Below are 72,089 nucleotides of genomic sequence, written 5' to 3'. Positions count from 1 at the left end.
GAATACAAATAGCCATTGATTGACAATATACCGAAGCAATTCTAGTTTAATTTGAAGTCATCGATCCTTTGATATTTTTGGAAGAATAGTAAAAGTACAGAGAAAACAAGAAAAAATGGCGTTAACTAAAAGATAGCTCCAATGTATGTCATAAATATTATCTATATATCATTTGTAAGATGTAAGTGACCAAGATATCGAATTATACAAAAATTGTATGTAATGATTAATACTTGAACGTTACGTACATTTATGTACATGAAAATTTGATCTTTTATTAACTAAGATATTGATCGACAAAATGACTTCCTACATAATTCTCCGCCTGAACTGAAATGCATATTTTTTTTTACGCAAGCCTTATGTGTAGCTAGTAACGAGCAAACAGATTAATTACTTTACACACGGTCGTATCTTGTTTGCTGTAGGCGAGTTCTCTCGTGTAATCAACGAAGTACTCAACTTTAAAGCGATAACAGAAGAACATTATTGTATCGATAAAAATCATGCTTTTTTCAAAGAAATATGTAACTCGTATTTTTTTTAAAGCAACCCTCATAACGTATTGAATATGTAAGGAAATTCGAGGATTTGGGAATACAAATTATTGACTATATTTCCCATACAACAGTTATACACCTATATTCCTCTCTAAGAACGTCTTGCACGCACGCTGGTTGCCAACCGACTAGCCTAGATTCTTCTAACATCTGGCAACAGTCTTTTGTCTCCACTGAGTCCTTGACGCCCTCTAACCCTTACACACACACTCTCATGTACAGTGTAAATGTATCACTTCCCTAACAGAATAAAATAATCATACATTTTTTTTTGTTCAACATTTGTAAAATACGATATTATCAAGATCACCAAGCAGGTAATCTTCAATTCTTAATTAATATAATAAAAAACATAATTAATGATTGTTTGATGGTTTTATTATTATCTCTATAATACAAAAGCACAACATCTCAGCTTTTTCAATTTTTAAGTTGGTCTCCATAGGTGTACAGTACAATTTGCTGTTATGTAATTTATATTTGTTTGCTAATGATTCTATGTATTTCTTTTGGCTTAATCTCATTTCATTTTTTTAAATAATCATACTCTATATTTATTCCAAGATATTCTTTTACTTCACCTAAATCTTTCATTTCAAATTTATCAGTTAATAATTTTTTTTACACTTTGTATCTTCCCTTTGTTTTTACTACAAATCAACAAATCGTCTACGTATATTAACAAATAAACAACATTTTCTCCCTCTCCATAAGTATATAGGCACAGCTCTATATTGTTCTTTTTAAAACCTAATCTCGTCACATACTTATCAAAACACTCATACCAGTCCCTCGGACTTTCTTTTAACCCATAAAGCGCTTTCGATAATTTACAAACTCTATTCGTGCCGTCCGCATATCCCTTTGGTTGATTTACATATACCTCCGAGGTTACTTCACCATTTAAAAAGGCAGTTTCTACATCCATTTGCTCAATTATTAATCCATTTTGACAACAATATGATAGCAATATCTTAAAGGTCTGATTACTCGCCACTGGAGAATATATGTCATCGGCTACGTTTCTTTGTTGAAATCCCCTTACCACTAATCTAGCCTTATACCTGTCCTCTGATTTTTTCGTGTAAACCCATTTTACATCTAATACTTCTTTGCCTTTTACCCTTTCTACCAATTTCCAAGTTTTATTCTTATAGAGACATTCTATTTCCTTATCCATAGCCTGTTTCCAAACTTCATTATTTTCGCAACCAATCGCCTCCTCAAATGTACGAGGGATATCTACTTTACAATAATTTGCATGAATCTCGCAAATATTTTCCTTTTCTGGATACCTTACTGGAGTTTTCTTAATACCTGTAGATCTCCTAGGAGTGTTTGAGCTTTCAATACTACTATTATTTTCATCTTTCCTACCTTCTAACTCTTCCTTATCCATACCATCCAATGAATAGTTATCTTCGCTATCATTTCTATCTGCCTCTAATGAATTTTCCTCAAAACCGATACATTTAGTGTCTGTCTCAATGACCTCTACATGTCTAGCTATTGTTATTTTCCCACCTAATAAGACTCTGTATCCTACTTCACTATATCCTAATAGAATTCCCATATCTGCCTTCTTGTCCCATTTGGAAACTCTTTTTTGTTCTGGCCTTCTTACAAAAACTTTACTTCCATATAGATGTAGATTTTTAACACTTGGTTTTCTCCCGAAGAATATTTCGAAAGGTGTCTTTCTTTCTATAGTATTCGCTAATATTCGATTTTTCAAGTATGCCGCTGTACAAACTATTTCCGGCCAGTACCTTTTATGTACTTTCGCTTCCGCTAACAAGCAACGCGCCATGTCCATCACTGTTCTATTATACCTTTCCGCTGTCCCGTTTAATTCATGTACGTATGTTGGGCAATTATTTATTCTTATACGTTTATCCCTAGCAAACTTATAAATTCGATTATTTAAATATTCTTTACCATTATCGCATCTTAATATTTTTAACCTCTTGCCCGTTAAATTTTCGGCTTCATTTACGAACTGTACGAAAGAATCAAAGACCTCATCTTTTGATTTTATACAATAGATCCTAGCTATTTTACTATAATCATCGATAAATGAAATGAAATATTTTTCTCCATTGAATCCGGTGGTCTTAAAAGGACCACATACGTCCGTATGAATAATTTCCATTATTTCCCTAGCGTTAGTTCGATTATTTTTGAAAGGTAAGTTATGCATTTTGCTTTCTATACACACCCTACATTTCAAAAGTTCCTTTTCAAATTCATTCGGTATGCCAGTCACTAGCTGCTCTTTACCCAAAATCTCTAAATATTTAAAATTTACGTGTCCTAGCATCCTATGCCATCTTTCCTTTTTACTCATACCACTACGTTCGGCGCTGTTTACTAAGTGCTTCTTCCCTTTCAATATACTTTTTATTCTATATGTCCCATTTTCTTTGAACGCTACAGCTGTAAGTTTATTATCCTCATCTATTACTTTCGCAATATTTCCTTTGGAAATAACCGTATTCTTATTGTCTGTTAGTTTACCTAAACTAATCATATTTGCGGACATTTCTTTCGCGTAAAATACTTTCCTCATATTTATTTCATTTTGTTTTCCGAATGCTTCAAAATAACTTATAACATTCCCAACTTTTGTCGCTTTTATCGGTCTATTATCGCCTAAATATATATTTACCGGTTCTTTTAGGTCGATGGATTTATCGAAATAATTTATATTATTAATTATGTGATCAGTACAACCGCTATCTAATAGCCACACTATTTCGTTCTTACTTATCTCATTCGTCTCACTGCTGTTTGCAGCGTGCGCCGTTGCTATCCATATGCCTGCTCTTGAGTTTCCATGCTCGCCCGTGCCGGTTGTTGATCGACGATGAAAGTTTCCACGTCCTCTGCTCGTATTGCCTTTGTTCCCTCTTCCTCTGTTTCGACCACGTGTTGGCCCATGCCAATAGCCGTTACTGCTTTCCGCTTGGACGCCATTTTGACACTCTCTCGCAAAGTGTCCTAATCTTCCACATCTGAAGCATCCTTCCTTTTTTGCAGAAAAGGCGTTGGTTTGCCTTTCTCCTCGATTGGATTTATTTTTCTTCTCTGCTACCTCTATTTTATTTTTTACATACGCTACCGTTTGATCCTCTTCTTTCAATGCGTCTATTATGTTCGCTATGTAGCTGTATTCTTCGGGTAACGTATTCAGCATGTAATTCAGCTTTTCCCTCTCACTTACTTGTGCGCCCGCACTTTTTAATTCATTGATTAATTTTTCGAAATCGTTAAAGAATGATGCTGAATCACTGTAGTTCTCCAGTCTTATGTTTTCCAATCTCCTTCTGCATACGATCTGCAGTGCCGTCGACTCTTTCAAGTACATTTCATCGAACATTTTTATTATATCATACGCCGTTTTTCCTTCCCTAACATACTCCAATTGTCTGTTCGATATTGCACTATAAATTATATTAATCGCCTTCAAATCCTTTTTGTCCCAGTCTTCATCGTCTCTTTCGTTCTTCATTCTAGTTGTAACAACCTCGCATTCCTTATATTTGAGAAACATCGTGATTCTTTGCTTCCACATTCCATAATCCTCACCATCGAATATAGGTATCATGATTTCCGATCTCTCCATTTTAATTGATTCCTTTTTTTTTCTTTTCTTACTCAAGCGTTCCTACGTGCTCGAAGTATATTTTTTTTCTGAAAGTTTTTTTTCTTTACTGAAAACTCACTCGCAAGATCGTAACCACGCACTAAATATCTTGCAAAACTAGTAACCACGCTCTGCTACCATGTTAAGGAAATTCGAGGATTTGGGAATACAAATTATTGACTATATTTCCCATACAACAGTTATACACCTATATTCCTCTCTAAGAACGTCTTGCACGCACGCTGGTTGCCAACCGACTAGCCTAGATTCTTCTAACATCTGGCAACAGTCTTTTGTCTCCACTGAGTCCTTGACGCCCTCTAACCCTTACACACACACTCTCATGTACAGTGTAAATGTATCACTTCCCTAACAGAATAAAATAATCATACATTTTTTTTTGTTCAACATTTGTAAAATACGATATTATCAAGATCACCAAGCAGGTAATCTTCAATTCTTAATTAATATAATAAAAAGCATAATTAATGATTGTTTGATGGTTTTATTATTATCTCTATAATACAAAAGCACAACATCGTGTCAACAGTTTATATAGTTCGTATGTTTCTGTAGGAATACACAAATAATAGTTCTCTATCACAACGTAATCTAAAGGGAAAACCCTAACTAAATGACAAAAATATCGGTAATAACTGGAACTAATGAATGTTAAAAGCAATCAGTATATTCCATACAAACTTCCATCAACACGATTCGTTCTTCATTCTCTCAACACACTAAGGCCGTGTCACGTCGATTCGGGGTAATTTCACGTTCCGCACGCAAGGTGAGAAATTCGTACTTAAATTTTGATTGTTATTAGAAAATTTATTGAACACTGACAGAGTAACAATACAGAATGGTCAAACAGCACAGAAAAGAATGTTCTTACAACGACTCGAGAGGTACTTTTTTATATCAAGGACCCGGCTCCTGTGGAGGGGCTATCGCTGGATGCCGGTCACATAGGGTTTCTATTACTGCTTAGCCATCATATTGCTGACCAAGGTATGTGAGGCATAACCATCCTTTCGTTGCGTTCTCACGACCACCGGGACATTCCCCCCTCCTTAGCTTCGCTTTGCTCCGCTAAAGCGTAAGGCTCTGGTGGGGCTTCTAAGTTGAATGATCCCCTCATCTTCGTCTTCGGTGATATTTTGGAAGGTGACCGTCCTTGGTACTGTTGATGTTTGATCGATCCTGTTTACGCGAGCGGTAGGGCAGAGTATTTTGATACGTACATTTTTAGGAAATGATCGGCGTAGACATTCGAAAAGTTTACATTTGTACATTACATATATTGTTCCTAGTCCTAGGGCTATGATTCCTAATATTTGTAGTGTGGATATGCCATATTCCTTCAATGAATTTATGCGTCGCTCAAATTGCAGGGTACTGATTTGTGTTTGTAATGTGTCGAGGTTGGCTTTATATTGGTTAAAATTGTGAGTTACTTTTGGAGCTGTTTCTAATATTTTCTCTAATATTGGAACATCTGTTTCTTCGAAGCTGTATATGCTATTCTTAAATTTGGTTTCGTAAGAGATATTTTTATGTGATCCTCCTATTTTCATAATATTATGATCGTATGTGATTATGCACCCGGTTTTACTGCTAATTAAGCTTGGTTGTCTAATTTCTAGGATTTTATGTGTCTTACATAACACGTCGATTTGTACATTTTTCGCAGGAATAATAATATAATGGTTTTCCGTCTGCAAAGGTACGAACGTCAATTCTTCCAGCTTGAAGACAGCAGTCGGGCAAGTTTTGACCGTCTGTCGATTAGTAATTAATTCTGATCTGCATTCAGGTGAATTGATTCTATTGTGACTCGGTTGAGTTCTTTTACAAATGTGGATGATTGCCGTTCGTTTACAATATTTGTTTAAGTAGTGACTATCGACAAAGGTGTATTGTTCTGAGTCGGTTAGAGGCAAAAATCCGTTTCTATTACAGGCGCAATGAATACAGAGTTTTGTTTGGAAGGTATCGGGTAAATTTTAGTTATTTTCCATTCATCGTTTTCCAAAAGCGGCACAGTTATTGTATATATAAGTTTGTTATCTCTTATCCATACCTTTAGTTTGCTTAGATCTATAATTAGTTGAAAGTTTTGGACTGAAGGTTCGATATGGTTAGTCATAAAGTTTTGTCTCGTTATTTGGTCAAGTGTTTTTAAGAATTATTCGGGTTCTATAACTTGTGGGTTTATGATTCCTTGTTTCCCTAACATAACAGTGTTAAAAATTTCGTCGATGTTTATATGGAGTTCTGATATGGTAGATTCGGTTTGAATTAATAGGGAGACTAATATTTCGTTTTTTTCATTGTGGTTTTCAATCTTGTGTATATCGTTGGCTAAGTTTTCAAGTTGATTTGTTTTGGTATTGTCTAGCACGCGTTTGATGAGTGCGGTTTGGTTACTAAGAATTGTTTTTATTTTATTGTTGGAATCAAATAATGTATCGATGTTCTTGTTAATGAGTTCTAAATCGTTTTCGTCGAGAGTTCCGAATAAAGTTTTGGATACTGAGCCTATGACATTGAGCAATCCGCGTTTGCTTTTATAACGCAATAATAATTTGAGTTGCCGAGTCAGGTTTTGAAGATTTCTGTACTTAAATTTTAGGCTGCTTATTTCTGGTATGTAAGCGCAAGGTGGTTTACATTGACGGTCTATTAAATCTATTACGCGTTGTAATCTATTAACTTGGTCAATTGGATCGTTAAGGCCTACTATAAGGGTGATATCTATTTGTTCGTTGCACAGATAGCAATTGTCAATGTGTTCCAGGAATATGTTGGCGTAATTCAATGGTTTTACTTCTAGATCGCTTCTAATGTACTCGAGTGTTATGATGATCCATGTTATGGTCTTCTTCCTGAAAGGTAGGGTTTTAGCCTGTTACCGTGGATTCTTTGCGTGTGACCGTTGGAATATTCGATAAGATAGGTGGGTGGATTGGATGAGAGGATTTCTGCAGGTCCTAGCCATTCGTGGTCTAGCTTGTTAGTTTTGTGATCGTTATGTACCCATACTTTATCTTTTACTCGGAATATCGTCTGTGTTTTAATAATTTTTCGCATTTGATCCCTCTGGTATCGCTTTTTGTTAGATTCGGTAACTCGTCTTGCTTTAGCTATATAGGCGTTGTGTCGATTTTTCCAGAGGTTAAACAATTGTTCTCTGGTTAGGCTAGGAGTGGTTGATATTGAGGATGGCATGTTAGCTTGTCGTCCAAATGTTAGTTCGAATGGGGTATGTCCGGTCGTCTCGTGTACTGAAGTATTATATCCCATGCATATTAATTTTAAGTTTTCATCCCAGTCGTTCTGTCGGTCGGTCGTACAAGTTCGAATAAGGTCCTTTACTACGGCATGCGTTCGTTCAAGGGATCCGTTAGATTGTGGATGGAAAGAAGTGGTTTTTATGTGTCGGATTTTGAAAGCCCTTTCAAATGTGTCCATCAATTTACATACGAAATTTCGTCCCATGTCCGTCAGAATACTTTTTCGTGCGGAAAATATGTACACATAGTGATCCAAAAGTTCGTTAATGATTGAGTTGGCTGTTTGGTCTTTTAAGGGTATGAGGATGAGATATTTGGTTAATTGATCTTGGATAGACAGGATAAACTGATTGCCCCGTTTGGTTTTGGTGAGAGGTCCGAATATGTCCATTGCGATTTTGTCATTAGGATTAAGCGGTGTGTCAGTTATCATAGGTTGTTCCTTGGCCCTGATACGATTTAGCTTTTCTCGTTGGCAGGTTTCGCAGTTTTGTATGAATTCTGTAACGTCTTGTTCTAGGTTTGTCCAGTGATGGTGCTCTTGTATTCGTTTCACGGTGCGGTGTATACCTAAGTGTCCTACTAATTCGTTATGATTTTCGCGTAGTATCGTTTGTTTTTGTTCGTTATCGTAGTCTACTGGCGGATCTTGTCCAAATATTAATTTAATTTGAGGGAATCTAGTTGTTAGAAACCTTAGCATGAGTTGAATATTTACCTTTTCTAACGTGCTGAAGCTATTGTCGTTTATTCCTATTTGTAAGCGTCCGGTTCGGTGTTTAATAAAGTGTTTGGTTAATTGACGCAACCAATGCTGTTCGTTAAAGTCTCCCAGTTCGGTCTTTGTAATTTGTTTAAAGTGTGGTCTGTTAGGTTTTTGGGTTATCGGAGCTGGGGTGATATTGATTTTCCAGTCTATATACTCGTCATAATAGTCCGGGTTTTCTACATTGGGTTGGATTTCTTCATTAGTGATAGGATACAATCGGGATAGAGCATCTGCAGCTGTATTTTCTTTTCCTTTTTTGTATTCGATTTCATAATCGTACTCCTCGAGTCTCAAACGCCATCGCATGAGTCTCGATGAGGGGTCTTTAACATTCTTTAACCATTTCAAGGCTTGATGATCGCTTTGAATTTTAAATTTTCTACCAAGTAGGTATTGTCTTAGTCTTTTGATTGACCATACTATTGCTAATAACTCTTTCTCGGTTGTGGAATAATTCTTTTCAGGAGGGTTCAAAGTTCGGGATATATAACAGCATGGATGTCCGTCTTGGGAGAGTATTGCTCCTAACCCTTCGTTACTTGCGTCTGTTGTTAATGTGAATGTTTTGTCAAAGTCTGGATATTGTAGTACAGGGGCTTCGCAGAGTTTTTGTTTTAGTGTGTCAAATGCAAGTTGTTGTCTATCGGTCCAGTAGAATGGAGTGTCCTTTTTTGTGAGATCTGTCAATGGTTTTGCGATTTTAGAAAAATTACGTATAAATTTTCTATAGTATCCAACGAGTCCTAAGAATGACTTTATGTGGGTCGCGGTCTTTGGTGTTTTAAAGTCTTTCACGGCTTGAATCTTTTTGGGATTAGGCTTTACTCCTTTCTTTGTTACTACGTGTCCTAAGTATTCTAATTCCGGTTTCAAAAATTCGCATTTGTCCGGTTGTATTTTTAATCCTAAATTTTGTAGTCTGTCTAGTATAATGGCTAGATTTCGGTTATGTTCTTGGATGGTGCTCCCGAATATTATAATGTCATCCAGGTATACGAAACAGTTATTTCCTATTAACCCCCGTAGCGCGGTATCCATCATACGTTGAAACGTCGCCGGTGCGTTTTTAAGGCCGAAGGGCATGCGATTATAGTGGAAGTGACCTTGTGGGGTTGAGAATGCAGTATATTTTTTGGAATTTTGCTCCATAGGTATCTGGTGAAATCCTGACGAGAGGTCTAGGGCTGAGAAAAATTTAGCTTTGCCTAAGTGCTCGAGTATTTCGTCCGAATTTGGTAAAGGATACGCGTCTTGGTCTGTTTGCTCGTTTAATTTTCTAAAATCTATAACGATTCTCCATTTTTGTTTGCCTGATGCATCTAATTTTTTTGGAACTACCCAAATTGGTGCGTTATATGGACTGTCCGATGGTTCTATGATTTGTTTGTCTAACATGTCGTTGATTTGAGTCTCGATTTCCTTTTTATGACATTCGGGCGGTCTATAAGATTTGATGTTTATAGGTTTGCCTGTCTTGAGTGTGATTGTATGTTCTGTCAAGTTGGTACATGGTAATGAGTCTGTTTCCATATTAAAAACGTCTAAGTAATTGATGAGGATTTTTTCAAGGGGTTCTCGAAGTTCTGGATCAATATGTTTGGTACGTATTATTTGTGCGAATTTATTAATTTGGCTTAGTTTATCGGGTTTCTCTATTTCGTTTGTAATGTGACAGATTTGCTTACCAGTGTTGATGAAACATACTGTTGTGGGCTTTCCTTCGATGTATTGGGCTGAGATTAGAGTTTCGCCTGGTCTTATCTTGCTATCGGTTTCCTGGAATGGTAATATAATTTCGTCCAAGGTTAGTTTATTGTTAGTGACGCTGTATTGATACTTTGTAAGGAATGGGAGTCCGATTATTCCATCTTCGATTAGGGGAAAGTTGTTAGGGACTACGTAGAATTGATGACTTTTCTTGAGCATGGTTAAGTTGCAAATTTTGTTAGTGGTATGTTTGTCACTTCCCATTAGGAAGGTTTTTGGGTTAGAAGTTTGGACGTTTAGTGAGGCTTTTTCTTTTATAAGGTTGATTCCTGCTCCGGTATCGATGAGGAATCTGGCTCTTCCTCCGTCTCTTCGTTGCAGTACGATTGATAGTAATCTTCCGGTGGTGGTGCAGTTAACTCGAGGTAAGCTTCCTCTGGGTTCTCCGTTGTTTGGTTTACTCGAGGTGGAATCTTTCCTTGGCTGGCAAATGGAAAATTTCGAGAGTAGCATTTTTCGGCTGTGTGTCCAATTCGTAAACACTTTGGACACTTCGGTTTCATGCGGTCGTCTAATGGTCGGCTAGGTAGCTGAGCAGAAGTTTGTGGCTGTGAATCGGTAGTAGTTCGCTTGGATACTAATGTAATGTTGTGAGATTGATTCTTTGGGCGGTTGGCAACACGATTTGCTTCTCGTAACCATTGTTCTCTATCAGCTGCTAGTCGTTGGGCAAGGTTCAGGTTCTTTGGATCGCTAGATACCACCATCTGTCCTATCTCGTATCGTAAGTTGAGCAAATATGTTTTAAGTGCTTCGCGTTCTTCAATATCTATAGCTACGCGTCGTTCTGCTGGTGTGCGGTTTTCGTTTTGGACTGCATAATTTAATTCGTTTAGCTGTTGTCGGAATCTGGAGTCAAAAGATTGTACACTTTCTGTTGCCCCTTGTTTTAAATTCTTTAATTTGTCCCTACAGTTGCTAATAGTTGTTGGTGTTAATACGTGTTGTCTTAAGCATGAATATAAGTCTTCGAACGAGTTGATTTTTAGATATCGTATGTTTCGTTTCGCGTTGCCGGTAATCTTTTCGATCAGTATGAGATCTAATAATAGCTCTCTGTCACTTGCCTTGCACCTAGCTCTTGCTTTGCGGACCGATAAGATGAAATCTTCAACGCCTACGTCATCTTGACCACGTAGTGTCTCGACAGTTCGTATGGCCTTATCTGCCTCGAGCCCTCGATCTTCGTTGTAGTTGTTTATTGGTTTAATCGCGGCGCGGCTAGATGCGGCTCGTGGTCTTTGTGACGTGTTCGGTCCGTCAGTTTCGTCATCCGTTACGTTATCAGCAGCGGTTTCTAAATGGGCGTTTATTTGCGACTGGTTAGTCTCGGTGTCGTATTTTATTTCCATGGTTTTTGCAAGATCGCGTATTTCTTTAGAGCGATTTCTATCGCTAGTTTCCGCAAATTCTTTTATGTTTTTAATGTTTTGATCGGTGCTGTTTCTAAAGCTTCTAAACTCGTGAGTTAGGCTTTCAAATTGTTCAATCAGGGTAGCGATTAGTTCGTTTTGTTTAGCGGTACTCTTGTCAGTTGGTTTCATGCTGAGAAATATGACACTTTCGGCGGAAGAAGAGTCACTATCTTCAGAACGTATTTCAGGCTTACGGTTTCGATAATGTACGAAAGCCAGCTTACCGAGATTCTTTGCAGATCCTTCTTTTGATCATGGAGGTGACCGTGGTCCTTCGCTGTAGAATCCGTAGAGTTCCCGTTGAAGTTTCCTCTTGATGCGATGAATGGATCCTGGCAGGATCGCCAATTTTTTCACGTCGATTCGGGGTAATTTCACGTTCCGCACGCAAGGTGAGAAATTCGTACTTAAATTTTGATTGTTATTAGAATATTTATTGAACACTGACAGAGTAACAATACAGAATGGTCAAACAGCACAGAAAAGAATGTTCTTACAACGACTCGAGAGGTACTTTTTTATATCAAGGACCCGGCTCCTGTGGAGGGGCTATCGCTGGATGCCGGTCACATAGGGTTTCTATTACTGCTTAGCCATCATTTTGCTGACCAAGGTATGTGAGGCATAACCATCCTTTCGTTGCGTTCTCACGACCACCGTGACAACAGCAATCTTTAAACGCTTATAAAACCATAAGCAATCGTGAAGTTTAGAATTCGCTAATTGGGCGTCTCTCAATCCAGTTTTTGATCTTGGGTAGAAGGAGGACCTTTTTCTCCAGCAGCTTCAGATTCTCGTAATTCTCGATCAGATCAGACTTGTACATAAAGTTCAAATAATCGAGCAGAGCAACGAATGTTAAATCAGCCCAAGAGAGGGTACCATCGTAGAAGTAGCCGTCATTTTCCTTCACTTGCTGGTCCAAACGTTCTAAAATGAACGGCAGCGTCTGTTCAGCAGCCTTGCGTTTTGCAGCTTTGACCTTCTCGTCCTCCTCATAGTGGAAGGCGGCAATTTCTGAAAATTTGTTTTCAGTTAAATACTGAAGATAGAATTACAATCCTTTTTAATCCTTTGTCTTGTATTGTTGACATACGTGTATCGTTCGATTAAATCAAATATTAAATCGGATTTCAACTAATAAATACCTGAACAGATATGTACTATCTGTTATCAAGATTCTCATAAGATTTATGCAAAACAGCACTGGATACTCACTATGACGAATATCATGAATAGTATCAACAGTGGCATCAATATGAAGATTTGCCCAGTCAGTCTTTCCAGTTAAGTCATATTGTTTGGCTAAGTAACGGCAAATAGCTGTAGACTGAGCAACCTTCCTTCTATCAGCTACGAGCATAGGAAGCAGGCCATAAGGAGTCACTAAAAACATACAACTAATAGAATCAAAGATTCTATCGAACAAACAGATTATGATGCTTCTTAAATATCTAGCTTCCTGTTATCTGTTTTGGAAAGATATAATTTAATTTATTGATAATTTATCAGCAAACAAAGGGCATTGTCTCCTTAACAATACCTATTGTTCTCCCACATATCTTATAGAGCAATGGAGAGTAAACAATAATCTCTGTTATACTCTGCATAATTGTGTTCTACTTTATTTAGCTACTTTAGTTAAATTAGGAAAGATGAGATTTAAGAAACAGAACTTCTTTAAATCTTAAGCTTACAGGGCTTTATTTCTGGCCAGACGTCCTTTTTGATACGTTCATCTTCAAATGGAATACTAGCATAGCTGAAGAAGAACGGATTGGTTCTGCCAATGCCGTAACTGGGAAGTAAGTCAATTTATAGAGCGGCATCTTCCTGGAAGTATAGTATATACAAAGTAAAAACGAAGAATCATTGATGACAAGAATTATATTATTACAAATTATGAAGTATAAGACAATTTAAGTAAAAAGCATCAACTACTAACTACTCGCATAGCTATTTGTATCTTTATATTTTAATATAGCTTAGATATAAAAAGAATATTATTTTTGGATGTAATAATGTATAAACTTGCGCCAAATATTATAACAAAATATTGCACTTTCTATTTAAGTAGGATAGACATATTACCGGCAGCATATCTTTTTTCTATAGCAATGAAATTGTTTATAAAAAAGTTTATAAGAAAACTATCAATTAATGCAAACAACGCATTTCAAAATATTAATTACATTCGCGCGATTCGTTATCTCTAGTATTAATTTAACCATATGGTTCTATACACCCAAGACCCTCTAACAGTAATTTAGTACCATTACTAGTCGTATGTACAATGTATGTTTGTATGCAACTTTCGTAACTACAAAACATTCAGCAGTGATTATATATTCTTCCAAACATAAGAAACATTTTCTAATTGCATACTTAAATTTATCGATCAATTATGAACATATGATAACATTTATTTCTTTCAACTACTAATTTTCAAATCCTCTGCTGTTCCGTTAATTGAACGACGCGCCGACTTTTCGTACAAGTATCTTGTATCTTATCTGTATTATTTAGTTATCAATAAAGAAGAAACATTTTCTAATTGTATATTTAAATTTATCGATCAATTATGAACATGTAATAACATTTATTTCTTTCAACTACTAATTTTTAAATCATCTGCTGTTCGGTTAATTGAAGGATGTCGGCTTTCTGTAGAAGTATTTCATATTTATTATTTAATTATGAATAAGGAAAAAACATACAAAATATAGTTTTTAAACGGTTTATTATTTATAAAGAGAAACTTTGACTCAGGATATATATACTATATATATACTATTTACTTACAATTTTTTTTTTAAGACTTCAAAGTCGAAACAAGCACAGGAAATTTCCAAGCCGGTTAACAGAAACTTGAATGAGACAAAAATAACCTTTAGATCTCTATATGTTCTTCTTCCCCCCTGTTGCTTCCACGTAACTCTTATCCTATTGGTGGAGCTGTGCTGATATGTGAAATTATGACTACATAAAAACATCCGGAAAGACTCATTGAATGATTTTATAGTTTAAGGTTAATAAATTTCCATAAATTAAAGTTGAAAATTTATGAGAACATGTTTTCTGTAACAAAACTTAGTAAAAACAAACTAGTAAGGTTTATAGATTCTTTAATGATTATGTATGTATTCATAAACTAATTCGATAAACATCGTTCGATAAAACGTCGAACAACACACAACATTGAAGCGCGAAATTTCAAATTCAATGAAAGATAAATAACAAATATTGCGAACAAATGATATTAAATTTACAATAATCTCATGTAAGAAAAAATAAAAGGGATAAAAGTAGTACAGAAGATAGAAAAATCTATAAAACTGGTGGCTGGGAAATAGAAAATATATAAATTTATGTTATTAGAGTTTAGTACTTCTGTCGATCAATGTGTTACGACCGTTCGCGGAGAGACGCAGTCGCAGTAGCGAGAGGCGTAAATTCTCGCTACGATTCGGTGAATCGACGCCGCGAAGTAGTCGTTCCCCTGTTTCGGTTAAGATAAGAGGTGGTTAAATGAATATGACACAGTATAGTAAGTTATATTTCACCGTTTATTCCAACAACTTATAACGAAGGCAGTTACGCTGGTGCGTATGTACGAGATTTTCTTTTTTTTTTATTTGTTGAAATTACAATCAATTCTCGCGTTGAGAATATGTACGAGATGAATGAGTGACTGCTTTGTGGGTGTGTCCTACCCGGTGGAAGGATATTGACCGTTCGAAGGATGTGAAATCAGAACTGTCTTGGGAGACGATGCTGTCTCGGAGGAAAGCTAAGGATGGGTGTGTCTAGCGCACGGGACCATCGGATTTGTTGGTGTCGATTTTAGTTAGGAGAGTGAAGGAAGTGGCTTCGTCGTTAATTGGTTAACGAAGGGACTTAACCGCCCTCGAGAGAAAGTGGTTAGTGGGAGGAAAGTTGCAGCATACGTGAGAAAAACTAACTTTCCCTTGTCCAGTCGGGGTAGACAATAGTCTTTAGAAATTCTTCGGAAACAGACGTTTGTTTGGTTTGAAGGACCTTTTCTAGGAAATCTATGAGATTTATGGAAGGTACTTGAAACTATGGAGGATACGCTGCGAGTATCCGGTGACATCTGGTTGCCATATTGCTCGCGGTGCGACGTAACAAAATGAAATAGAAAGATTATACCGCAGACGAAATTATACTTTATACTTTATTATTACATTACATCAATTGACATCTTTGGAATTACAACGATTCGATACACATTTTAACTAAATATTTTGCAATGAAACACGTATTATTAAACAACATAATCATACTAAATTAATTTAATGTGACTATTTATTATTATTATATAATAACACAGTGATGAAAGAAATAAACTGGTCAAGTAATCTAAGGAACGATAATACGTATCTATGTCAGTGACAGTGAGAAAAATTCAGATATCTGTACTTAAGTGATTACACTTATAAGTATCATTATATATTATATAAATATGATATTTCGAATGGTATCATTTATCACTCATTAAACAAGAGTGTCATATCCAGAGAAATGATTTTACATATCTTAATCTTTGCTTTGATTACGATAGTAATAATTTCTATCAAACTTGATGAGGAAGATACATGAATAATTATCTAAAAGCTGAAAATCTTGGCAAATTCATTTGTACATAAACTAACAGGAATGAATTTTAAAGATACACTCTGCTCTCAACAATTAAAGCTGTCTTGTCGCAACAAAGTTTCAATAATTTTTTATGGACAACATGGCCCAGTTTGCACAAAGACTAAAAATTTTAACATTAAATTTGGATAAAAAATCTTACGGTAGAAGGAATGATATATCCTTCATTTTCGCCAATAATCTGGTCGAATTTAGTCAAGTAAAATGGTATTGTTTCGTTCAAAAGTTGATTCTTCCTCGCTTCCTTCTTTTCAGGATTCTCCTCCATGCGATAGTAGCAGATAGCTGAAACCAACCGTTACGTTCATTTGTGTTTTTCCCCCCAAACGAAGAGAAAATAAGTTGTGAAAGAAGGAGTAGCCTCTCATAGTTCCTACAATTTCTTCATTCTCTTTGCTTTCTTCAATATTGCCTCAACAAGTTCCTGTGGTTCACGATACTTGAAATATATACAATGTTACCAGCGTGGAAATTGTCTTGGAAACTTGGAAAATCTTTCAAGAGGAACAACATTGCTAACTGAGATTCGAGAAAGGAAAGGTAAGTAAATCCTTGCTTCTACTTAGAGCTTTTTTATTTACTTCTGACGAGTAAAGTACTGTTATTAAAATTTGATTAAAAGTACCAAGAATGTCGAGATATAAACAACCATTTGTGGAAAGGTCAGGAGAAGCAGAATTATCGAATAAACGTTATATAACTCTTAGTGATTAAGTAAGAGAAGAGAAACGAGAAAAAAGTCTTTTATCTAGGTCTTAATAAAGTATACTATATTTATCTCCATATCAAGAATAACAACAAGATATAAACAGTCTTCTAGAAATTGAGTAAATATTACATAATTACATCTTGAGCAATATTTTGCGTCTTAGCTTTTGCTTAAACATTATGATAATCTTAAATATCTGTAAATTCTTCACAGACTCTTTGCATCTTCTATACAGGTATCTCATGATCATGTGATAACACACAGGAAGAAAAAATAGAGGAAAAAACAGCGTAAAAAAAAGTTGCGTAGGAGTATCGTCGCACTACATCATTCGACAATTGATGCACGTCATGGCGATCGTCACGGTTTAAAGCAGGCCATCAAAAACACGTTTGTTATCGTACGGAAAAATCTGCGACGTTCCAGCTGTTCAGGTGCATCGAATTGTGAATCATCGGCGGTACGAAGCAAGGCGAGGGGCGTAAATAGAGAAAGAAGAGAAGAGAAGGATTCGCATAAATGATAAAATATAATCGTTCGTTCCTCGTCGATGGCGGATGGATGGCTTTAATCGTGGACGATATCGATACGATTATATTTTATACATTTGAAACAAATATAAAAGACAAGCAAAAACCAGAGATACGATCGTTATGATATTATTCAATCGGTAGCCTATTTACCTCGTTTATTGTTCACCTTCTCTGTCTAGTAATAATTTTTCGATTCGACTGGCGTGACGTTACGTTGGCGGTGTAAGAACACGATTTTTGGAAGCCATCGAATTCGTGATGTCGATAGAAATCTTCAGTTGGAATCGTTGTATCATAACGTAGTCTGCTTATTGTCGATAAGAATTTACTAAACTAAAAGTGACTACTAAAAGTTTCTATCCTCTAAATTCTATCTACGATTCTATAATCTAAAAACTGACTTTTGCAAACAAACTGTAACATTCGCTTAACGGAAAGACATACGTATCTTGTTTGTACTCGTCTTTTCACAATGAATTCTTGAACGTCTGTCTCTGTGGTGAGACAAATGCAAAGTCATCTCATCAGTTACTCACCTTGCTTCAAATCTCCAAGAGTATCGACGAGCACGTCGCATATCATCGCATCCCATTCGTTCTTTCCCATTAGATCGTACTTCCTCGCCAAGTATCGCGCCACAGCGTTACTCTGCGCTACCGGTTTCCCGTCTATCTCCAGCACAGGCAGCTTTTTATAAGGCATTGCTAAGAACAAACATGGCTCATATGAACACTGTGTAGAGGGAAACGATCGATAGGAAATCACAACACAGCTTCCGAGGCCGTTGCGTTCTTGTGAATAGATGAATCGAAATCATTTCGGTTTTAATCAACATGGCCTAGTAAAGAAATACAGAAATGTCTTCTTTCTCCTTTTTTTCTTTTCTTACGATTACGATGGACAGGGTATCGCGTGTTTTTGACTGTTGGGAAGAACATAAAGTTTTTAAAATCAAGGATAAAAGATAATACCAGACACGGAAAAAATATTAGAAAATGTACACGGTTCTTGTAATGAAAATTGAAATGCAAGGAATATAAATCGAATGTCTATTGCGAACGTAATTTTGTGTTTTACACCGACAGGATTGATTTACAGACTTACGTTGATTTTTTGTTTCTCTATTTGCAAGCGACATATAAGATTATATCGAAGACTATGCTGCGTAAAACTTTTATTATACCATTTACGATAGAAATGTCGCAACAGAAGATCGAATTTTATGTCTGCTTTGTTCTTTCGACTTTTTAGCTATGTTCTTGTTCATTTCCGAACTGATTTCAATTTTTTATCCTTTTTTTCCGACAAGTCCTAAAAAGTTTTTAAATTAACGAGAAGCGTAGAAGTATTTTTGTATTCCTATTTTAAGTCACCTATTTACGGTTTTCTCAAAATATTCGAAATGCTTCGATTCATTGAAAACAATAAAGATTGCAACACAAAAATTCGAGAATCGTAAGTGAATTAAGTTGGTATTCGATAAACACGATATTACGGAAGCAAAACTTAATGAAAAGTTCGACTTTATTCCGTATGAAATTTTACTTTAAGTAAGTTTAGCCTGCACGTGAAACGAAAGTTTTATATACAGAAAAGTTTGAGTAAATGGTAGATACCTGAGAGTTGAACGATGAAAGTAAAAATCGATTCTTCACGCTTACAATCCTTGTATTCAGGCCAGAGTTCTTCGGGGATCCTCTCGTCGGTATACTCGATGCCAGTATATGCAAATATGTACCGTATATGTTCGGCACGACCACGGGCATTGAAGTAGATTAGTTTGTAGGTATGTTCGTCGCTCATTTTCCTTGCTCTGTCAACTTATCGAGAAAAATGTTACAATTAACTCGTGTAATTAACAGACTGTGTGCGTGTTTGTGCGTAGAGAGAACAATTTATTTATAGATGGAATAATTCGTATAATACGCAAAATAAATCATTCAGAAGGCTGGAATATGTGTTTTTGAAACAATTAATTATGTCGAAAAATATTTCAAACGAGATATAATTATGAAAAAAATAATAATTAAATGTATGTAAATGTATGTAATAATAGTTAAATGTATGTAAATGTAATAATTAAATGTAATTAGTTGTGAAAAAAATAATAATAAAAAGTAAATAAATGTAAAAAAGGAATTAAATGTAATTAGTTTCTTTATACGCACGCGATATTATTGGCGATATATGACGGTCAACTTTATTTTTTTAAATAGATATATTTGTACGTATATTTTTAGATATAAATACATATATTATATAGATATAATAGTATATATAATATATATAATAATATATATGTCGAGTCTGAATCTCCGAGTCCGAGCTCGAGGCGCCCTCCCGGGGAGGGCTCGCGGGAGGTAGCGGTTCTGCGTTGAAGTTCTCCATCGTCCGGTCGCGCGTGGGGTACCTTTATTGTCGATAGTTACACTAGTGACGAGGGCCTCAGGCTTGATAACGAATCCGCGGCCAACGGGAGGACTATCATATAAAAAGCAACAGGATACACGAAATAATATAATTCTGACTAGGACAGCATAAACGCAAGAAGTGTTGATATTGAAAAAAATATTTAATTTTGTATATAAATATTTTCATATTTAAAAAAGTTTCCGGAAGCAGGAAGATTTACAAACAAATAATATGATAAACCGAATGTTTCATGATCCTTTTCTAATTAGAGTGTGTGACAGCATGTGAGAACGTTTCTTAAAAATATGACTTATTGCAATTACTTAATCGCAATTATAAACGATTAAGACCTTCTCACAACGAGGCAATCTATCCAAAGTATAAAACTCGTTATACTTGATGAGAAAACAAATCTCTACTTAGGTTTCATTTCGTTTCATCGCGTTCATAAAAAGTGAATTTGTATGAACACATCGTGCAATTTAGTAATTAGGACCGTTGATCTCGCTGCAACATAGATGGATAGAAAAAAGCCATTTAAAATGATACAACGTCGGGAAGACAATTATGAAAATTATAAATGAAACACAAGATAAAATTGTTTAAGATTAATTCTTCTTTTTTTTTTTTTTTAATCGCGAGTGTTTGCAAACGAAGTTTCAATCTGTTTACAATGATAGCAATGAGAGGAGGATGTCTATGAAAGTTATAAATGCGATATTGAATAACATTTCTGCGAGTGGGTTTGTTTTTCGTTACAAATGTTTTTTAAACGAATCTGCAATCTGTTGGAAACAACGGAACAGTAACGGGACGACTGATAGGGAAATAAAAAAGATCGCGTTTTATTTGAACAGACAAATCTTTGAAATCTATTCGAAAGTCTATTTGAAATGGTACGTGCTCGAAAAGAACGGTGAATACTATAGAAGAAGGATTAATTAAAATTCTTATTAATCTGTACGCTTTGTATATTAAATACCTTGATCGATGCCAAGATAACAAATTATTATACAAAACAGTGAAGTATCCACGTCTGACATTAATATTGAGTATTACCATTACTGTAATTTAATTTTTAACCGATCCTGAAAATTCCTTAGAACGTAAAAAGTATAAAATGTTACTGTGCATTTCAAGATTAAATGCACTGTAATTTAGAAACAGTTATGAAGCGGAAACAAATAATTTATTCAGAATAAGAATTCTACGTAATCATATTAAAAAAAAAGAACGTACTTATAACGCGTTTAAACTCCAAATATGTAAAGACAATAAGGGAAAAAAATTAAACGAAGAATCGTATTTTTTGTAAATTCACACAAGATTTTATCTAAAAAAAAATTAAGATTTTTTGAAGAACGTACAAGACGGAACACGAACAATAAAAAAAGGGATGTTAAATACAAAAAATAGATTGAAATTTAGATTATGAAATATAACAAAAATGATATTGCATAATTTACAATTATTTTCGATAGCTTACGTCAGTATGTTGGAGTGTAAACTATGAAATATTCAAAAACTGATACCATTCAGACATAATTTAGAAAAACAATAAATTGCGGAAACCGATAGTTAAAACTCGATACGATCGATACTCCAAAGCTCTAATCCTAATAATTACTCAGCAATAATAACCGATAATTCATGTTGATTAATGTTTGAACTCCGTTTTTTTTTCTGTATGTGTATACAAATTTTGTACAGTTTGATAAAGCGAAATTAAATTATCATCCTTTTGTACTACTTCAAACATTGAGATTTGTCATCTTCAAGGTCGATCACACATAGTTTCAGATTGCGGAATTGCAAGGGTAATTAATTTTGCAATCGGTTTTCCTTTGATATAGATGTGAATACAAATAGCCATTGATTGACAATATACCGAAGCAATTCTAGTTTAATTTGAAGTCATCGATCCTTTGATATTTTTGGAAGAATAGTAAAAGTACAGAGAAAACAAGAAAAAATGGCGTTAACTAAAAGATAGCTCCAATGTATGTCATAAATATTATCTATATATCATTTGTAAGATGTAAGTGACCAAGATAACGAATTATACAAAAATTGTATGTAATGATTAATACTTGAACGCTACTTACATTTATGTACATGAAAATTTGATCTTTTATTAACTAAGTTATTGATCGACAAAATGGCTTCCTACATAATTCTCCGCCTGAACTGAAATGCATATTTTTTTTTACGCAAGCCTTATGTGTAGCTAGTAACGAGCAAACAGATTAATTACTTTACACACGGTCGTATCTTGTTTGCTGTAGGCGAGTTCTCTCGTGTAATCAACGAAGTACTCAACTTTAAAGCGATAACAGAAGAACATTATTGTATCGATAAAAATCATGCTTTTTTCAAAGAAATATGTAACTCGTATTTTTTTTAAAGCAACCCTCATAACGTATTGAATATGTAAGGAAATTCGAGGATTTGGGAATACAAATTATTGGCTATATTCTCTAAGAACGTCTTGCACGCACGCTGGTTGCCAACCGACTAGCCTAGATTCTTCTAACATCTGGCAACAGTCTTTTGTCTCCACTGAGTCCTTGACGCCCTCTAACCCTTACACACACACTCTCATGTACAGTGTAAATGTATCACTTCCCTAACACGCCTCCTTACATTTATACTGTACACTTAATTTTATTTACATACTTGTCGAATTAACAAAATATTTGACATTTATCGCTTTCTTTACATTTCTCTTATTTTACATTCATCCATGACCTAAACCTTTCAAATTTCTCTCTACACAGTGCCTTCGTAAAAATATCCGCAGTGTTTTCTTCTGTACTTACTTTTATTATGTTTATCTTATTTTCCTTTACGTACTCGTGAACGTAGTGGTAATGAACTTCGATGTGTTTAGAATTTTTTGTAAAAGAGTATAGTATTTTGCTATACTCATTACTCCAGAGTTATCCTCATAGATTTTTACAGGGTTATCGTCTACATTTACATCGAAGATTTTCATTAGTTCTCTGATAGTCATTACTTCGCTCACCGCTTCCGATAGAGCTACATACTCTGCATACGTCAAGGCTTTTGTCACACACCTTTGTTTTTTAGACTTCCATCCAATTACATTTCCATACAATCTAATTACATACCCAGAAGTCGATTTCCTATCTATATGATCTCCTGCCCAATCAGCGTCCACGTAACAATCTGTCGTTTTGCATTTTTCATTTCTTTTATAATGTAGCCCTAAATCTCTAGTCCGGTACAAATATTTCAATATTCGCAAGGCATATTTAAAATGTTTCTCGTTACAACAATCTTGAAATCTACTCAGATAATTCACACTATAACTTATATCGGGTCTGGTATTTACACTAATATACAGCAATGCGCCAATTAAATTCTTGTAACCAATGTCCTCTCTATTTATCTCAGCTTTTTCAATTTTTAAGTTGGTCTCCATAGGTGTACAGTACAATTTGCTGTTATGTAATTTATATTTGTTTGCTAATGATTCTATGTATTTCTTTTGGCTTAATCTCATTTCATTTTTTTAAATAATCATACTCTATATTTATTCCAAGATATTCTTTTACTTCACCTAAATCTTTCATTTCAAATTTATCAGTTAATAATTTTTTTTACACTTTGTATCTTCCCTTTGTTTTTACTACAAATCAACAAATCGTCTACGTATATTAACAAATAAACAACATTTTCTCCCTCTCCATAAGTATATAGGCACAGCTCTATATTGTTCTTTTTAAAACCTAATCTCGTCACATACTTATCAAAACACTCATACCAGTCCCTCGGACTTTCTTTTAACCCATAAAGCGCTTTCGATAATTTACAAACTCTATTCGTGCCGTCCGCATATCCCTTTGGTTGATTTACATATACCTCCGAGGTTACTTCACCATTTAAAAAGGCAGTTTCTACATCCATTTGCTCAACTATTAATCCATTTTGGCAACAATATGATAGCAATATCTTACAGGTCTGATTACTCGCCACTGGAGAATATATGTCATCGGCTACGTTTCTTTGTTGAAATCCCCTTACCACTAATCTAGCCTTATACCTGTCCTCTGATTTTTTCGTGTAAACCCATTTTACATCTAATACTTCTTTGCCTTTTACCCTTTCTACCAATTTCCAAGTTTTATTCTTATAGAGACATTCTATTTCCTTATCCATAGCCTGTTTCCAAACTTCATTATTTTCGCAACCAATCGCCTCCTCAAATGTACGAGGGATATCTACTTTACAATAATTTGCATGAATCTCGCAAATATTTTCCTTTTCTGGATACCTTACTGGAGTTTTCTTAATACCTGTAGATCTCCTAGGAGTGTTTGAGCTTTCAATACTACTATTATTTTCATCTTTCCTACCTTCTAACTCTTCCTTATCCATACCATCCAATGAATAGTTATCTTCGCTATCATTTCTATCTGCCTCTAATGAATTTTCCTCAAAACCGATACATTTAGTGTCTGTCTCAATGACCTCTACATGTCTAGCTATTGTTATTTTTCCACCTAATAAGACTCTGTATCCTACTTCACTATATCCTAATAGAATTCCCATATCTGCCTTCTTGTCCCATTTGGAAACTCTTTTTTGTTCTGGCCTTCTTACAAAAACTTTACTTCCATATAGATGTAGATTTTTAACACTTGGTTTTCTCCCGAAGAATATTTCGAAAGGTGTCTTTCTTTCTATAGTATTCGCTAATATTCGATTTTTCAAGTATGCCGCTGTACAAACTATTTCCGGCCAGTACCTTTTATGTACTTTCGCTTCCGCTAACAAGCAACGCGCCATGTCCATCACTGTTCTATTATACCTTTCCGCTGTCCCGTTTAATTCATGTACGTATGTTGGGCAATTATTTATTCTTATACCTTTATCCCTAGCAAACTTATAAATTCGATTATTTAAATATTCTTTACCATTATCGCATATTAATATTTTTAACCTCTTGCCCGTTAAATTTTCGGCTTCATTTACGAACTGTACGAAAGAATCAAAGACCTCATCTTTTGATTTTATACAATAGATCCTAGCTATTTTACTATAATCATCGATAAATGAAATGAAATATTTTTCTCCATTGAATCCGGTGGTCTTAAAAGGACCACATACGTCCGTATGAATAATTTCCATTATTTCCCTAGCCTTAGTTCGATTATTTTTGAAAGGTAAGTTATGCATTTTGCTTTCTATACACACCCTACATTTCAAAAGTTCCTTTTCAAATTCATTCGGTATGCCAGTCACTAGCTGCTCTTTACCCAAAATCTCTAAATATTTAAAATTTACGTGTCCTAGCATCCTATGCCATCTTTCCTTTTTACTCATACCACTACGTTCGGCGCTGTTTACTAAGTGCTTCTTCCCTTTCAATATACCTTTTATTCTATATGTCCCATTTTCTTTGAACGCTACAGCTGTAAGTTTATTATCCTCATCTATTACTTTCGCAATATTTCCTTTGGAAATAACCGTATTCTTATTGTCTGTTAGTTTACCTAAACTAATCAAATTTGCGGACATTTCTTTCGCGTAAAATACTTTCCTCATATTTATTTCATTTTGTTTTCCGAATGCTTCAAAATAACTTATAACATTCCCAACTTTTGTCGCTTTTATCGGTCTATTATCGCCTAAATATATATTTACCGGTTCTTTTAGGTCGATAGATTTATCGAAATAATTTATATTATTAATTATGTGATCAGTACAACCGCTATCTAATAGCCACACTATTTCGTTCTTACTTATCTCATTCGTCTCACTGCTGTTTGCTGCGTGCGCCGTTGCTATCCATATGCCTGCTCTTGAGTTTCCATGCTCGCCCGTGCCGGTTGTTGATTGACGATGAAAGTTTCCACGTCCTCTGCTCGTATTGCCTTTGTTCCCTCTTCCTCTGTTTCGACCACGTGTTGGCCCATGCCAATAGCCGTTACTGCTTTCCGCTTGGACGCCATTTTGACACTCTCTCGCAAAGTGTCCTAATCTTCCACATCTGAAGCATCCTTCCTTTTTTGCAGAAAAGGCGTTGGTTTGCCTTTCTCCTCGATTGGATTTATTTTTCTTCTCTGCTACCTCTATTTTATTTTTTACATACGCTACCGTTTGATCCTCTTCTTTCAATGCGTCTATTATGTCCGCTATGTAGCTGTATTCTTCGGGTAACGTATTCAGCATGTAATTCAGCTTTTCCCTCTCACTTACTTGTGCGCCCGCACTTTTTAATTCATTGATTAATTTTTCGAAATCGTTAAAGAGTGATGCTGAATCACTGTAGTTCTCCAGTCTTATGTTTTCCAATCTCCTTCTGCATACGATCTGCAGTGCCGTCGACTCTTTCAAGTACATTTCATCGAACCTTTTTATTATATCATACGCCGTTTTTCCTTCCCTAACATACTCCAATTGTCTGTTCGATATTGCACTATAAATTATATTAATCGCCTTCAAATCCTTTTTGTCCCAGTCTTCATCGTCTCTTTCGTTCTTCATTCTAGTTGTAACAACCTCGCAGTCCTTATATTTGAGAAACATCGTGATTCTTTGCTTCCACATTCCATAATCCTCACCATCGAATATAGGTATCATGATTTCCGATCTCTCCATTTTAATTGATTCTTCTTTTTTTCTTTTCTTACTCAAGCGTTCCTACGTGCCCGAAGTATATTTTTTTCTGAAAGTTTTTTTTCTTTACTGAAAACTCACTCGCAAGATCGTAACCACGCACTAAATATCTTGCAAAACTAGTAACCACGCTCTGCTACCATGTTAAGGAAATTCGAGGATTTGGGAATACAAATTATTGGCTATATTTCCATACAACAGTTATACATCTATATTCCTCTCTAAGAACGTCTTGCCCGCACGCTGGTTGCCAACCGACTAGCCTAGATTCTTCTAACATCTGGCAACAGTCTTTTGTCTCCACTGAGTCCTTGACGCCCTCTAACCCTTACACACACACTCTCATGTACAGTGTAAATGTATCACTTCCCTAACAGTTAGATAAATATGAATTGTGTGTTTGAACAAGTGTTCGGTCGTGTTTCACGCGACGAAAAAGGAAATCACAAGACAAGGTGTCGCCTCGTTGGAAGCAACAAATCGCAATACGAGGGTGGAAATTGGGTAACACCGGGAGGATTACGAGGGATGAGAAATCTGTCGAGAGCGTGAAAGGCTCGCGGTCACCGGGTTTCTCCAGTTCTGTCGCTTTTAACGCCGAGTTCTTCCGCTTCGAGGATAGAAGCTGCGAAATATCGAGGCCATTGTCCAAAGATTTTCAAGAATATCCGATGCAACGTCTTGAAATTTACGAGAGCAAGTCTAATAAATTCTTATCTCTGGTCCATTCGTGGCCAATTTTTTAATACCCTCGTAACTTGTAACGACAAATAAAAATATTGGTACAGGCCAATTTTTTTTTGGATAATATCTTGTGTGAATTTACAAAAAATACGATTTAATTTTTTTCCCTTATTGTCTTTACACATTTGGAGTTTAAACGCGTTATAAGTACGTTTTTTTTTTTTAACATGATTACGTAGAATTCTTATTCTGAATAAATTATTTGTTTCCGCTTCATAATTGTTTCTAAATTACAGTGCATTTAATCTTGAAATGCACAGTAACATTTTATACTTTTTACGTTCTAAGGAATTTTCAGGATCGGTTAAAAATTAAATTACAGTAATGGTAATACTCAATATTAATGTCAGACGTGGATACTTCACTGTTTTGTATAATAATTTGTTATCTTGGCATCGATCAAGGTATTTAATATACAAAGCGTACAGATTAATAAGAATTTTAATCAATCCTTCTTCTATAGTATTCACCGTTCTCTTCGAGTTCGTACCATTTCAAATAGACTTTCGAATAGATTTCAAAGATTTGTCTGTTCAAATAAAACGCGATCTATTTTATTTCCCTATCAGTCGTCCCGTTACTGTTCCGTTGTTTCCAACAGATTGCAGATTCGTTTAAAAAACATTTGTAACGAAAAACAAATCCACTCGCAGAAATGTTATTCAATATCGCATTTATAACTTTCATAGACATCCTCCTTTCATTGCTATCATTGTAAACAGATTGAAACTTCGTTTGCAAACACTCGCGATTAAAAAAAAAAAAAAGAAGAATTAATCTTAAACAATTTTATCTTGTGTTCTATTTATAATTTTCATAATTGTCTCCCCGACGTTGTATCATTTTAAATGGCTTTTTTCTATCCATCTATGTTGCAGCGAGATCAACGGTCCTAATTACTAAATTGCACGATGTGTTCATACAAATTCACTTTTTATGAACGCGATGAAACGAAATGAAACCTAAGTAGAGATTTGTTTTCTCATCAAGTATAACGAGTTTTATACTTTGGATAGATTGCCTCGTTGTGAGAAGGTCTTAATCGTTTATAATTGCGATTAAGTAATTGCAATAAGTCATATTTTTAAGAAACGTTCTCACATGCTGTCACACACTCTAATTAGAAAAGGATCATGAAACATTCGGTTTATGATATTATTTGTTTGTAAATCTTCCTGCTTCCGGAAACTTTTTTAAATATGAAAATATTTATATACAAAATTAAATATTTTTTTCAATATCAACACTTCTTGCGTTTATGTTGTCCTAGTCAGAATTATATTATTTCGTGTATCCTGTTGCTTTTTATATGATAGTCCTCCCGTTGGCCGCGGATTCGTTATCAAGCCTGAGGCCCTCGTCACTAGTGTCACTATCGACAATAAAGGTACCCCACCCGCGACCGGACGATGGAGAACTCCAACACGGAATCGCAATCGCCCGCGAGCCCTGCCCGGGAGGGCGCCTCGAGCTCGGACTCGGAATGTGACTCGAGCTCGGATTCGGATTCAGACTCGACATCAGAAGTGGCATCCGAACACACGTTGCCGACACGGGATCGTAAGAGTATCGTGCGCGCACTAAAGCGGTCGCTAGGGAAGAAGAAGAGGAAGAAGAAGAAGAAGAAGAAGAAAGGGCACCGGGCAACCTGGCTATCGCTACCGCGCTTGAACCCCGAAGCCGCGGACGCAGATCCAGCCGCCTGTGCACAGCCGTCGGCCTGCTCATGAGGGACCACCGCCTGAAAAACAGCGCACTGTATTCTGCCCTAAACCGTGCCCTAGAGGGTCCGGCAGCGTATTGGCTTACGCAGATAATGAACGGCGACGAGCTCACCTGGCCAGATTTTAAGGAACAATTCGCCGCGCACTTCGTTGGCCAAGAAGTAGCAGCCGCGTCGCTAATCAAGCTAGCCGAGGAACTACCGCGTGACGGCGAAACACCAGGAGCGTACGGAAATCGTACCATCACCCTCCTGGGGTCGAAGTGGCGAAATTCAACCAGGGAAGAGGTACTCGCCGCCACCGCCCTCCATCTGCTGGGCTCGCGCGATGAACGTTTTAAACGACTAGCGCTCACGAGTGACATCACGTCGGTGAAACAATTCCAAAGAGAAATGAAGCCCTTCCTATACACGGAGTGGCCAACGCCCCCGCCGTGGAGGTCATTAGCGAGCTCCGGAAACAAACGAGGCAGGTCACCCGCCCACTGGACCAGGTGTAGCCACTGCGGTATTTACGGACATCCGACATTCGAATGCCGCAAGAGGGCGAAGTGGGAACCGAAGAAGGACCCCCGACGCCCGGAGGAAAGCCGACCGGCTGCACCACCAAAAGCGTTGTGCTTTCACTGCCACATGCCGGGACACATCGCGTCTCGCTGTCCATCGCGGCGAGAAGAAAAACATTGCCCCGAGGACGAGCGCCGGGTCGATGCCTGCGTGGTGGAAGCCCCGACGGGTAGACTAAGCCAGCAGGCCACACACGAGGACGTGTAAGTGTCAGGATGGCCGAGTCGGAGACGAAAGGACGCCGGGGCCCCTCTGGAACTTCAGGACAACACCCTAACCTTGCAACCTAGAGCCTAATATAGCCATAACGAAACAATCGCAAGTATCCAAACCGATAGCAATCGTACGTCGATCGGAGGATCGTGTGTACTGAGACACTCGACCGGAGTCTTGTTTCGGTGGCGTCGTTGTGATGACGAGCAGTCTTGCTAGAGAGCTGATCGGTGAAGGAAGTCGAGTGCCTTACGAGCAGGGAGTGGTGCACGTGTGAGTTAGAGCAAGGGAAGCTGTCCTCCCGTTGGTCACGGATTCGTTATCAAGCCTGAGGCCCTCGTCACTAGTGTAACTATCGACAATAAAGGTACTCCGCGCGCGACCGGACGATGGAGAACTTCAACGCAGAACCGCTACCTCCCGCGAGCCCTCCCCGGGAGGGCGCCTCGAGCTCGGACTCGGAGATTCAGACTCGACATATATATTATTATATATATTATATATACTATTATATCTATATAATATATGTATTTATATCTAAAAATATACGTACAAATATATCTATTTAAAAAAATAAAGTTGACCGTCATATATCGCCAATAATATCGCGTGCGTATAAAGAAACTAATTACATTTAATTCCTTTTTTACATTTATTTACTTTTTATTATTATTTTTTTCACAACTAATTACATTTAATTATTACATTTACATACATTTAACTATTATTACATACATTTACATACATTTAATTATTATTTTTTTCATAATTATATCTCGTTTGAAATATTTTTCGACATAATTAATTGTTTCAAAAACACATATTCCAGCTTTCTAAATGTTCAATGTCCACAGTCTGTTCATTACACGAGTTAATTGCATCATTTTTCTCGATAAGTTGACAGAGCAAGGAAAATGAGCGACGAACATACCTACAAACTAATCTACTTCAATGCCCGTGGTCGTGCCGAACATATACGGTACATATTTGCATATACTGGCATCGAGTATACCGACGAGAGGATCCCCGAAGAACTCTGGCCTGAATACAAGGATTGTAAGCGTGAAGAATCGATTTTTACTTTCATCGTTCAACTCTCAGGTATCTACCGTTTACTCAAACTTTTCTGTATATAAAACTTTCGTTTCACGTGCAGGCTAAACTTACTTAAAGTAAAATTTCATACGGAATAAAGTCGAACTTTTCATTAAGTTTTGCTTCCGTAATATCGTGTTTATCGAATACCAACTTAATTCACTTACGATTCTCGAATTTTTGTGATGCAATCTTTATTGTTTTCAATGAATCGAAGCATTTCGAATATTTTGAGAAAACCGTAAATAGGTGACTTAAAATAGGAATACAAAAATACTTCTACGTTTCTCGTTAATTTAAAAACTTTTTAGGACTTGTCGGAAAAAAAGGATAAAAAATTGAAATCAGTTCGGAAATGAACAAGAACATAGCTAAAAAGTCGAAAGAACAAAGCAGAAATAAAATTCGATCTTCCGTTGCGACATTTCTGTCGTAAATAGTATAATAAAAGTTTTACGCAGCATAGTCTTCGATATAATCTTATATGTCGCTTGCAGATAGAGAAACCAAAAATCAACGTAAGTCTGTAAATCAGTCCTGTCGGTGTAAAACACAAAATTACGTTCGCAAGAGACATTCGATTTATATTCCTTGCATTTCTATTTTCATTACAAGAACCGTGTACATTTTCTAATATTTTTTCCGTGTCTGGTATTATGCGACGTGAATTTTTTATTCGCAGTTGTAAGTCCACTATCATTGCATAAGGTCTTCCCGCAAAACGATACTGATCGTTCCTCGTACATTCAGTACACCGCATGAGACAGATTCGTTCCTTTCCGTGAGAATTACAAATTTTATACTCGATCTTTTATCCTTGATTTTAAAAACTTTAGGTTCTTCCCAACAGTCAAAAACACGCGATACCCTGTCCATCGTAATCGTAAGAAAAGAAAAGAAGGAGAAAGAAGACATTTCTGTATTTCTTTACTAGGCCATGTTGATTAAAACCGAAATGATTTCGATTCATCTATTCACAAGAACGCAACGGCCTCGGAAGCTGTGTTGTGATTTCCTATCGATCGTTTCCCTCTACACAGTGTTCATATGAGCCATGTTTGTTCTTAGCAATGCCTTATAAAAAGCTGCCTGTGCTGGAGATAGGCGGGAAACCGGTAGCGCAGAGTAACGCTGTGGCGCGATACTTGGCGAGGAAGTACGATCTAATGGGAAAGAACGAATGGGATGCGATGATATGCGACGTGCTCGTCGATACTCTTGGAGATTTGAAGCAAGGTGAGTAACTGATGAGATGACTTTGCATTTGTCTCACCACAGAGACAGACGTTCAAGAATTCATTGTGAAAAGACGAGTACAAACAAGATACGTATGTCTTTCCGTTAAGCGAATGTTACAGTTTGTTTGCAAAAGTCAGTTTTTAGATTATAGAATCGTAGATAGAATTTAGAGGATAGAAACTTTTAGTAGTCACTTTTAGTTTAGTAAATTCTTATCGACAATAAGCAGACTACGTTATGATACAACGATTCCAACTGAAGATTTCTATCGACATCACGAATTCGATGGCTTCCAAATTTTCTTCTCTGCAATCTCAGACGCTCAACTCGAAAGAATCTTTTAGATCCCCCGACAAACACTCGACTCAGGTTATCTATTATCGTAATCTTCCTACGGGATTTTTTTTAACTGCGTTGCGTTAACGAATAACGGGATAACATCACGTTTCTCTCAACGCCTTTCAACGTTCTACAACTTTTATTCTTTGCAAATCCCTGTCTCTATATGATAAACGCTGGTTATCCGCGGAATTTACGATTTCAATTTCTTTAACGAGATATTTATCATATTACACAATTCCTGTAAATGTATTCGTAATTATATCGCCGAAGAATTGTATTTAATTAAGCTATGAATTTGTGGAATCGTGAGAAGGATTATTTTTATAGAACTGTCTAATTTCCATTCGACATTGATTCAGGATACACATTACTCTTTTTTACATAATACCAGTTTTGTCATTTTTAATTAACAAATACCTCCAAAGGTTGAAGTTTCTAAAATTATCCATTAAATTCTGACAATAAAATAAAAATCCAAGTTCTTCCTAAAAAGCTAGTGATCTTTATTTAAGAGTTCGATTTTTCACATTTTTCAAGGTAAATTAAAAAAATTGTTTAATAGAGGAGGTACAAAATAAATGTATACAAACCTTTTTTCAGACGACATGGGCGGACTTCGTGTTTGCAGCGGCCCTTGAAAATTTCGAGTATATGTTTGGGGCATCAGCTTTGGATAAATATCCAGCTCTTCGAGCATTGAAGAAAAGGATTCATAGAATACCGGCTATTTCTGATTGGCTGATAAGGCGCCCATACACAAACAGCTAAAAAGATAAAAACGTGTGGAAAAAAGATGACCAGTACACCAGTATATATATATATGTAGTATCATGGAACAAAGGCCTAAGAGATATCGGGCGAACTATAAACAATGTCGCGATAAAGTCGAAGCACCGACAGGCCCAACGATGTATCGTCGGTCTTTCGGTCGAATAGGTTACGCAAAAAAAGGCCTACGTGACTTTGACTACGAGCGGCTGCGGAGCACGTGCGTGGTGGGGCTAAGAAAAAGACAAAGGAACGATGAGTCATTCGAAAAACAGAGTGTGATTAAAAAAGCGGAGTGCGAGTTGAGCGAGGACAGAGTTTTGCGAGTGGCGTTGCCGAGAGAGTGTTCATCGCGTTTTGGTAAAAGTCGAGTCGCTATCTAGTTATTTAGTTGCGCTGTTTTCTGTACGTTTGGCGTGAATAGTTCAGGTTGAACAACAATCGTCTTTTTCTGTCTGATTAACATCTCTATTGTCCACTCCTTGTAAATACATTATATCACGATATTATATATTTTTGGGGGCTCGTCCGGGATTGGACAAGACAGAAAATGAAACGGTTTAACAGAGCTATTCGAGCTAGTTGTGAATTTACCCGTACGCGGTGCGGTAAAAGACGATATCGTTGACTGTTTAAGTTTGTGTAGTGTGAAAAATGGCAAACCTTGGGGACGAACGATTGTCGGGTGAAGAGGGTTCGACGCTGGAGGAGCTGAGGAGTAAGCTCGCGCGAATGAACCTCCCTATATCGGGTGCGAGGTCAGTGCTGATTGCAAGGCTGAATCGGGCGTGTAGGGCTGGACAATCGTATCCTAAGGGATCGACGGGCGGTGAAGAGCTAACCGGTCAACGAGATTTAGGAAACGTACAGAGAGCTGAGCGTGATTGTAACGAAGATGAAGATGTTGAGAAAATGAATACGAAGGAGTTGAAGGAGCGCCTCGCTAGTTTGGGTTTAAAAACGACGGGAAGAAAAGTAGAATTACGCGCACGGCTACAAGCGGCCATGGATGGTAACGACATATCGTCGGAAGAAGAAAGCGACGACGAAAGTGAGGATGAAGATGACAAGAAAAACGCAAGAGGATACAAGAGAGATACGCGAAGGGTGTATCAGGACCGTGATGAATATTGTCGAAGGGCATGTGTTGGTTCGACACTGAGTTTTAGAGACGTCGAAGATGCATTAGAGTCGTTTAGTGGCGACAAAGGTGAAAATGTCGAACGATGGTTCGAGTCGTTCGAGGAAGTCGCTGATACGTGCATGTGGTCGGATGGGTAGAAGGCAGTCTACGCCAGGAAGCTGCTGAAGGGATCAGCGAAAATATTTGCGAGCTTCGAGTGTCATGCCAGGACTTGGCATGAGTTGAAGAGGGGGCTAGTGAAAGAATTTTCGAGGAAAGTCAACAGTAGGCAAGTACGTCAGAAACTTGAAGAAACAAAAAAGGAGAGTGATGAAGCATGTTTGGCTTACATGTACCGCATGCTCGAAATCGCCAGCCATGTGGACATAGAGGAGGAAGCAAAGGTGGAATACATTGTGGATGGAATAATAGACGACGAGAACAATAAGGCTATATTGTACGGTGCTACGTCAATCAAAGAGTTGAGGAAGAGGTTAGTGATGTACGAAGAGCAGAAGAGTCGCAGAGCAAAGTCGATTGTGAAGCCGGCTAAAACCCAGAAGAACGGGAAGCCCAGTCAATCTGTAGATGCAATGAAGAAAAGAAGATGCTTCATTTGCGGTAGTGACGTCATCTAAGTGTTAAGTGTCCGGAGAGGGGAGAAGGTGTTAGGTGTTCCGAGTGCAGCGGATTTGGACATATTGCAGCGAGGTGTACGGCACGACCGAAAGAGACTTGCGTAGTGTCAAGATCCGAAAAGGGGAAGTATGTGAAGGAAGTAATCGCAGGAATTAAGCTTCTATTCTCTGAAATTACTCTCAAATCTCAGAGTCAACCCTTCAAATTCTCCACACTGGATCTTCGATTCTTAATATTTGTAATATCGTAGAATAGCTTTGATTGGAGATCGGCTGAAATTAGAAAACACCGTGTACGTCGTCTTTCGTGGTTTGTTTACATCCAAGAGCGCCTAGTAACAGTGACGCGAGAAAAGATAAGCAGCGTCAAAACAGAAGTACGGTTCCACATTTCAAGGAGTGGCAATCGAGAGGCCAGAGTATGTGAGCCGAAAAGTGTGCGTGTGTGTGTGTGAGAGAGGACGAGAGCAAGAGCGAGCACGACCGAGCAGGAGTGTATTGGCGAAGATCAGAGCTAATCGAGTCGTCGAAGAGTAGAGTCGTTAGAGGTTTCGAGTCGTCGAAGAGTAGAGTCGTGAGAATTGATAGAGTTGTTAGAGAGAGAGAGAGTGTGTGTGTTAGATTCGTTGTGACGAGAGTGATCAAATAACTGTAAAGTTATTTGATATAGATACGAGTATTGCATTTAGTTTCCGTTAAATAAATATCGTTCTCTGTCCAATTTATATTTGTATATTCAATTTAATATTAATAAATTGTAAGTAATCGGAAAAAAATTTCTATCCTTATCTTCCGATATTACATATTTGAAGCATAAATTAAAAATCGACACATTGACTACTTCAAAGAAATTAGCCCGAACGAGACATAACTCGTTCATCGTGGTTTTCGCGCGAAGTAAATATGCGGTTTCTCAATCGTTGTGAGATTCCAACGACGTTAATTCTGTCGAAACGGCGACGCGCGACGACGATCGCACATTCTGTTGCTAGCGAGTGCTTGCAAATCGCGAAAGGTATTTCAAGGTGTAATTACATCCACATCCAATTGGATCGCACCTTCGTTCGGTTGCTAGGTCAACAACCTTCGATGTTATTCAAATAATGCAACGGCTGGGGCAGCCGGTAGCGAGTCGTAAAAGTTTCAATAAAACACGTTCCTGCTAGTGAACGTATGTTAAGACTTACACCGAGTTTTATTTCGCTACGCCGTTTACTAGTTCGAAACGATCGATTGCATAATAGTAGCTGTTTCTTTCATCTCGGAAACACGATCGTAAACGGTGACAACGATCCAGCTTATTCCTGATCGTGTTAATTTCCACGCAAACTTTGTAAACATTATACGTCGCGACGCTCTCGTTAACGCGTCATTCCCTCCAACTCGAAAGTCTTGCAACTTTGGTGATCCGTTTTCTGTGTAAAATTGGTTACGAGCATCAGGAGACTTATCGTCGTAATCGGTAAATTGTTTATTAAGGATCTACAGCTTTTAAGGATTTCTCTCTAGAGATTTAGAGATTAGAAGTTTCATTAACGCGTTATCGTGTCCCTAACTCGATCTTTTTTCGTGTAAATTGGTCACGAGACTTACGAGCTTCGTTGTAAATAGAAGATTAGTAATATTTCGTAGTTTCGTGATAGTATATAGACATTTTACTGCTTAAACACGCAATTTTTAGTTCGCTTTTCGCTCGCATCGGCGCTATGAAACGGATCAATATCTCAACACTTTCCTTTAGTTCTACGAATCATCTTTCGACCGGCTTTTCTTGGCCTACCGTTTCCTAACGCTGTCCTAATACTATCGTCTTGCTGAGATCCTTTTTCCGATTGTATCTTCTGCTTATTTTATTATAAATCCGAACTTTCATTCACGTCGTATGTTTTACAGCGTAAAATCCGCTAGAGCGTTCCAATAAATGTAACCAGTAGGTGCTCTAATACTCAAACGCACCTGTGCGTATCTCTGCATATTTGCTGAAAAAAAAGATGAATCTTACGTTACATTTTCAATATGCGTAATAAGCCGAAAATTTCTCTGATGCTAATCCTTCGTAACAAAAGGATGGCATCACTATATGCATGAAAATAGCATTTGGCAATCGTTAGAAACACAATACATGGATATATATGTAGTTGCCAAATTAACCTTCGCGGTGTTCAAAGTGAACGGCTAGAAACGATTGATTTTCGCTATACGCGCATGGTTCGATTGCACCATAATTCGTTATTAAGACGTTTCGAGAGAGGCAAAGGATGTGGTGTCGCAACGTGTTGCGCTCGCACAATGCTCCTTGGATAAAATTCCCGGAGCGCGTATTATCGCGTACGCCGTGTGAACGCGTTGAACCTTCGCGCAAACAATGAGAGCGTGAACGCGAAAAAATAGCGTTGAGCACGTAACATTCGGCCTGATATCGTTGATTGACCGCGAATCGTCAACATGCACGGGACAGTTTTACGTAAAGACATTCGATCCGTACAATTATGTTAAGACGTCGACCATAGAACGTACTACGTTGATGCAATTAAAATTTCAATGAAACAGGAGAACGCGCTAATAACTAGTCACCCCGTTGTTGACCATAACGTACAAATACTTTTGTTTAAGAGCTGCTCGTTAGTGTTTACCGCGTGCAGCGATTAAGTGACGAACAAATTACGTTCAAAGGGTATAGAGCTCGTTCTCGATTAAAATTCTCCTAACTTTCTAATGGTATTAGAAATTATAACTTGAACGTATGTACGCGACTGGCAATAAATATCAGGACAGCCGCGGATATTTAGTATAAATCGAATATGTGTTCCATTGTCCTTAATTTCTTTTATTATCGATTATTATTATTATAATTTTTATATTAATATTAATATTATTTAATATTTTAATATTAATATTATTTAATATTTTAATATTAATATTATTTAATATTTTAATATTAATATTATTTAATTTATTCTATTATTGATTCGTTCCATTCCGTTTACGTCATAATACGTAGCCTGCGGATTTTTACGCATATTTTTCAGAATATAAAGGAAGCGAAAGAAAAAACTAGAAGCTGGATAAAAAATTGTTTTACCTCGATTAAACGTTACAAAGCGTGCTACTTTCCGATGTTTTATATATTTCCACGTGTCACACGTGTACTTTGCAATTTTGCCCTTTCAGATTTCACAGAAATGCATAAAACTCCCGTGACCTAATTTTTTGGCACGTGCACGTGCTTCAAAATAAATTCGATGATATTAAATACCAGATTATAGGAACCAGAAATGAAGAGTTCTACAACGATGGAATGGGTAAATGATTGTCGATCAGACGAAAGACAATAGCAAACAACGATATAGCGATGATTAATTAATGGAAGATTTTTTCCTTTCAGCAAACAAAAATAGAACTTAACGAACTCAGTAATTGATAAATGATTACGTATAAGATAAGTGCATTTTCCAACTGTGAGTCATAGTTAACGTTTAGTTTAGCCTAGGTAGGATCTTAGCTTTGGAGTAAATAAGTATAATAGTAGCAAAAAATCGATAGAATTGTTAAAAGGCTGTGACTAATCCTGGTCGACTGGTCAGTTATCTGAATCTATTGTTATTTTGCTAGTATACTTTTCGAATCATTTTCAGCTATTCTATGGGCAAGCATTCGTTTCTTTCGCGCATGCCACGTATCATTCGCTCATTAACTCGTTTTTGAAAGCTTTTACCGGCGAATGAAAAACGTAACGTACACTTGCATAATGCGTTCGAAGTGTTCGTTCGTTCAATATTCATGTAAAGGTTAGGCGATACGCGTGATAAGTCGCGATGCTACGAGATGTGATTAGATGCGGATGTTAATATCTTGTAAATACCTTTCCTCGACTATGATAATCATCGAACACTAAGAATTTCGCAAATCGATGCAATTAATCGGTGATCTTGTGGGAAGAAATTTCGATATCACGATAATGTTAACGATAGTATGTTAATTACGACTAGTACCGTTACTGTTACATTGTTTCATAATTAGTATTAGTTTAATATAGTCAACGACTCCTCCGCAAGCATCCGTGCAAGTGTTATTTATTATTATGCTCACCTTCTATTGGAAAGTTCTTGCCTTGCTCAGCAAGTCTTTTTGATGTTTTTCCTGTAGAACTTCAGCGTGTTACCAATTTTTATGCTATGTACGTGTTTGTAGGAGAACTTTCTCTGAGCCGCGAAGTTTTCTTTCGACGATTCAACGATCGAAAATCAAAGAGAACCAATGTTCTCTCTTTCGATAAAGTATGTGATGATAGCCATTGCCAAAATTATTGATATATTTATCTGGTTGAAGACAATCTAGCAAATTATACAGCAAGCCTAATGAAATAATAATAATCTTTATCATTAAATTGCGCCATTATTTCATAATTTCATTGAAGGATAATAGAAATTCACGAAGCCTTCAAATTGGATTTCATATTATAATAATGTAAACATCGTTTGACGGTATTATCTGGTTGTGAATAGGGTTGATTTGATTCAGACAGCGCCAGTCATCATGACATCGACTTCCTATCTCGTTATGTAACATTCATCAGAATAACAGACGCAATTACCGTCACTGAATTATCTTAGTGACATTCGTTATTAATGAGTAAGTGTTTTCGACATACGTCGGAGGTCGCAAATCTTGGATCATCTTTCTTTATCTGTTTAGATCCAACCCGGTTCCTTCACAGAACTTCTTTCCCTTCAATTTACCTAATTTAATAATTCTTCAAAATTTTCTCATTTTCATTTCTCATTGCATTGTTTATTATATATTCTACAAACCCGTATGAACACAACGCAATAAATTGACACGATAAAAGCGTTGAGATAATAACCACGAGACAATACTCGACAATAATAATACGAGACAATAATAATCGAAAAGGCTGATGAAACAAAGGAATGAGTAATTTGTAAAGACAGGAAAACAGCAATTAACGTACATCCAGCTACAATTGAAAATAACTTTCTTCGCTTTAAATGAAATTCCAATCAAATACGTTTTATCAGACTCGACTAACAATCAATATTATTAGGTCAACAAATACTCCAGATTCCCAATGTTTTTTGTCGAGTTTCAAACAGAACGTTAATTACTCGCTTGTCGGAACGTCCATCGGCATCGAAGACCGTGAACCAATCTACGTTATCTTCTCCTTCGTTTCAGGCTGTCGCTGGCGATACCAGTCAACCGCGAAGGTTACTCGAGATGCAGCATGTACGATGTAAATTACACGGAAATTTTGCTAAATGGAAGCCACGTACCGGACCCATCGTGGCCAACGAAAGATTGCCAACAAGGATGGGAATTTAATTATACCACCGTCCCTTATGCGTCTGTGGCATCCGAGGTGACAGAAAATGTTCGACTTGTAATTTCCTGCTTTTTGAATATTTTATCTGTTCCTATCAATCAATCCCTTTATACTGTGTATGTCGTATTCGATTATTTGCATGATCTATTTCGATAAAAAATAAGCGTAGTGTACAATTTTTGGAAAGAAAGAAGAACGATGAAAAGGGTCGAATAAACGTTTGTGGAAAGATCGATAGTTCAGGAGTGGGAAAATTAACAATGTCGATTTCCACAGAGGAAAATTATAGTACGTAACAGAATTACTAGTACATATTGCAGTAATAATTAGTGCATGTAGTGAAATTACAGAGTACATTCTAAATTCAAGCGTTACATTGCCAAATAAAATACAATCTGAAAATGAAACTGAAAATGAAAATACCGGATTGAAAAGAAACTTTAATAAAACGTTATAACGAGCAACAGCGCGAACACACAGATTTGTTCGACATAAATTGCAAGACTTTTTGCTCCAGTGGATTTCCATGAACTTTGCGTCGCTCGTCAGGAGGAGAATTATTCATCGAGGGGTAGGAAGCATCCAGAAGAAGGACGCGAGAACGCGCAGGGTCTTAAGCTTCTCCTTCTTTTTTCCTCAAAGGGAAAGGAAAAAGGACAGAGGCGCGCTTCATTAGGAATTTCGAAACTTTGATCGAAAATTCGTTTAATCGAGGCGTTGAAATTGCTATAAGATTCCCGTGATGCTGATCGTGATCAGAAGTAAATCATTCGACTGTAGTTTTCTGTTGCAGCTGGGATGGGTTTGTCAGTATGATGCACTGCCAACCATAGCTCAAAGTATCTTCTTCATCGGCGCTATCTTCGGAGGATTAATTTTTGGATGGGTTGCTGATCAATATGGAAGAATACCAGCTTTGCTCGGAGCTAATTTAATGGGATTTCTCGCTAGGGTGGCTACTGCGTTCACGGGTAGCTTCTGGCAGTTCACTTTGTGTCGTTTTTTCGTTGGATTCGCCTTTGATAATTGCTTCACTATGATGTACATATTAGGTAACCGTTTTTCAATAATTTCTTTTTTGCCCTGGAATTGAGTTTGAAAGCCACACAGTGGCTACAAAAAGTACTTGTACGTATGTATCCTTATTTCCCAATGAAGCGTCTCTCTTCCTTTTTTTTAAATCAGTTTTTACGTTTCATTTTGATAGCATTAATTATTTATAAGCATGTATGAAAGTATTACAAATGATACGAAAGCTAATATTTTAATCAGTCTTATCTTAAGACTTAGTCTTAATTAATTGGTATATATATAAATGCTGTTCTAAATACGATGGTGTACAGTTACTTTTTGTAATTACTGTAAGCAGAAAGATCTCTAAGTTTAAATAACAAAGTAATCTCTACAACATACTGTAAAACTGTTGTTATGCTTGATTTACGACTGACGTTTCTACAAGTATATGAATTTTGCAACAGAACTCACGTTGCCATGCAACAATTTAAATGAAATTGAAAACCATTCAAAGTTACGAAGGAAGATGCTTAAATACATATGAATATACATGAGGTCATACATATTTATTTTTTAACTGCGGCGTTTATATCAAAGAGAGGGAGAGAGACAGAGAAAAATTAATTTTCCTGTTTTATAAGAATTTCATGCAAGATAAAAATATGAAACTTTAAGATATTTGGATTTATATATACCATTGAATATTTATAATATTTAAAGGTAGTTAGTTCGCAATCATTTTCTATACTAATATTTTCCCTCTATACTCGCGATCAATTATGTTTTCGCGATCAGTTATGTATTAATTTTGTTTTCTCTTTTAACGAGACAATATTCTGATTACAAAGGATTAGTTGTTCAAAATTGCTTTTCATTTCTGGACAACTATAGCATACCAGGGTTTTCATAAATTTTCACTTCCCAACGGAAAGCGAAGGTAACGAATGAATGGTTCTACAACGAACGTTTCCACAACTACAAATCTATGTATATATATGTAATATCGTGATGTAATATGTTTACAAAGAGTGGACAATAGAGATGTTAATCAGACAGAAAAGACGATTGTGGCTTAACTTGAACTATTCATACCAAACGTACAGAACACAGCGCAATCCACACTCTCTCGGCAACGCCACTCGCAACCTCCGTCTCCGCTCGACTCGCACTCGGCTCCTCCGCTCGCACTCTGTTTCTCGACTCGCACACTGTTTCTCGACTAACCCTCTCTGGCCGTTGTCGCATTCTGTTGCCCTTTTCCTAGGCCCACCGCACACGTGTTCTGCAGACGCTCGTGGCCAGGGTCACGTAGGTCTTTTCCACGAAACTATGCACTTGAAAAGACCGATGACACATTGATGGGCCCGACGGCGCCTCGGCTCTCGCGACACTGTTCATAGTTCGTCCGATATTTCCCAGGCCTTTCGTCCACGATACTACATATATACATACATACATGTATATGGTTTTAATTAAAATGAACATCTTCTTCTAGCAAACTTATTTAAAATTCGTAAAAATATCACATAATAATATAAAACAATCAAGTAACATTTTAAATATTCCATTGAAAATTCTAATAAATTGTTTAATATAAGATCGATATAATTCATGCTGAATTCATTGTCTGATATCCATAATACAGGCAATTTATAATACAAAATTTTATTATAACTCTACATGAAAAAATTTCAATTATAATACTGTAGAAATATATTTTCCAGTTATTGTTCTAATATCAATATACTGAAGAGAAAATCTAGACTAGTCTCTGTCTTGAAAGATATTTTATACCCTGAAAGTACAGCGTTAAGACCCTGATTGAAACTTTTGAAGAGACTCTGTTGAAACGTAAGAACGCTGATTGAAAGTTCATCAGACGAGTCATTGAAACGAGTTTTCTTGATCGAATAGCAAGTTTGTCCTGCAGACAGCATTCCAATTGTGAAAATCGAGAACAAAGAAACTCAGGTGACGTGCATTAACCCTGAATCGATGACTCAAGCCGAGGTTGGAAAAATTTACAATTTGTTCGACAAAACAAGGCCAAGTTGACGAGATTCGTGGCTGGTTCGTTAATGATTTGGCGTTCGAATTTTCTTATTTCTATTCTAATTATCAAGGTCGATTAAACGATTGATCACGAATATTCGACGGAAATATTGAGAGAGAAGGCTCGATCTGTACGAGTGTAAATCGTATTTTAATCAATGACTTGAGAAAGTGAGATATTGATTGAAACTAAGATAAGTGATACTAATTCGTTTCGAGCGCGTAACAAATTACATCATCGGATTCATTGATTTGCAAATAATTCTATATTCAGTTCCGTATTTATAATCGAGCGTAGCGAAGATAAAATGAAAGGGACGTGATTATCCGAGGGTCTCACAACTAGAGGAAAATCGATGGAAACGAGGAAATCCTTAATTGTAGAAACTGCGTAGAAAATACCGTGGAAAATATCATATATATTTTAATAGAAATATTTTTGTACTTTTTTTTAAACATTAAAACTTTAGAGCTTTAGAAGCTTTATGTATTAGTATACGTATTTATACAGACTTTGAAATTCATAACAAATTTCTCTAGATAGATGCGGATTTTTTGTATTGTTTCGTATGTATACTTGTGTCACTTTTCTTTCTAACGATATTTAGTTAAAAAGTTCGTCTATATCATTTATAATAGATTTTGTTTTTATTTATATTAATGTTAATTTTATATTAATAAAAATCACTGAAATTTTTAGTATCATCATTATTTAGTATCATCGAATTTCTTTCTTCTTTATGTTCCATATTATTATTAAAATTCTCTAATAAACATTCAAATATCCTATAGAATATTTCCATTATTTTTCACGTATTATTTGCAGTCATATTTTCCATATTTTATTATCGATAAAGTTTGAGTTGGTTCTTTAAATTCCTATTCAACATTCCAGCTAACCAGTCGATATCAATAACACGTGCCTTTCTTCCTGCCAGGATTTATAACTTATTCAAGCAGAACCTCACTCGACCAGCTCGTTGAAAGCGTAGAATTCGATCAACTTCATACAACTCACATACAAACTGCAGATAATGCTAACAGTGGGAGGAAAATATGAGACTGCAAAGCGTATAAACCTAGAAATATATAATTACGCTAAATAATTTTGTATCTTGTATATAGATTTTTAAATTTACTTAATTGAAACTCTGCATTATAATAACCGTATTTATAATTCTGACGTCATATTCGATATAATTATTATATGACTTTATTACGATCCTAATGAAATTCCAATATATTCATGAATATATAACGGAGACGTAATAATACTTTGTTGTACTAATTATGATACCATCATATATAATAAATATAAATAAATAAAAAATGTCTATAAATGCTAAGATACTTTTACGAGCCAACAGGCGAGAAGGAAGAAACGAAAGAAAAGAAAGAAGAGAACGAACGTTAATCAGTTTCGAAACGTTAACAACGTCCTTGCGTTGGACGGTGCTCGCGTTTATCGATTGGTCGCATTGCGAGATATCGGTCAGATTATTATTATTAATACGATCGTCTGTAATTTATCTTTGCTAACTGTGCCGCACGGAATCTTCGTTTACAATAAATGAGTTGTCGCTTTTGATCGAACGGTAACACGATATGAAATTACAGGGTGACGGAAACAGCTGGGAGAAAAGCGAATACTTTTTCTGCGCGAATAATGTAATGTTAAAGGCAGTAAACCTTGAGAGGCGAAGTGATGAAACGAGTGGTCTCAGAGAAGCTTCTTTACGTCTTCTTCTCCTTTCTGTATCCTTTCTATGAGAATAATATCTCGTCTTCAGAAGAGATCTCCTCGCCCTATCTACGCGTTGTAAAGGCAATACAAACTGAATGATACATATATTTAAAAAACGATATTTTGTTGGTTTTATGAATATTGATTTTTATAACGTGAGGTTCTTCTACTCTTATTTTCTATTAAATTAATGATACATATATTTTAGAATGGCTGTCGCAATGGTGATGATGATGATGGTGATGATGATTTGCGAAAGAAGATGTTGAAAATTACAGACAGCATAAATAATATTTAGATTTCATGGAAGTTGATTTTTGTAATGCGAGGTTCTTCTATTCTTATTTTTCATTAAATTTCTATGTAGAAAATTATTAAACATTTGGATATAACTGGGAGATTATTTCCGTTCATGCGTACCGGAGTTACTCGATGGTCTCGTACCGAAGCTGATAACCAACCCAGATTTTCAGGAAAGCGATTAATAGCTTAAAATTTATTCGTGCGAGATAATAATCCAAAATGTAGTTAAAGTTTTTAAGCATTGTTTGTTAGGATTACGAGAAAATGATGAATTAACAGTTATGTATAGACACGTTATATATATGTAGGAGGTCCAGAGCGTATTGGGAAAATTTACGGCGAATTAAACAGGAAATTCCGAGATATCTGCTCAAAATATCTGATTTGTGGAATTATCCTATAGCTATTTTATTTAATAAAAATTAATTCAGGTAATTTTAGAGAATAGAAATATCTGAAACTCGTGATTTAAACGAACGTTCGTCATTTTGGTTTATTATGAATTATAAATTGGTTCATTATGAAGCATGAAAAGTAAAAATCAATGGTACAAAGTGATCTTAAATAAGGAAGCGAGTTCCATGGCAAACATGGTTCGAGCATCGCAATTATAATAAAGCAAAAAAAAAAAAAAAAGAAACAACCACTGAGCGGTAATTATCAGGAAGCCACTAGTTACAACTAATTGAAGGTGATTCCGGATTAGAAGCAAGCCACTATTAAGTGGCTAACACGGTTGCTTCATTAAGAGCAATTACTCCCTATTTTACGGCAACTACAAATAGATGTTGTTCACTATGATATATTTCCACGTGTTTATCGCATCTTGTCCTGTTATGCGATTAAAGAGTTACAACCTTGCGTTTCTAATTTATTGGACGTATACGCACCAGACATTAATTTCGTCTACGTATTCGTGAAATTGCGAGATTCATTCATCGCGAAGGTCACTTCAATTGTTCAAGATAACTTCTCATCGTTTTAATCTGTTTTCTTGTACGAAAATAGAGTAATATTTACTTGTCATTGCACTGTGGATATATATCGATATGTTCGTTCAGGAAGTCAATTGTTTTCATCGAATTAGACTCGACTTTCCGTAGAGAATGTTCGTTTCGACATAAATATGTATCTCAGGCTTATCGATCTTTCAATATCTACCATAAATAGCTTAACAAGGTAACACACGCTCGTGTTTGAATTATGTAAATGATCCTTTGACTCTAACGATCCGTTTATTCACAGTTAATTTATGATATTGCTAGTTACGCGTGATTCTACCTTTTGTATCTTTAAGAAATACAGGGTGATTGGTAATTGGTGGTACAAGCGGAAAGGGGGTGATTCTACGCGAAAAAAGAAGTCGAAAATATAGAATAAAAATTTAAAAATTTAAAAATTTAAAAATTTAAAAATTTTAAAAATTTTAAAAATAACGTCAATTGAGACAACGATCTACAGTGAGATCCGTTATAACGAGACGTGATAAAGTGCACGCGTACCGAGCGAAAATTCAAAGTCGATTTTCTCGAAAACAAAGCCTCAAACGAAAAATTTTTATTCTATATTTTCGACTTCTTTTTTCACGTAGAATCATCCCCTTTCCGCGTGTACCACCAGTTACTAACCACCCTGTATAATTCGTAAATAGAAACGTATTCTTGTCGATAAGTATCGAAACACTTACGGAAATTTAAATGGGCTTGAACAATCATTGGAAAATTATTAAAGTCCTTGTTATTAGATCTAAACACGATTTAATCGTAGAACTAAACACGTTTGTTAAATTAATCTATATATTGTATATCTACTTTTTATATATTTGTAACTCAAATTTTTCTTCTTCATATTGCGTTAAGTTGCCCCAAAAGTTTCTTTCGTTTTATATTATTTTATTGAATTACGTATGATCTATTTTGTCCCAATGAATATAATTCAATAAAATAATATAAAACAAAAAATAGTATGCGTCTATTATCTCCTTACGAGACGAAAGAAATTTCTGCGACAACCTAATATATTGTTCCATTCTTTATTCACAGAATATTTCTTTCACAGATGATTCTTCTAAATATTATGTTTTTTATTCCAGTATTAGAATACGTTGGACCAAAGTGGATGACATTCGTGGCGAATATGTCGATCGCAATATTCTTCACATTTGCAACTTGCATTCTACCCTGGATGGCCTATTATTTGGCCGACTGGAGGATGACCTGTATTGTCACCTCAGTTCCTCTTGTTCTAGCCGTAGGTACGCCATGGTTGATACCGGAAAGCGCTCGATGGCTGGTCAGTCAAGGTCAGATAGAGAGGGCCATTAAAATCCTTGGTAAATTCGAGCGAATCAACGGCACCAAGGTGCCCGATGACATCTATAGACGATTCCGGGTAAATAAACCGATTACCGCAATCTTTTCCGTATTTTCTACTTTTATGATCTTTCCTGCTTTATGTGCGTTCTATAAATACCAATTTATATGCCTTTAAGCATATCATATAATCATTTTCTTTGAATAGAAGTCTAATTGGGTCTTTTACGTAATGAAAATTTGTTTACAACCTAGTAATTTTATATCTTATTCATCACCTAAATTGCCAGCGATAAATTGCTGTCAATTTCTGTTATTGTCTGTTATTGTCTATTTCTGTATGTTATTTATTGAATTTGTATATTGTTTTTATCTTTGAAAATTTTTATACAAATAGATTAAACATTTGGAAACTGCTCAGTCTATGAATAGATCATGGCAATATTAACATTAATGTACGATATAAGGAGATAATCGACTTTCAGAGGTTTGATGTTTTATAAAGTAAAATGAAAAAATTTGCGAACGTCCAAGTAAACTATTTCGAAAGGATCGTCTCATACAAATATAACATAAACTTTCTTCCGGATTTTATCGTAATCTTTGTACACATAACAGATTCACATAAATTTGTAAGAAAAACAGACAAACGACATTAACTAGTTAAAAATTTGCTAATAACAGGAAACCTGTGCCAGAATCTGCAAAGAGGAGGAAGCAGACAAAACGTACTCCGTGTTGGATCTATTTAGAACGCCACGACTACGGAATATCACGATTCTATTTATTGTTATTTGGTTCGTATCGCTATTAAACAGATATCAAATAGATTGACGTAAAATCGGAATTGTATCTTGTAAAAATCTCACGAACAGTTTTATATCTTTTGTCTAAAAATACTTCATTTCTGAAGCAAGGAATTTGCTTCTCACATGAAATATGATAGCGTGCTTTTCTTTATCATATGAAATTGTTTTACGAAATATAGGATGGCGATTTCTTTGGTGTTCGATGGTCACGTACGAAACGTCGATAATTTAGGCCTGGACGTGTTTGTTACGTTCACGATTGCTGCAGCAACCGAGCTGCCTGCTGACATGTTCCTCACGCTCGTTCTTGATCGATGGGGCAGAAGATGGCTGGCGTGTGGTTCCCTCGTTATTTCTGGTATCTTCAGCATCTGGGCTTCTGCCGTTTCCAATAGTTCGTACATTTCGTTTTTATATATTCACCCTTCTATATTACTGATCAATCTTCTAAATAACCTAAGTCGATAATTTTGACTTAATCAGACGAATATTTTTCATTCGTATAACATTGTGCTTTTTGAAAGGAAGAAAATGTATATTTTGGAATATTTATAACATGCAAATGCTTGTAGATTATTTGCTACATTGCTAGAATAGTTTCCAAGCCCTATCATGTATCCGTTGTAAAGATATTTTATTTCCCCTTCTACTGCTTTGATCATAAGATCGCTTCGTATTTCCGCATATATCAAAGGGCGTTGGCAATAGTCCTCAAAATGATGGGCTTCAGCGCTCCAGCAGTGCTATATGGCTTTCAGTAGCCGTAATCCATAATACAATCCCTTAGATTCAAATTGGCTAGATTAACGTTTTATAGATAAGAAGCTTATTGCTTGTGCTTAGCTTAGAGCTAAGCACGCTTATATTAAGCTTAGCAAATGCTTGTATCAACTATTGCAGACAACCAGACAAATTACAGACAGATAAAATAATTTCTTCCCTTTTTATTCCTTAAAATTTTCTAAAATTATTTCATAAAAAATTAGAATTAAAAACTAATGCTAAAATTTTTTTCAGGTATATATACAGCTTCTCTGGCAATTCTCGGTAGATTTTGGATAAACATTTCATACAATATCGGTCTCCAATATGCGGCTGAAGTATAACCAACTGTGGTTAGAGCTCAGGGTGTAGCTTTGATACATATAATGGGATACGTTGCTAGTATCCTCGCACCCTTCGTAGTCTATCTCAATGTTGTGTCCTCGTTCCTACCTCTTCTTGTGCTGGGCACACTCGGAATTATGGGCGGTCTTCTGACTCTCTTTTTGCCGGAAACATTGAATAAGGATCTTCCGCAGACGCTGCAGGACGGCGAGGATTTTGGAAAAGATCAGAAGATGTGGGATGTACCTTGTATCGGAAGGTAAAATCACATAAAGGAACTTTCAGTCTCCTTTTTTCAAAGATATTCACAGATCTTCAAGCTCCAAGTTCAAGATTCTCAAGCATTCTATTAGATCTACATCTTCGTATGCTTTCGTATTACTTTCTTCTTAAAATCTGTTAAATCTCTCAAAAGAAAACTGGACTATCTTCTTTCTTCAAATGCTTTTTAAATCTTTTGAACAGAAGAGAAGGATCGAGTTGGGAAGTTATTCAAATCTTTAAGCGATTGGATTCAATATTTTTAAACGCAATGTTTTGACAGGAAACGCGAGGACGAGGAGACACCACCGGTCGCCATGTTCCGATCATTTTCTAGATGCAGTGCGAGGAATTCGATGAGAGCGTCGCTTCGCGGTGAACCTTCAAGGAGTAGCATGCTACGGAGATCGAGTATAAAATCGAGGAAAAGCGAAAACTCGATCACAGAGGTCGAAAGGCTGTAGCGAAACGTTCACCACGAAGTACAATATTTGTCGCGTTGATCTCGAGCAAAGAATCTTTAGTCTTCCAAAAACGTGCAATACATGTATTAGAGTAAGACAAGTTACTGAATCCAGTAATCTTAAATTCCACCGTCATTAATATTCATTATCACAAAACGGCGGATTTTTATGCAATTATGGGTGATTCGAAGATACGAAAATTTATAGAATGCGTATGACGCAAAATTTTGTAAAATATCCAAATGTACAGCACTATCGATGATATTTAATGGATAGAAACATACTTTTGCCCAAGTCCTTTCGATTGTATCAAATCTTTCAATTGTATTATTGTATCCACGAAAATATGCATTTGCATAAAGATCTGCAATGCAATTATCATCGCAATTTTTCATCAACAATGATTGATTAAAAATTCAATCATTAGGCGAGCGAATAAAAATTAGAGTAAGAACGTAGGTTAAAATAATTGTCGTAAATTGTCGTGGGTAGTTAATGTTAAAAATTAGTACTTTCCTTTGTTATAAAAGTTCCTGAAATTGTTCGTACAAAAGCTCCATCTTATAGAATATAGTGCAATAATCGTTATACTAGTAAAATAATAACATCATAAATATACAAAATATATTAACGAGATGAAAATAATATGGACAATGTGGTGTATGGCCACGAGTTTTGTACATATGTACGTGTAAGTATTTGTAGATCGATTAGCAATCGCAGAGACCTCGTGCGCATGTCACGCGACGAGATAGCGCGATTATTTTTATTATGATGTAAATCGTTCTTAGATGTTTTGTAATAAAACTTGCCAGTAAAACCTTCCCTGGATTCTGCTAATAGTTCTTCACCACTTGTTCCTTAGTCGATTGAATTAACGATACAAATAAGTATGAGATTATCTTAGGAAATCTCATTAATATTTTTGTCGACATCTGCGACGTAAAAGCGGGGTAATAATATTTTGAAGTTTTGACGACGCGTTGCTTACTATAGATATTGTTTGTACAGGATTCATCAATTTTTAGAGAGCCTAGTCTCGCCGAGATGGACATAATCCTCTTTAAAGCTAAACGTTTTAACACGTAATCCCACTAGCAAGCCATTGCAAAAATGATATTTCGATTAATGATGGAAAATCGCTTTTGAAGACAGAAAAATCTTCTTCGAAGGAAAAATTTGACCTAAATCTTTCGAATAAAATTAACGTAAAATCTGTGTTACGCCGCGAGGCTTACCACAGGCTGTATTTTCTAACCGTCGCTCGCGGCCCTACAGTGTCGCAGGCAGACCGCCCTATCTGCCCGTCGGATCATATACAATGTATCGACGAGAGCATAGTTGTTGCCAAGCAGCGAGCTCTAGAAACGTCGATTTTTGACCGTTACGTTTTTCACGCAAGAAGAGGCATACGTGATCATAGGCGCGAGCGGTGGCGTGACCCGAGCATAGTGGGGGTCATCTTCCAAATGAGACAAAGGAATAATCGAAGGGGATCAGTTCCTTCTGACGAGTCAAACGTGACACTTCGACAAATCTGACGAGCAAACGAATTTATCTAGAGATATCGTAAAGTCGAGTCAAATTTCTGTAACATATTCATCATATTATTGTAAAATATATCATTCTATGTTAACCTGTTAATACAGTGTTACATTCATTAAACCACCTCTGTTGTCTTAACCGAAACAGGGGAACGACTATTTCGCGGCGTCGATTAACATAGTCGTCGCGAGAATTTACGCCTCTTGCTGACGCGTCCTCGCGACCGCATCTCTCCGCGAACGGTCGTACCAACTGTAACAAAGCATTTATTGACAAATTTAATATCTTTCTCCATAATCTCCATAAATCTGCAATACCCTTCCTTTGTATTTGTGTGCGTTATTGAATTGAATAAGACACCGATATAACAAGTTATAAATCACAGTTTATTCCAACAACGTCTCTCCGCGAACGGTCGTAACAATCTGTATATAAAATCGATAATTTCAGCATTCAACATGCTGTATATTATAATGCCAAGTTCACGTTATGTTCATAAAGAGTACAGAGATAATCTTCCAAGAAATTTCTCCCTAGAAGTGCTTGAAATCTCTTCTTGGAGAATCTTAGAAATGCGCGAAGAATATTCCAATTTCAGAGTGTTTCGAGAAATATCGTCGAGCTACAAATACCTGGAATTCGAATCGCAGTGAGTATTCGACGTATGCGTGGGAGTCGTTCGTGCTGTTACAGTGGAGAAATATGTTTTTGTTTTTACGGAGGTACAATTCAAGACTAATTGTAGATGTAACGCAATTTAAAGCTATAATAAGCGTGGAAAAACCATTCGCGATCGGCCAATTACTTTTTCCACTGTCAATTTATTAATTACGATTGCTTCTGAAAGTTTTCTTACGCGTAACTGCTAAACGAGAATTTTCCCATAGATCCCAGAAATTTCGTACACTTACTTTGCCATACCAGCTACCACAAGCAACCAAGAAAATATCGATGTCTTAATTTTCGCAACTTTCAGACATTCTTGAAATTTAGATAAATACAAATACAAATGCAAAACAATGCCGTTATAGATAAATACAAAAATTTCGAAGTTTTCCGCTTCTCAGAGAAATTTTGCTTGCATGTGTACGCAGTGCTCAGAAACTCGGCAGATTTAAGCCTAAAAGGATTAAAATTCGATGAAAAGATTACGAGATAATAAACTTCAAAGTCGATTACCACGGAAGTTTACATCGTGTGAAAGATTAAAAGGAATATTCTGACGAGCAGCTCTTAATAGTTTCAGCGTCTAATCCTCCAAAAACGTGACATTAATTGTTCGTGCCAAAGAGGCAGCTACGAATTGCAAAATATCGCGAGAATTCGATCTCGACGGGCGTAGAAAAGGCAGGGGCGGGAAAACAAAAGAGGATAACGTCTCAGATTTAAAAATGCGCTTGTCACATGATTTTTAAAACTTGTTTTTTTCGGTATCTAAAGCACACTTACAAACACGATTTTTTTTTTAATTCAGTGAGCCGCGGAGAGCTGAATACGACTTTCGTATGGAAAGTCACGAAGGTACGATACGTTATATTTTTGCGAACTACTTACTTCATCTAGTCGGTTTTTTTCTTCTTTTTTCTTGAAGGAACGCATGGTTCTATATCGCTCTCTTTCTCTTCTTCTTCTTCAATGTAATTTTCACGTAGGAGACTTATCCGCCTCAAGTACGTATTATAATCTTTTATTGTAGACCATCGACGAAATGATTCTTCTCGATACCGTTTAGTAGCATCGTTATGGAAAATTCTTCTCTCTTCTCATTTTAATTCCCTTAACAGTCAATGGAATCCGATGCTATGCGCACAGCTACGTACGTGCAGTGCTATATCATCTCTACTCCATAAATATCGTTCACTGCCCCAATGTTAAGGTTCAACATACGAGAGTTCGCGACCTTTATCGTAGTTTCTGTCGCTAATTAATATTAACGTGATGCAATCTGAAGCGACGAGTAATGAATATGCCCCTCTAGCGTGACGAGTTATCAATCATACATGTTACGAGACGATTGTACCATTATTCGGTGCCAACTAGTAAGGTTGCGGAGAAGCATGTTATCGACGACAGACGAGATTAATCTTACTGATTGCAGTCTTGACACAGACACGCACATATGTAAATGGGACACTTGTAAAGTTTCTATCACGATCGTTGTATTCTTTTTTTGCTTACGTAAAATGTGAAAGGCATTGTGACTCGTTTGCGATCATTGATAGTTTGTTTGGTGAGTGTGCTGTTATGAGTGGGATTAGTAGATGAAAAGATGATTTAACGTGGCGATTTTTATGATTGTAAATATTGACATCTTTTGACGCCGATTTGTATGTTTTTTTTAATATTAATATAGAGTGGAATAGATACACCATTGGGGATTAAATGTTTTTAATCTTTCGTTTCTAAGCTTTAATTAATTACGTTTCAGAGTTACTCGAATGAACTATATCTTAAAGAATAAAATTCGAGTTTGATTATGCGTTCGTAAAAATTGGATTAAATTTGAGTTATTGCCACTTGAAGACACTTCGTTACAATAATCATTGTAAATAAAATTAGGAAGTTAAGTAAAACTAGGAACATTATATTTGTCTACGATTTTTTACATTTCTGCGAGACGCACATGTTTCATTGCTAACGAAATAATTAAGTTTATTATAAAATATGAAGGTAAATACGCTTCGTATTAGCAAGTTAATTTTCGAAAGCTAAATGTAGATATTATTATTTGAATGTCATAAATACCCGATACAACAAGTACATACATGAAGTGACACACACTTGTGTATTCATGAGTTTTTAATTGCCTTCTACGAGTTTACGAATTATAAAATTTTATAATTACAAATTACACACTCGAATGATAGATTATTTAAATATTTAAATACGTGTAATAAAATTTCGATTTATTCGATAAATATTATGTTCAGATAAACTCTCCGTTTTGTCTACTTTTCATATCTTTTGGAATCTTGTTAAAAAATAATGAAAAATGGGGTTCGTTATAAATTCATGATTTAGTTAACGATGTTCAAGGACGTTTAATCTGAAGGATCAGAAGGAAAATCACGATCGTTACGAGACAACGTGAGAAAATTTAATGCCGCAGATTGTCTGAAATCAGCCATAATCGCATTGTTACTTACTGAGCGATTCTTAGATCCTTTAGTTCTGTTTGTTTTGCCGACGAAACACGTATAACATAATCTGTTACCGATACTAGGTGATAAATGAACAATAGGGAAGTGAAACTGGTAAATTCCATGAAGGAATACATTATCAGTTTGGAAAAGATAGATGATCAAGATAGATCACGATCACTATGTATTAGTATGGCAAAATGAAGACTGAAATATTTGTACAATATTACAGTAAATAATTAATAACAGATTTCGTGTTAATAAAATGATAAAAAATATTAAATTTAGGTTTAATATTTTAAGCATTTAAAAAAGATGGAACAGAAAACTGTGATAGGCTTTGATCTTTGAGTATTAGATGGTACGATAAGTATCGTTTTCGAAAAAAGAGTATTAATAAATGTAAAGCATTTTAAAAATGAAAATTTTCCATTAGCGAATTTCTCGTCTCTTCTAGTCAGAAATTAAAATTGAATGAACTGTTTTTGGGTAATATTATGGAATTCTCTTTAGTTACGTGTTTATAATACATAACAGAAATGTATCTATTATTCAAGATCCATCGTTCTACTGTTATGGAAACCAGAAGCGAACACAGATTTCCCTCAATCCGACCTCTACACAGTCAGTGAAAGCATTTTCATACAACAAAGTAAAGATAAAAAATTTTCCTTCGACGACGCAATGCGATTCCAGTCACGTTGCTTAATGATCTATCAAGGTAGACAGGATTCTTGAGGAATCAATGTAATTACGTGACTACGATCATAATTTTTCTAAGGTCTCTGTACCCATAAACAATATTGTGATCCCGTTTGTTATTTAATATAATTACTTATATCTAGTTATATTTAGTTATTAAATATTAGCATGATTTACTATATGTAATTCAGTAAATCGGTACAAGATCTAAAGAAAATATTTCTTACGTATGATTTTGACGAACTTTGTGTAAAAATCTATAAAACTAGAAGTTGCTTAGTTTATATACAGATAAAGAAAAGCATCGTTTATATCGTCGAGATATCACATTTATATCATTTTAAAAATAAAAATTCTTCATCAAAGCGAAGAACATTTTCATAAAAAATTACGAACAGAATATCTCGATTCTACAATCTACTGTAAACAAGATAAGTATCGATAATGAATAAATCTTGACATTGAATTTTATTCAAAAAGTTTTATTCAAAAGTGATATCAAATAATCCGTAATGACATTTATTACTCCAATCATATCAGTCAACTACTACCTACCGCGTAATACGCGATCGATTTTCAAACGCACCCTCCCCGCCCCCCCCCACCCAAATAGAGTTTCCAGTGTAATTCTGTTATTCTTGAATCTTCGGCTTGTTTTTCATTTTTTAGCTCACTTTAAAATTTCTTCTGGCTTCAATTGTGCCACGATTTAAAGTTTTCCGTGTATACGTTTAGGACGTTACTGCGTGCGGAAATAGTACAGAAGGCCTCTAATTATACCGTCTACAATATTATTTATAGACTTTGAACCATATAGTACGTAAGTATGTAATTGTATATCTGTCGTGGTTCATTTTATCCTTCTCTGTTGCGTGAACCAGCGGTTAGGAGCGACACTAAATCAAGTGGGAATGAAACTCGTTGAAACAACGCTAGACATGGTAACGGATCCATGACTGTGCTTCTGTTATTATCAACGCCAGTAACGGTTAAACCTATTGCATGTGTGTAAGTTGGAAGTTACGTACATAACTTATGCACACCCTTTGTGTGTTTCGGGATCCCATATTTCTTTTAACTTGAATTTTATGAAACTTTTTGTTCGATAATTGATGTGCCATATTACATCCGTCACATTCAATGTTATATGGTGTAATTTCTTCAGTTGTGGTGTTATGTAAGTTACGAGGTCATTCCTGTTTTTGGACATGTGTTTGGAATGTAGTGTGTATCTTTCTCTTCGTATGTACATAGTGAGTAGAGACTGTCTGTCTTTCGCTAGAAGAATATTCTGCATATAGTTATTTACTGTTCTTGATATTTGATTTTGGAAATTTAATTTTCGCTTTGCTTGTATCTTCGAGCGTAAGGTGAGATTTGTACAGACATATCTAGTAATTTGTTAATCGTACTGTTCGAAATTATTGTGTGTGTGAATATTTCGGTGAATATAAACTACGAAAACCTGTCCTTGATTTTTTATGGTAACAAAGCAGTCTTTTCAGAAGAAACAATATTCATAAATCAGTCCCTTCGCAAAAAGCTAATTCTACGAATCTTGTTAGAAGAAACCGGTTGACGAAACTACGTGTCCCTTCAGAAGAGGTCTAATTTATAGAGGTAGCTTGCAAGAAAAAACCAATCTCACAAAAAGCTTGAGCATTCTTAATTAATCCTCTTTAGAATTCAATTACATTTATGCCTTTTGTAAATATTAATTCTAAAATAACGATGCTAACATTTCTAACCTACAGAGTATCAACAAATAACATAACGCAATTCCCCATTTCAATTAAATATGAAAAATATACTAGAGTCGATCCAAGATCAAACCCGGTAAAACAAACGACAAATTTACCTGAAAAATCCACTGAATTCGTTTCAATACATTCGTTATTTAAATTGCAAAAATCAGTTGTGTTTCAACGTCAATTTTTAACACCGTCCATATATCGCAATTTTAGTACGCGACAAGACGACAATACAGTTCATTTCAACACCATTGAAAAGTATGGCTGGCTTCGGACAACCGGTTTCCGGCGTGGCGCCACTATGCTTTGGAGAAACAAGGAAATACATATGTATGCACCTTGCTTTTTGTGAGACAGAAGAACTCTGTGTCTCTGTTCTACCAACGTCGCTGTTGCGACGATTTGCCGCAAACCTAAATGGAGTTCGATCAATGGCAACGCGAGCACGTGGTCCTCGATGTTCGCGATCGGAAAATCGAGTTTTCCAAACTATTTCTAGTTTCGCCGGTTCCACTGTCAATCAACGTTTCTTCCTTTGGTTCCGTTTCTCTTCGATTCTCTCCTTTTTTATTGGCAAACACGTGTCACCGAGTATCGTGTTCGTCTTCGCTAAGCAAGCTTCTATATCAGCGATACGCGAGCCGGTTTCCCCTTCATATTTGTACAAGACTTCGTGAACATCGGACGTTTTTCTCCTCTCTTTTCGAATAAGAAAATCCTATCGTTGTTTAACTAACAATTGCATTTCTTTAAATGGAAATGTGGTCGTGTCTCCTTTATATTTTCAATTAGCCAGGGAATTTAGGTTTATTGCCGTGGAAACTTGATCGGTCGTTTACGTAAGGATCTGCGACTCTGCTTCATTTTCGAGGAAAATTTCATCGAATACAATCGTTTCACTCAATGATTGGATCAGTCGAAAGGGAGATTCCGTGACTGCCTGTATAAATATTGATCATAGTGTCTCTTGAAGGGAAGCTGTACCAATCTTGTTGATTTAACTACTGATCCTACTTTATCCTCGAGAAAAATTACTTACTTTGATTGTTTGACCATTAATTTTAGCGTTTCTTCGAGGGAAACAGTGTTGATTGCTCGAGTCTGCTTCTTTCTCAAGGTAAATTGTATTTACTATTTACTCGATCAGCTATTTTATTTTCTTTTCCCGGAGAAACCTTGTTTCTCGCCTGTTTGACCATCCGCGCTATTTCTTCTTTGAGATAAACTGCAGCGATTATTCGTGTAATCAACAAATCTACTTTTTCTTTCTTTACGAAGGAAATCGTATGTTTAACGAAATCTCGCTTGTTTAGTCATTGATTCCGCTAACTTTTTCAAATAAATCGTCAATCATTCGCTCGATTGCCAATTCTAATTTTGCTTCGAAGCAAACTGCGTTGATTATTCGTATAACCTTTTTAATAGAAACTGTTTTTCGCCTATTTTATCGCCAATTTCCTTTTCAAAATAACATGTATTAATTATGCGTTTAATCGCAGATTTTATTTTATTTTATTTCTATTTCTATTTCGTTTTATCATCGATTTTCCGCCGTCTTCAAAGAAACCCACGTGAATTACTTTAATTGCTTTTTCAAACTAATTTTATTTCTTTACTTTTAAATTAATAAGCAGCAACGAAAATGCTACAATAACGGAAAAATTATTCGGTTATCTCCACAAAGAACACGAAGGTATCGAACTTAGTGTATTGAGACATTTTGTTCGTTGGAAGTTAGTCGACGACATTTGGAACGGAAAGATACATTTGACATGATTTAGTGTGACGTTGAGAGAGAAAAATGGTTTGATCGAGGGTGCCCTTAATTACTAATTTCATAACTTGCTGTTAATCGATCTGACAGTGATATTAGTGGATGTGGTTGGTAGTGCCTGATTAATCGTGATCGATATTTTGAACAAAGAGCAACGAGAAACGATCAGTTTGGAGTTTCACTTTGACGTCGTGAGACTATCGTTAATTAGACATAGAAGGATCGTTTGGTGACAGATAAGGGTTTCAACTTCTGTATTCATTTTCTTCTATAGACTGAATTTAATTTTTCGCTTTGATAATCGTTTATAAAAGAGAAGCGATAATTATTAGTTCTACCTAAGAATGTTACTAATAAATTAGGAAAAAGAAATTTTGATTGGATTCTTGATAATGAGTGAAAATTAATTTAAAAGATTGTATTTGGAATTTTGAGAATCGATCGAGTCCTCAGTTTCAGTGCAATGTAACGTTATCAGTCGCGTGAGTTTGGCTCATATGTGATTTATGTGCAAGCTAAATGTTTCCAACAAATTGTAGCATATTGATTTCTCAAAGTCCTGTATCAAATGTCTTGTAATTATAAGCAATTGTTTCGTTTGGACGATCAAGGGTAATATACTCTATTTTTGATTTTAAAAATGCCGCCATTTGTGTAGACGTACACACGCAAGTATTTATTATGTAGACACGATGGCTCGTAGACACGAACGTTTCTCGTTGTCGTATTTTCCAAACAGGTCAGTTATTTAGAGCACTCGACCACTTTCTCGCTCCTGACAATGACATTAGTCATTCTAATCGATGTCTCGAAATCGATGGTTTTTCTGTCAGCTGTTTCGTTTCCGTGTTTATTCTATATGATAATATTGTTTCACGTATTCGCTTAAATTTAATTGGCAAATGATTAATTTCCCTGAATCCCATTTCCCAAAAATGAACAATTTGATATAAAAATTTTGCGAAAGATCGATATATTATTTTACTTTTAACTTGGAAATCGTTCTTTTAATTTTTCAATATCTAATTAACCACCTCAGTCCCTAAGACCGTCTGTTTTAACGAATGGTAAATAATCAAATAATTGCGTTGATACATCAGAAGTACCATCTTCTTATATCCCTGATATTAGTGTTAAAACAGGTTTGAAAAACCTTCAATTATTTCATTTATTCTTAGCCTTCGATGGCTTAAAATTTTCTCGGTTATTTTCCAATAGAGTTCAATATATTGATCGAAAACTTAGTTTAGTTAAGCACTGTAACCGGAAGTCATCCTTAAGTCGCCGGGTAAGAGGATTACGAGTAATAAACAAACAATATTAATCAGAAAATTATTCCATTCAATTTTTCTCCTGCATTTAATTAAATATGACAGAGTCAACAAACTTTCCTTCGGTTCTTCTATCTCATTTGCAAATCTATAATATCGATATTCAAACGATAACTCGAACACCATTAACCAGCACTCGAGGCTATTTCTTTCGTCGAAACTTTCCTCAGACATGTAGATATCACGTTGACATCGCCGCGTATACCGAATCAGCCCTTTTTAAAGATGATCTCGCGAGCGTGGTTCGTATGTAATTCAATTTGAACGAGTCGCGTGTCACGATTCACTTGACTCCCGGCACAGTAATTGGCCGGCACTCGAGCAAACACTTACACTTAATTTAACGTTTAACCGAATCGAAAACAAAGCGAACAGTTGCCGGACTTCGCTCGTTCTTTCAGTTCATTTCCGAACGTCTTTCGATCAGCATATCGGGTCTCCTCTTTCATCTCCGTTGCCTTTCAAAATCTAAAATCATAATTGAGACTTTGCTGCTCGAACTATGGAAGGGGAAAACGTGAATGACGGGTAAGATTGTTCCTGCGTTCTGTCAGAAAATAATTTCCTGTTTGTGGGAGAGGAAAGGAGCATTGTAATTGGAATCACAGAATGTGAAACATCAAAGGAACTGCCGAATGACATTTATTTCAAAGACTAGAAGACTGAAAACTTTGTTATACGACTTTTATACTGCTACGCCTGGAAATCAAGGATGGATTCTGTTTCAGCGAAATGAAGGACGAGAAGAGTAACTCTATATTGCCCACTGAAGAGACTCGATTGAGACCAAGATTGGAAAGTTTCGATGATGTTCTGCCGTATGTCGGTGACTACGGGAGATATCAATGGCTGTTGTTATTGTCGTTACTACCTTATGGCGCGACGTACGCGTTTCTGTATTTCTCGCAATTTTTCATTACGATTATTCCCACGGAACACTGGTGCAGGATAGACGAATTAGTAAACTCGAATTTCACCGAAGAAGAGAGGTAAGTATGTATAATGAAGGAAAGAAAGAAAAGGAGATATACGTAGCAACGAAAGCTCCTTTAAACTTTGAACGATATTTTTGATTGTTCGTAGAAAGTGACTTTAAAATATTGTGAAAAATATGCGAGATATCGCGATTTCTGGAATTTCTCGAATTTTCGAACATTTCGAAAATTATTAGAAAATATTGTAGAAAAATTTCACGATAAGATACAAGATATTTTTGGATTACTCTGTCTGGACTTTGGTTCTTATTTTAATAATTAAAATGATCAGTCATCTATCGTATGGGGTGTTTAGGATTAAGATAGCGATTCCAGTGACGAACGTTTATCCTTATTACGAACAATGTCAACGGAAGGACGTAAACTTCACAGAGCTGTTGAAGAGCGATAAGAGCCTGAGCTCATCGGGCTTCCAAACAAACAAAACGATAAAATGTACTCAATGAGAGTATAATTTTACGCAGATTCCATATCCTAGTATAGGAACTGAGGTGAAGTATTCACATCGTTGTCTGAATCGCATGCTTCGAAATTCTTACACTTCTGCTGCGTTCTTTGGGTCATTTCCGATCTACTCTAACCTTGTTATAGTAAATTTCTTAAGTTTAAAGAAAGTATAAGACGATAATTGTTAGTACGGATAATTCCTCGTTCCGATTTTACGCGAACGTTTTTTTCAGAGCATAAAGAACTCTTTCATTCATCGAACTGCGAGCAGAATCGAGATATAAAAATTCGAAGACCGCAGCAGGATTAAAATTATATTCTGAAAAATATGAATCTGGTTTTTCGCTGACTAACTCTTAACCTTGGTGATTAGCTAGATTGGGTATGCGACCGAGAATACCTCGTATCAACGGCGCAGGCCATCTTCTTCTGCGGATCCATCATCGGTGGTTTCCTAGTCGGTTGGATCGCCGATCACAAGGGTCGTATCCCAGCTTTAATGTTCTGCAATGGTATCGCCCTTTTTGCCTCCATTTTCACTGCCAGCGCAAATAGTTTTTGGTCATTCGCCGTCTGTAGGTTTCTCACTGGACTGGCGTTCGATAACTGTATCAACATTCCTCTGATTATCGGTAAGCCTTCTACGAAGTAGAAAGTGCGAGAGGTTCGACCGATAAGCCAATGTTTCAGTCACGCGAGAGATAACGTTAGTATGAAGTCAATGTTTCTATTACGTGAAAGATGATGTTGCGTGAGAAATTTTTGATGAATTGTTCCTCGAAGATAATTTTGACGTTGCTGTACTCGATTGAACTATACGGTTCGAGAGTTCTTTATTCAAGAGCTTTTGCCACCACCAGAGATGAATATATTGATTTTGTTATTGTTAAAGATCGTTTCATCGATTTTCATGTCGTCGAGGATAGTTATATCTTGATATTCTTAAATCGAGTTATACAAGGTGGTTGGTAACTGGTGGTACAAGCGGAAAGAAGTCGAAAATATAGAATACAAATTTTTTTTTTAATTCTTCCATCGAGACAACGATCTACAGTGAGATCCGTTATAACGAGACGCGATAAAGTGCACGCGTATCGAGCGAAAATTCAAAGTCGATTTTCTCGAAAACAAAGCCTCGAACGAAAAATTTTTATTCTATATTTTCGACTTCTTTTTTCGCGTAGAATCACCCCCTTTCCGCTTGTACCACCAGTTACCAACCACTCTGTATATTCGTTCGAAATGAAAATTATCACAAAATTTTCAACACGTAATTCGTTTAAATACGTTAGAAGCAAAACACGTGCATTATGTAGCGCTTTTTGTTATACGGACCAGCTCAAACTCGGAACATTCACGTTTGCAGAGTAAACGGATTAATTTAAAATCGGAATTATATTTATAATCTTACAATTATCCTACAATTATGTTGATGGTATCGTTCATTCGGCTCGTCATCAATTGCTCCATATTAATAATAACCGGTTTCACTCGATAAATCTTCCATGTTCTATTACTGCAACATAAAGAATAATCGTCGTTAAGTATCTTGATATAATAATCAGTTATTCCGAGAGTCATCGACGATCAATTATCCCGCAGTGCTCGAATATATGGCTGTTTCGAAACGAACGTTGGTCGTGAATATCGCCTTTGGCGTATACTTCGCAGTGGCCAGTACAATTTTACCATGGATAGCCTATTATATCGCGAACTGGAGATATTTTACTTACGTTACTGCCATACCGCTGTTATCTGTCGCTATCACACCGTGGATTCTTCCCGAGAGCGCCCGGTAAGTAAACTCCTAATTGTTCGATTATTCGAATTCTCAACTTGCGCTTTGAGATTTATGCAAATTTACTTATCGATCCATATCACTCGTATTTTCTCTGTTCAAGCTGGTACGTTTCCAACGGGATGATGGACAAGGTTGTTGAGAAACTACGGAGAATAGCTAGGATCAATCGTAGAAATCCAGACTCGCGTATTTACGATATATTAGTCGTAAGTTCGATCAAATAGAATTCTAGAAAGCTTACGCGAAATCATACGGTACAGTACTTGAATCTGTGCTGACAGATATATTTGATTCACATCGAAAACACACAGACTCGCGAATGTATTTTAACATGCATAGACAGGTTTTAAAAATGAAACGCGATGAAAAATGAAATATGAAATGAAACTTGACTGTCGCGATTCCATTGTGGTATTATATCGATCTCGTACAAAATTTGAAGTCAATCTGGGAAATTATATAGAAATTATAAAATATTTACAATTTACAAGTACAATCGGGGATAAAAATAAGCTGCTATAGTTAATGGAAATAGATGTGAAGAAAGTATAATCAAATTAGTATCAGCCTCATATACTTGAGTTTTATTTATTATATTTCCTTCTAATAATATGCAGATAGTTCAGCAAATGATTGAAATGAATTTTTACATTTTCTCCACTAATCCACTTAGTTTTGTTCCCGACTGTATTTCGGATCAGAAAAGTATTTAATCAACCAACCACCCATTATATTAATAAATCTCGATATCAAAAGCCATGCCGACTAATAACAGAGTGCCACTGTTCGTGCTATCTATTAATGACGAATAAAATGAAAATAAAATTTCTTTTCAGTGTGTTATGAATTTTGAACTGTGTAAGGGCTAAAGGCACGACTCGTATTATATCTTTCGTTAATTATTCTCGAAATAAATTCTTGCAGAGTAACATGGAGGCACCGGACAAAATTCAAGAATCAGCGACGCTGCTCGATCTGTTCAGAACGCCACGGTTGGCGAGAAACACTATTCTTCTAGTTGCATTCTGGCAAGTATAAGATACGAGTTCATGTTGCGAGAAAACCTTCATAAATAACCGATACAATCTTGTAGGTGTTTCACCCTGATCCCGTTCGACGGTCACGTGTATTCATTAAAACTTATCCAGAGCTCGGTGTTCGTGTCGTTCTCGATCGCCTGTGCCACAGAACTTCCAGCTGGGTTATTACTCGCCCTGTTGCTCGACCGATGGGGTCGTAGACTCTGCGGATTTCTCACGATGGCAATTACCTGTGTACTCAGTATCGCTGAACTTATGCTGCATTCCAGTAAATATATCGATCTGTTTATTAAAGTAAAATTAAAACGATTATAATGCCGTATTATTGAGAAAAATCTGAAATTAAGTTTATGATGAATGTAAAAGAATTTTGGCAACTTCGAAGGTATTAATCTTGGAAAATAATTATTTTGATGGAACTAGAATTTAGGAATTATTAGGAATTAATTTAGTGGCGAAATTGAAAGAGGTGTGCACATTTTAGAAGCAATAATTTTCTATATGTTGGTTTTCTAGAATTTGGAGATTTATAGAAGTTTAAAGTTTGTGTGAAATTTTAATTTGATTTTGATTAAGCTTCGATCGGACTATATTTTTAATTAAACTTACAATCAAGTGTTGTGTATCCAGGATTAATTTTGTATTTTTTAATTTATTCCCCAGTGCTCGCGAAATTAGTAATGTCAATATTGTCGCGATTCTGTCTGAACATGGCAGCCAATGTTGGTCTTCAGTATGCAGCAGAACTTCTGCCCACGCCAGTCAGATCGCAGGGCGTATCTTTCATTCATATTTTCGGAATAGTTGCACACTCTTTGGCGCCATATATCACTGACTCGGTAAATAAATATTTATACTACTATTGTTGTTACAACATTTTTGAAACACCGCTAAGCACATCCACGTTCAACTTCTCTTTAATTTATTCCAAAAGATACAATAAGCGCTATTAGAAATTATGAAAAAGCTCTCATGTAAATTTTCTCATGAAAATGTAAAATAGTTTTTTTCTTACCTTAAAACAAGTTGTTTCCTGAAGAAGTTAAATATTATAAAAATCTGATCAAAATATTTCTCACTTTCTAGAAAGCCCGTTTTGGAAGTTGCAACCAACGCTTTTCTTTAACTGATCTTTAATCAAAAAATTGAAATTTAAAATAAAAAATGATGGAATAACTTAAGATATGAAACTATATTGGTTGAAACTTTCTAATGAAACTTTTTAAATGAGAAATACTTTGACCAGATTTTCATGGTATTTAACCTTTGTTCATATAAATTAATATTTGTTCATTAGGCTGCAATTTGGGAGGGATTTCCAATGCTCATTATCAGCACGGTGTCCTTTTTTGGCGCTGCACTGGTTTTGTTCCTGCCGGAAACTGTCGGCCAGAATCTTCCTCAGACTATCAAGCAAGGCGAAGAATTCGGAAGGGACCAACATTTCTGGTCGTTGCCTTGCTACCATAAGACACACTTCAATGGACATCAACACTATCACTCCTGTGAACGATAATTATCTGATTTTTAATAATAATTCAATTAAAAAACACGAAGGAGGATTCGTGTTTTTTTAGAAGTAACAATATTACAAGCGGATCAGTCTGACGATTTTTGTACGAGAAAAAATCGGAACATATTATTTTTCTATTCTCCTACATTAATTTTTATTTTTATCGTTTACGTTTAAGAATTTGTAAGCCTTAATTCTAAAAAGAGCGAGCAAGTTAATGGAAAAATTTCACTTAACTATTCGCGTTAATTTCTTCGGTTTAACTTTTGGGAAATGCTTCGTTAGCTTCGGGAATATTCCAACGATTCGTTTTACGTACAAAATAAGCATGATAAATATTACATCACGGTAATGAAAACTATTGGCGTAATACCTAAGATAAAGATGCAGAGACATTCTTAGAATTTCTAATGACACCTTTATAGATTTCTCGTTTAATATCGCTATTACATTTGAATCACTTTTACCTAACGGTGTCACATAGTCTCGTTGGAAATTTGTCAAATTCCTTAAAGTGATCACTGAAAATTTTCCTAAATTTCCAAGAATTTATTTATCACGAGGTAAAGAAAATGTGTATTAGAAAGATGAGATCGAAGGTTTACCATTTTTTCAGTTATGGCGAACGCAATATGTAATCAATGAAAATTTTATATTTTCACGTTGAAAGTTTCTTCAGATAATTATTATCCAGATGATGACTAACTCTTACGAATTAATGCGTGTCTGTAGGATAATCCGGTAGACTTGATCCGCTTTTTATATCGAAAGTTGAGCAATCGGTGACGCGTTCTTATACACCGAACCGCGAAAAGCAAAATTTCATATGATCTCACCAATTTCGGATGCCAGTCAAATCAGTCAAATAATAAGTTCGCGTTAATATACACGTTCGATTTTTGAAAAGCTTGTTCAATTTAATAAGAGTTTTGGTAACAGGCTTATGTTTTTAGACCTAATTGGTTGTTTTCATTTACAAGTACCTCGTGTTAAAGTACTCATAAAATGACATTAAAATCAGAAAACTAATAACTGAAAGATTATCATTTTTCCTCTGTGGTAGTTTACATATAACATAATGCAACTAACATGTCACGATTAATGCAAAATAAATAAATTACTAATATAGACATTTTTTTAGTAATTTGTATAATCGTGAAACGAATTGGACTTTCTAAAGGCAAATATTAAAGGAAACATGGAATTGATGCCAAATCTATCACAAATATTATTTATACTACTTATTTGCGCAGTTTGAAGCGAATCAAATTGATGAAGGTTTCTTTGTTACATGTTAATTTACATTTTAAAAGACATAACAGGCACGCTAATTAGTTTGCTTAAGATACTTTCGAGATACCAAGTTAGACGCGTTTCCATGAAATCATATCAATTTTACGATGATATTTTTCTATCAAGCATGCAATTATAACCGTATCGTTGATTAGTGCATACAATTATCCATGTACATTCTTCTTTCCGAGTACCGCGCTTCAATATTGCTAATTTCAAATTCGTACATTAATGTTCGTAAATGCTTGAAAATGCTATATCTGTATCAGCTTCTGTTAAAAGCATTTTATAGTAAAATCTCTATAAATTTGTAATATTTTTTAGACAATTTGAATTCATTATATTATACATCATACATTCTAGTCATTTCTAATTAAGTTACTTTTGCGATGTTTAATTATATTTTATGTATATTCTTATAACTCTCTATGTTACGGCGCGTACGATGGTCCGTGCGCCGTCTGAAACTTATATCTATATACTATATACTGATCTACTACATACTATATACTATAAACTGAATCCTTTGACGTAATCTTAATAGCTTGAAGGAATCTCTAACCCTGTAAGTGTTTTCGGTTTATGGATGGTCCTTAGAACAATGCTTAGGTTTATTGCGCACTCTTACAAATAACGGAGAAAGCGGGTAGTTATTTTTCCAATAAACAATGTCACCCACGAGCCACGTTGGTAGGAGGCTTCCTCGTCCTATCTTCATTCATTAACGTTGGCTATAATCAATGGGCACCCTCACTTTCCTAACGAAAAGTGTGAACAACGAATCCGCGTTCTTCGTTCAGAAAGCACACCCACACTGAGATTTCCTCTCGTGGCGGCACACGAGAACGCAAATCTCACCACTCGAAACCAACTAGTGTCGGACGACGGCAGCGCAGTGGTTAGCGCCATAGAGTACAAACGTTCGGATCCCGGGTTCAAATCCCGGCGCCTCGTACTTTTTCCAAAGTCCGATTTTTCTTCCACGACATCTAAATAAGAAGGAAATACAGCAGTACTACACCCCGGCAAGCGACATCTACAGCCAGCAGCCTACAATTATCACGGATATATGAAGGAAGACGGAGAAAAAGAAGAAAAAAAGTGTGTTTCGTCCAGAGCCTGCTAGTGGACACATCGGTAAGGCTTACCTAGCAGGCTCATGCCTTAGACACAATGGAAGGAGGGGGAAACAAAGCTATGTACATGGCAGAGACATTGAAGACGGATTCCTCCCTCCCACGGCCGGACACTGTATCCAAGGCCGGTCGGATCTCCTACCCTCTCTTGCGACGTATCCCAGTGGAGCGGCCCCACTCTTAATCTAGTTTGGTGGGAAAGGTTCGCGTATACACCGTGTGTAAGAACTATTAAAAACCACACAGTGTATCGCGACTACCTTTCTACTACTTAACCCAAGTCCTATATTATCAGTCTTAGGTCCGAGGCGGCTCCTGTCACGTAAAGTTGGTACTTGGGTGGTAGTAAGAAGGCTGAGTCGTAACCCAACTACTTATTTTCCTTTATAAAACTTTATTATAAACACTTACAAAATAACACCGAACCGGAGAATAGGGGTTGTATGAGTACAGCAACTAGAAGAGGAACAAGAACTGCCCGAGCTGGGTGAAGTCTCGGTTTATATACGTTTTGGTTTTAGGATGTTGAGGGGATAGGTGTAGGTTATGATGTAGAAAAGTGTCCGAAGGTCGGGGGTCCATATCCTATCTCTGATGTGGACGGAGGTGCGTCACAGCCTTGGTGTATGCTATGATGGTAAGGTGGTGATGTGTCCAAAAGTGTCCGAAGGTCGGGTGTCGATGTATTATCACTGATGTAGGTGAGATTTGATTAATGTCACATACCCCCCTCTTTAGATTGATTTTGGTCCTCCAAAATCTTAGTGTTTCCTCAGTATGGAGCGATGAAGTTGGACTCTGACTGGTTCGACTTGTACTTGTTCTTCTTCGTCGTGGTATATGCTTTTGCTATTTCAACCTGTGAAGGTTGTTGGCTGGTTAAATTTCGACTACGATTAATAGGGATAATTTGCTAAGTTTGACGAAATGCCGCAGTATCACGTGTTGAATCTTTTGTAGACTTTCTAACAGCCTGTGATATAGAATGAGTTAGTGGTCTTTGAGTAATGGTTTTATACTATCTTGTTGTTTCTTTATAGTTTGATTGTTCTCCAGTTGTTCCTTTGATACTTGCATTTCTTTGTTTTGTTTAGCAACTTCTAAAGCCTTTTCAGCATCTACAACTGGTTCTTTTTCCATGCATGTAATTTCTTCTTCAACCAGTACAACTGTGCTTTCCTCTATTGTTCGTGTTTTTGTGTCATTTAGTAAACTTTTCAATTCAATTTCCACAGTATCTGGAGCTTTAGATACCGACTGACTGTCATCTTCTGCATTTTCAATGCCCCAATCATCAAAGATATCCTGAATGACACTTCTTTTGTTAGTTATGCGCACTTTATCTGCTTCACTTATAGATTTATTCCTTCCTTCTGTATTAGCAACATGTATAAGTACGACAATTTTATTATGAATAATTTTCTTTTCTAAATTAATTTTATGTGAACTATCAAAAGATCAATCTTGCCATTTCCATTTGTTGTTTCTTGTTATTCTTTTCTTTAATATCAATGTCATCTGCAGTTTCTAGATCACTAATTACTCCTGAGGTAATAGGAGTTATAGAATCGTTTCTTGTCTTTGTATGATTTAATATGTCATAATTGTATTTCTGGCTACAATTTTCAGAAACTTCTTGGGCCACAATTTCTGTTGAAATTACTTCTATAACTGTTCCATCACTTTCTCGTGCTTAACCTATCGAATTAAATTCTTCATTTACAATTTCAGCGTTCTTCATTCCTTTTTGTTCTGCAGAAACATTTTTTTTTCTTCATTGGAATTTACAACAGCATCCTTTTCATGTACAGTTAAAACAATATTTTCTTCTGTACTTTCATTCATATCATTAATATATAGTAGTTTCTACAGTCAGTACCATTACTTCTGAACTACTATCAACTAGTTCAGACAAATCTGTGTCTGTATCCGTGACATGCAATGTTTGGGCTTTATCATCAAAAGTTTCACCAAGTGTTTTAATTAATACTTGACACTGAGCATTAGTAACACTAACTGTATCTATATTTAACACTGTACAAACGTTGTGTTTCTCAATGTTTTGTTCACCCTCATTTGTATTAAATATTTCAACATCGTTCGTACTTTCTTTATCTAAAGATGTGTCACCTGCATATCTTGAATGATCTCCAATCTCAGTTGTATTCTCTGCTTGCTCTTCTTGAAATTTCTCATCTTTTTTTTTTTTTTTATATTGATCATCAATTTGTGGGTCCTTATTTATTATTTCTTGTTCTACTTCATTAATCGCAGCGTTCTTTATGCTCTCTGTCTCACTACTTTCCTTACTTTAAAAATTTTTTTTTGTTTTTATTTAAATCTGTTACATCACATTTATTTACTACTAAACCATCTTGAATTGTATTATCTGTACATTCCTGTGACTTATTTTTTTTTTTGATTTTCTGGAATATCATGCACATTCTTTATAATATCAGTCGTTGATTCTGATATTAATGAAGAAGATACATCTACTTTTATCGATGATTCTACTTTATTAATGTCACTGTGCACTTCATCTAGTTGTTCCATAGTAAAACATCAAGATTGTTACAATTACTTAAGAAGTCATGGATTGTTATTTAAATATTTACTGCACTTTTCCATCAATGTAACCCTTTATGGCAGTTTGACATTCTACAGAACACCAATGCTGTATCAGTTTATATTTTTCTTCATCATGAAGTTTTATTATATCACCTAATTCTTCCTGATGTTTTTTTTTCTTTTTTTTCAATTTTCAAATAAGAGTGTGTTTTCTATGTGAATCTTTTAATTCTTGGTTCGCCTCGAGTAAACGATTATTAACATCTTTGGAAAGTTTTTGGACGTTTTCCAGTTCTTTTCTAAGAAAATTATTTTGTTCGTTCATATCTTTTACTTTACCTTCAATTTCTACCCTACGCAATATTTCAAATTTATTTTCATTGACAAGGATCATTTTTCTTATTTTTCAAAATCCAGTTTCAATTTATTAGTTTCTTCTTCATATTTATATCCAAAATCACCCACTTTTTCATATTCACCCTTTAGTTCGTCTAGTTCACATTGAAGGGCAGATTATTTGTCCTTGTGGTTCAAAAACTACATTTTATCTCTTTTGCATCTTTAGCTCCAGCTTCACGTTCCTCCATTGAATTACTAACACATGAATTAAGTTTGGCCTTTTTTTTTTGTTCCAGCAAGTCAACTTCATATTTGTGACTTATGTTATTTCTTCTAATTTTATTGTTAGTTCTTCAATTTGTATTCCAAAAGATTGAACTCTTTTTACGTGCGTGTGTGTTTTTTTTTTTTTTTGTAACTCGT

The 72,089-nt window shown here is 35.9% G+C and overlaps 3 protein-coding genes, 1 long non-coding RNA gene and 1 pseudogene across 5 annotated transcripts; 3 read left to right on the top strand and 2 right to left on the bottom strand.

Moving 5' to 3' along the window:
* Positions 1-11,925: 11,925 nt before the first annotated feature.
* Positions 11,926-14,575, bottom strand: LOC143303768 (glutathione S-transferase-like). The gene is made up of 4 exons (XM_076625568.1): positions 14,256-14,575; positions 13,151-13,286; positions 12,672-12,839; positions 11,926-12,470 (listed from the first exon to the last, which is right to left on the bottom strand). The coding sequence occupies exons 3-4, from the start codon at positions 12,814-12,816 to the stop codon at positions 12,163-12,165; spliced, it is 453 nt and encodes a 150-aa protein (XP_076481683.1). The 5' UTR covers positions 12,817-12,839; positions 13,151-13,286; positions 14,256-14,575; the 3' UTR covers positions 11,926-12,162.
* A 16,633-nt stretch (positions 14,576-31,208) lies between these two features.
* Positions 31,209-35,651, top strand: LOC143303691 (glutathione S-transferase-like). 2 transcript variants are annotated; one of them, XM_076625094.1, is made up of 2 exons: positions 31,209-32,007; positions 32,953-35,651. In XM_076625094.1, the coding sequence occupies exons 1-2, from the start codon at positions 31,842-31,844 to the stop codon at positions 32,988-32,990; spliced, it is 204 nt and encodes a 67-aa protein (XP_076481209.1). In that variant the 5' UTR covers positions 31,209-31,841; the 3' UTR covers positions 32,991-35,651. The 2 variants fall into 2 exon arrangements, with proteins under 2 accessions (XP_076481209.1, XP_076481208.1); XM_076625093.1 differs by having other exon boundaries at positions 31,929-32,007.
* Positions 35,652-49,481: 13,830 nt separating this feature from the next.
* On the top strand, positions 49,482-51,115 carry LOC117166500 (carcinine transporter-like). The gene is made up of 2 exons (XM_076625097.1): positions 49,482-49,825; positions 50,111-51,115. Exons 1-2 carry the CDS (start codon positions 49,608-49,610, stop codon positions 50,289-50,291), a joined length of 399 nt encoding a protein of 132 aa, XP_076481212.1. The 5' UTR covers positions 49,482-49,607; the 3' UTR covers positions 50,292-51,115.
* A 5,336-nt stretch (positions 51,116-56,451) lies between these two features.
* LOC117166493 (carcinine transporter-like) lies at positions 56,452-67,804 on the top strand (annotated as a pseudogene).
* LOC143303710 (uncharacterized) lies at positions 62,458-66,080 on the bottom strand. Its single transcript, XR_013060273.1, has 4 exons — positions 65,833-66,080; positions 63,710-65,099; positions 63,388-63,492; positions 62,458-62,582 (listed from the first exon to the last, which is right to left on the bottom strand). It is a non-coding gene; the product is annotated as an uncharacterized LOC143303710 (long non-coding RNA).
* Positions 67,805-72,089: the final 4,285 nt, after the last annotated feature.

The sequence above is a fragment of the Bombus vancouverensis genome, chromosome 2 (assembly GCF_051014615.1).
Source record: "Bombus vancouverensis nearcticus chromosome 2, iyBomVanc1_principal, whole genome shotgun sequence".
In the NCBI taxonomy this organism is placed as follows: Eukaryota; Metazoa; Arthropoda; class Insecta; order Hymenoptera; family Apidae; genus Bombus; species Bombus vancouverensis.
Note: the sequence above shows the minus strand (reverse complement) of the source record. Positions and strands in the feature narration are given on the sequence as shown.

Excerpts from the sequence above, each read along its gene's own strand:
- LOC143303768 (XM_076625568.1), bottom strand. The coding sequence starts at position 12,816 with ATGCTCGTAGCTGATAGAAGGAAGGTTGCTCAGTCTACAGCTATTTGC. Across the intron at positions 12,471-12,671 it reads TATTCATGATATTCGTCATA|AAATTGCCGCCTTCCACTAT; the intron begins GTGAGTATCCAG and ends ACAAATTTTCAG.
- LOC143303691 (XM_076625093.1), top strand. The coding sequence starts at position 33,775 with ATGGCAAACCTTGGGGACGAACGATTGTCGGGTGAAGAGGGTTCGACG.
- LOC117166500 (XM_076625097.1), top strand. The coding sequence starts at position 49,608 with ATGGGATACGTTGCTAGTATCCTCGCACCCTTCGTAGTCTATCTCAAT. Across the intron at positions 49,826-50,110 it reads GATGTACCTTGTATCGGAAG|GAAACGCGAGGACGAGGAGA; the intron begins GTAAAATCACAT and ends ATGTTTTGACAG.